This window comes from Polypterus senegalus, chromosome 1 (genome assembly GCF_016835505.1).
Source record: "Polypterus senegalus isolate Bchr_013 chromosome 1, ASM1683550v1, whole genome shotgun sequence".
Taxonomy (NCBI): domain Eukaryota; kingdom Metazoa; phylum Chordata; class Cladistia; order Polypteriformes; family Polypteridae; genus Polypterus; species Polypterus senegalus.
The window spans coordinates 124,899,555-124,971,643 of NC_053154.1; the positions used below are offsets into that span (position 1 = coordinate 124,899,555).

At 37.3% G+C, this 72,089-nt stretch overlaps 2 protein-coding genes and 1 pseudogene across 2 annotated transcripts in view; 2 read left to right on the forward strand and 1 right to left on the reverse strand.

The window, feature by feature from the left end:
• Positions 1-1,640, reverse strand: part of LOC120530897 (extracellular calcium-sensing receptor-like) — a gene marked incomplete at its 5' end in the record, with an annotated part of 12,764 nt that extends 11,124 nt beyond the window's left edge. The window contains one exon of the mRNA XM_039755710.1: positions 1,566-1,640. Coding sequence (XP_039611644.1) covers positions 1,566-1,640 — 75 coding nt within the window. The remainder of the gene's footprint in view (positions 1-1,565) is intronic.
• A 22,142-nt stretch (positions 1,641-23,782) lies between these two features.
• On the forward strand, positions 23,783-29,251 carry LOC120530954 (extracellular calcium-sensing receptor-like). Its single transcript, XM_039755841.1, has 6 exons — positions 23,783-24,003; positions 24,421-24,718; positions 25,050-25,877; positions 26,498-26,716; positions 27,575-27,698; positions 28,335-29,251. Exons 1-6 carry the CDS (start codon positions 23,783-23,785, stop codon positions 29,249-29,251), a joined length of 2,607 nt encoding a protein of 868 aa, XP_039611775.1.
• A 4,051-nt stretch (positions 29,252-33,302) lies between these two features.
• Positions 33,303-47,763, forward strand: LOC120531010 (annotated as a pseudogene).
• The last annotated feature ends 24,326 nt before the right edge of the window (positions 47,764-72,089 follow it).

Below are 72,089 nucleotides of genomic sequence, written 5' to 3' on the forward strand. Positions count from 1 at the left end.
TATATTGTCATTATTTATGATTTTCATTTGTGTATGCCATTCACTCAGGTATATCCTGTGTTTCTTATCATGAACAGGAAGTCAGCAAAGCAAAACAAAGAACCAAGATGAGATTCTTCATGCAGAGTAGTAAGAGTGACAGTAGTCAACAGCAAAAAGCGTTTGCTAACCGTTGATCTTTGCATCTTCTTAAACTTTATTGGAACTTTCTCTTTCAATTTGACAACATGACCATTATGTGGCCCATCAGCACATCCCTGTCTGCTGCCTGACAGCCTTCAAGCCTGCGTGTCTTCTGCGCAGGCCTTGTTGGGTATCCTTTGAAGTGACACTTTAGGCACTCCTCCTCTAGCTCTTGTCTTTGTCTTGCTTTGGCAACACATGGAACAGACATGAAACAGTCCCAGGGCAAATCATCCCTGGGGCAGGCGCCTACCTTATTGCAGATTCCATCTTCCGGAGGTTCTTTCTTCCAGGTGACCTCTCTCCCTGGCATGCCGATCCAGGCGTCATTGGCAATGGTGTGCATGTGGCCACCCACTGCCCTTGGGCCTCGTCTGGTCTTCCTTCTCCCCATCGGGGACAGAGCAGTACTTCAGTGAGTTTTTTTCTTTATCAGCAATTTCAGTGTGTGCTGTGGTGCTGCTGTTTGTGCGCTCCTCATGTCACTGTGCTGCAGGACATGTGCGCTTCGTGTTGATGTGTCGGGTCACCACAAGAATAAAATTGCAGGTCCCTGCCTTGCAGACGTCCAGGGTTCCTGCTGACTACACCACTTGTGGCCTGCAGAGGGCGATCCTGCTGCCCAAACACAACACAGACAGAGGCAGGACACAAGTTCAGCACATGTGATTTATTTCCTCATGGGAAAAACCTTTCCCCGTTTCCCACCTGCACAGCACAGTTTAAGCACAGTACACTGCACAAAACACACTTCTTTCTTTCTTTTTCTTTCTCTTCTCTCTTCGCATCCACTCTGCTGGAGTAGTGGTGGCTGGCTACTTTTATGGTGCCTGGGGTCACGCAATCGTATAGCCTCATCAGGGTCCTTTGAGTAGCTCAACAAGAAGTCAGACATGTTTGAAACACTCATGCAAATGTTCCATGTATTTCAAAATATTAGTAGGTTCAATATCTTGTTCCTCCCACATCTCTTTAGATCAGATCAAGGATGGCCCTTGGCTGTCTAACATTCATCAGCTTGAATGGGGAAAAGCCTGTGGAGGCCTGAGGCATTTCTCTATTGGCAAAGAAAATTAATGGAATAAGTTGATCTCATAAGGATGGGATCTTTACTTTGCTGACGATGCTGTGATCTTCGCGGAGTCAATGAAGGCTCTGATCGGGTCTCTTTACAGACTGAGAAACCAGTCTGAGTATCTGGGCTTGCGAGAGTCCTGGATAAAAACCAAAATCCAGGCCTTTAATGACATCTTAGGCACAGCCATCAGCAGTGTGTCTGTCCGCAGAGAGAGCGTCGGCTTTGTCGAGAGGTTTACTTAGCAGTGGCATTCATGTCTCTGGTGACTCTTCCTATGAAATCAGTAGATGGAATGGGAGAGCATGGGGAGACATGAGGTCGCTGGAAAGGGGTGTGTGACGCTACTATATATATGCAAAAGGACGATGGTCCAAGTCTTTAGAGTCCTGGTGCTTCCTGCCTTGCTAGTTGGTTGCGAGACATGGACGATATCCAATGACCTGAGATGAAGACTAGACTCCTTTGGTACTGTGTCTTTTTGGAGAATCCCTGGGTACCGCTGGTTTGACTTTGTGTCGAATGAGCAGTTGCTCATGGAGTCCCAAATGAGGCACATTAACTGCATTGTGAGGAAGCATCAAGTACGGCACTATGGCCATGTGGCACGAGCCCCCGAGGGTGATCCAGCTCGCAAGATCCTCATTGTTGAGGACCCAAGTGGCTGAGCTAGGCCAAGGGAGCATCCACAGAACACCTGCATGCGGCAGATAGATGGTCATCTCTGGAGGGTGGGACTGGACCGCGTATCTGCCTGGAGGGTTGCCATCCAGGATCCCAAGCTGTTTCGTCATGTGGTGGGTGTGACAACATTTTATACCGGTGCATGCTCCCCAACCTAACCTGACCTAAATCCCATCCATCTTCTCTGTCCATTTTCTTTAACATCAGTTTGTCTGATTGAACCTTTCAATCAGACCATATATTTGCAAATGGTAAACAGACATCTTAATATTTTTAATACGTAGCAGGGCGGTTGGCTGTTTAAATATCTTTGACATGCAAGGGGTGCCTTGATCCGTTAGAATTTCTTTCGTTGCCCTAACCCGCATTAATACACTTTATAGTTATCAACTGATTTGTGTTGTGTTGGCCAGACACAAAATGGTTTCTGGGTAATGATTAATATAGTCAACAATAACTTGGATATATTTATGCCCATGGATGGACAACTTGAGGGGCCCAATAATGTCAGTGCCCTTGTGCTCAAACAAAATGATAGTAATAGGCAAGGAGACCAAAGGAGCCATCTGACGTCCATTTGAGGGTTTCATGAACACCAAAATGTATGCCCATTAGGTAAGTGTGAGTCAACTCACAAACATCACAACAGCATGGGAGGGATTAGTAGTGATTGGCACACTTATCACTGGTGCTCTGCTACTCAATACAAAAGGTCATTTTCTATAATAAAATACTGCCCTTGTGGTCTGGCATCTGCAGTGGATATGCCATTTACAGAAACTACTACATTATTTACTGTATATGTTTCAAGGAATCATAATTCTTCTATTACTCTGTAACAGTGTTGTTAGTACAGCTTATCCTGGTAGTACTAGTACAAGAAAAGAATGTGAAATGTAAATGTGCTTACACAAATATCAGGTCAAATTAATTGTTTCTTTCTGATTTTGTGTCTGATTTAGGTTAATATTTTACTACTTTACAATTTAAACATGAATATTTAAGCACATTCAGAATATAACTTATTAAAAGCTAAACAGATGTACATATATGTATATATGTCCTTGTAAAAATTAAATAGTGCTTACATTTAACAATGGATTTTTATTGTTTTTTTTGTGTGTTATATGTGTTTTTTAACATACTGTATGTGAGATGTATTTTAAACAGGCTTAGTGAAGTTTACAGTGTAAGAAAGAACTGAACCCATTTGAATTACACTGAATTAAACTTTTCATGGCAATATAGTAATAAATCAACACAAATATAATCAAATTAAAAACACATCCATTGAATGATTAGCTTTTGGGAGTTGGCTGTTGTGTATAGAGTAGGATGAAGTTTTAACTCCTTCTTTACATGGGGCCAGTTGGGCCTGAAAAAGCATAAAACAGTTTAATTGTCTTTATCTAGACATTCATTCTTAATCTTCTTTATATTGTATACTGTTGGCAGAAGCAAAAGACATCAATCCTTAAATTGGATGACAAGCTCCTCTGGTTAAATGGCTTGTTCTTGAAAAACCGTTTCAGTTTTGTGCTGTTCTAATCTAATTTTTCCTCCTTGTAGTATATCATCAACCGGGTTTATTTTATTTTGTTTTTATCATTCTTGCCTTGTAATTTAGTAACTATCATCAAAAAGAATCATACAAACGCACCCTATGAACTGCTCAAATGAGAAATACCACTCACTGCAATAATAAGAGGTCGCACAAGTTTTCAAACAGGTTAATGTAATTAGTTTATGGAAGCCAGTGAATCTCATGAAAACTCTTCTCACCATGTTATTATATTATAAACGTCCACACAACATTTGAAATTGAGGAAATTAACATTTATATTTACTTTTTGAGTTTGTAGTCATTTGAATACATGTAGTCCACTGACGATATTATTTAATTTACCATGAGATTTGACTTGCAAGGATTGCTTTGTCTATTGCAGTTTTGCACATCTGTGACACAGTATTTAATTTGAAGGAACTAAAATATCAGGAAGCAACAAAAAATAAAAATTCAGCCTTTGTAAAGTCATCCATCCATTTACTCAACTTGCTTAATAAAGTTTCAGAATTCAGTAAAACTGGTGTATAACTCCTCTGACTGAAATAAATACAGTAAGAAAAGAACACATGGATCTTAATTGCTAATTCAAATAAGTATAACTAATTATTAAAAGATTAATTTTAAATCCTTTATTAATGAGACCTACAAGAGACATTCGAAAAGTTTCTGCACCTTTGTATTTTTGTTTTTTAGTTGGAAACAGTGAAGGTGGGAGAAATAGTAATTGAGCATTAAAAAGTTGGGATGACGCTGGAAAAATTGCATCTCAAAGGTAGGTGACTATGTAGAAAAGTGATGTAATTTGTTTTTGAAATTCTTAATAAACAGAGTTAAAAAGAAGTGCAGAAATTTTTTGAACATCCCTTGTACAAGTGACTAAATTATAAAACTTGAATTCATTTTCTCTCATGATATAGACATTGATGACAGGGAAATCAAAAAATTAAGATAATCACAACAATTACAATACGGTACTGTGCAATGTGGCTTATGGCCCTGAAGTAATGCAAGCACTCAGGTGGATGTGACGTACATACTGTGCCAAAATGAGCCTTCACTGTGGTATGGAAACGTGCAGAACAGGGCAAAAACACATTGGCAATACATACAGTTTTAGATATGTAAAAATAAAGAAGTAAAAGAAATCATACAATCTTAAGCGGCTCATTTACATTAGAGCAAGACTTCATGTTAAAAAATCAGCTTAGCTCACTGGAATTTGCTTCATTGAACTGAATTAATTTGGTATTCATGATAATTGAATAAATTTGCCTATAGCATTAAAACGTAGTGAAGTGATCGTGCTGATTTCCCAGGATGTGAGGTGTATTCCCTGTAACCATAATTATAATGCAATAAGCCCAGGATGACATATTAGTCTAAGCAGTGTTAATAACATGCACACGAGACAAACATGTCTCTAGAATAGGGAGAAAACAAAGACAGGTTGTAACAAGTGTGGTAAACAGTATCAACTGTTTATATCCCCTTGTGAGTGTTTCCTTTACACTCACATTCTGTTTAGTACAATGGCAGTTCCTTGCTGTAGTAAGATAAACTGTGGTGTAAATCAATATGCAAAAGTTCAAACTATAACAGAAAATGTACTTTTATTTATAGAAAAACTTTCTTTTAGAATAATTGTTAGTATATCAACCTTTGGTCAAGTACTAAGAGAAATTACACAAAATGACGGAATTAAAAATAATCTACTTGTATTTCAGAGGAATGCAAAGAACAAATTATTGTGAACAAAAATATGTCAAATTTACTATGTTGACAATCTGAAAAAAGAAAGTTTTATGTAAATTAATCTGACAAGTAAGGCTTAAAAAAATTTAAAAAATATGGAAATCCAGTAATTACAGTTCACCTTTGGGTTATTTTCAAAATAACTATAATTACATAATAATATTCCTGCTTTACTGTTGAACGAATTTGCAGTCAATTATTCTACCAGCAATCAAGAATTTTCATAATAAATTGAATATTTCCTGTTGTGGCATGTTGACATTCATGCACATAGGTATTTTGTTTACGTTGATCAAAAAGGATGGTTTTTTTTAGTGTAAAAATTTTTTCTTGAAGGAGTAAGCAAGAGGATTGTCTGAACCATTTCTGTTATGAATCGTCTTGCAGAAATGGTAGACCAAAAGGAGAATATGAAATAACTAGGAGATGGCAGGCATTCAAAGGGGAAAACCAGGGGAATAACCAGGAGTCAGAGCATGTTTAAATTGTAACACTGTAATGAAGGTATTACTCAGTGGCAGCCTCCACAATCATACACTGTTGAATTAGGAAGTTGGACCCACTGCAGAGACAAGGAGATACAAGAAGTCTTCCAGAATAACCAGTTTATTTGTTTACCACTTCGTCCACACTATATGAAACTGGGAAAGGAATCTCTTTCACTTTACATGCATACTAAATTAAGTATGTGTGTTGATTTCTCTGAAAGAAATCAAATCATCATGCACATAAATGAAAAGGTACTAAACTAATAACATTACACATATAATGTTAATGGCAGCAATAAATTATTAGTGTACTCTGCTATTATTACTTGGAAGAAATGGCACCTATAATTATATATGTACAATATTTAAAATATTAACACATGGATTTGGAACTTAACAGTTGATTCCACATTAAAGTAGCTAAATGTATGGCACACATAAAAAGATTAACTAGTTGCTTTTAAACAATAACCAGCATGTCACTGTCTTAGCATTGACACGCATGCAGATTTCGCATGTAACAGATCTTTATGCAACGAAATTGACCTTAAACATACAGTACAATGTAACACTGATACCATCCCAAAACATGGCATCCCCTGATAACATGAAGTGAAACAAAAATGCTTACTTTATATTCATGCACACTACAAATATATAAACCCTAAACACATTAGTGTCCAGCTCACTGTATTACGAAACTACTTCCCATCTTATCACTTTGTAAGTGGGAGAAAAAAAAGAACGACTTTTGGAAGAGGCAGAGTGATACAGCATGCTGCTTTTTTTTAATGAATCAGAACGTTGGCCCTCTTAAAAAACACTTAATATGAAAGCCAGAACAAAACCAAAACTCAGAAACAGAAAACAAAGAAAAATACTGTAGCTCTTGTTAGTTGACAAGGATTAATTGATGTTTTTTGTATTTGATACATGTGTTTTCCATTTGGTCTAAATACCAATATTTATAAAAATAAAAGTATCCCTTTCCCTCGCATCAGCCTTTTCCCCTTCAAATACAGCCTCCTGTTTTCATGGCCTCCTCATTGAACTGACCACTCTTATAGTTACAGTGTTTTGCTGGGAAAATGTGTCGGTGTTTGACACCACGCAAACCTGGTATCGAGACTCTAGTCTAGTCATGTGGGGCTTTGGTTTCCCAATGTGCACATCGATTTATCGTTATTTACTAACCTCTCGAAGTTATTAGTCATTAGCATTACACCTATAAACCTTGTTTTTGTGGCCCAAGCAGTACAAAAAAGATGCAACCATACTGCTATTACTGTCATATAATGCCAAACAACAGAATAGGTTAATTAAACCAATTTTTTCATTTTCAGACCCTTATTTGGTATTTGTATTGTCATTTTTTTATTTTTTTTTTACCCTTTTTCTACATGCTTTGCATATTTAAATTTATTTTTCTATCCCTAACACCCGAACAGACACACAGATACACACACACACACACACATAGCCTACTGGTAAATGTGGTTTATGAGGGTCACCTGAACCAGTCCTGCATTATGAGAACATCACAGGAGCGTCCTTGTAATTCATTATGTCCTTATAACGTCGGTGGAATGCCAGGTGTTGTGTACGCACACACCTTTTCAGCCGCTCTTTCTGAGAAGTGTGTAAAACGCTGTGTCCTGCACGAGTTACAGCGAAATGCGAGTTACTATTTAATCGCGATAAAGAAGTTACACACATGAAGTACAGTATATATCAACCACCACATTAAGTTTGTGCAAACGTTTCCATAAGTAAACCTTGCAACGAAAAAGAAATGAAAAAGAGAGCGTCTCCGTTGTGAAATATATTGCAACGGCGCTGGACAAGTTACATCAGCCAGGGATCAATCGCCAAAAGAATAAGCTGCCATTTCATCTGTAGCAAGTAATAAAAACGACAGCTTTGCACTGTCGCATGTGCATTTTCCAGCTGGTCTTTCCTTCCAAGATCCTCGTGAAGAGCAGAGAATCGATCCATTGCGGTGCTCGGCGCCGACGCTGCGATAATGTATATCCGTGCTCAGAATGACAGACCTGCACGTTGAAGCCAAGTTCATTGACAAAATAAAAGGTAGGGATATTATTCTACACAGTTTTAATTATTTTACATAGTCCTAGTGTTTTATGTTACAGTGTATATAATGTGTTTATTTCCTGTTCTTTTTCAGGTCATGGCATGTTTGCAAAAACGTTAATTCTAAAGGGTAAATTTGTTACAGAATTCAGAGTTTTACTTCTCAACCAAGAAAAACTAGAAAAAAAAAATGTCATTTGCTTTCTTCCACGCCTGAGTACTGGCTCGAATACAAATGGACAAGGTGAGCCAGTCGTGCTGGACATGCAGTAGGACAGTGTAGGGAATTTGTATGCTGCTGTTATTAATGATTTTTAAATATAACACGTATTACTATGAGGCAGAGTCACTTGAAACTTGTTGCAAACCTCAGAAAATTTAAGAAACCAGTGATTCATTTTACAAGAAAGAGAGACATTTTTACTTGTGTTTCATTATTTTTGCATGTAAATTCTAGTAACAAACTATTGCCATGCTTTAATACTAAGAGTCTGACTTTAATTATTAAGCCTGCTGAACAGGGGAGCAATAACCTAAATTGCATGTACTTTGAAAGTGTAAAATGTATCCTTTAACATATTGGACAATACTTTACTAAAATTTGTTAGTTTTTCAAATTATGTTCCTAAAAGTTTTTTAAAATATCTAAAGTAACTTTTTAGTTTTTTTTGTGATAACAGTACATAATTGCAATCTTGGTGACCGAAAAGGGAGAGACTTTGAATTTTTACAAGATGTATTGTGTTTTTAAGATCAGTAATTAGCTCTGAACTGTAGAAATGTTATTAGAAGTAAAGGTTTATTGGCTTCCAAACATTTTGCTCCTTTCAGATACCACTTGGGTTTATCTGTTACTGTAGATATTTGATATAATTTCACTTACACGTATTTAGTTTGACTTATTCTAAAAAAATCAGGACATATTGGCTCAGGTGTTGCCTATGTTTTGCACAGAAATCTTGACAACTCTGTGAACGTGTACAATTTATTAAACTTGTTCACTCTTTGATTTTCAGAAATACATTTCTGAATATTTCTTCACTGTGCCACCTTTACGTAAAGATGTGGCTGTTTTTAGCAAGAACTTTCCTGTTTGATTCAAATTGTAAAGCCTCTCTCCAAGCTTTTCTCAGTATGACAATGTGAACCTGCAGCTCTCACATATTCTGTTTCTCTACGCTGGTGGGCTGTGGTTTCATGTCACATAACATCTACTGTACCACACAACACCACCTCAAGTATGCTAAGGACCTGATCGTTAGTAAAATGTAATGCAATGACTCCTTAAGGATTCTCCTTCATGGTTTGATTGTCTTTGTACAGTGCACATCCAGTACCTAAGGTTCAGGGGACTCTGTCAGTGACCCATCAACTCTCAAAAAGCCAGCAATACACACTCTGAGCTGCAGATCAGCATCAAAAGGAGAACCTGCTCAGCAGGCAGGACTTGTGGGTCTCTTATTGTGAGGTGGGCTTACTGGCACACTGTGTTACAGTTTAATGGAGAGAGAGTTGTTAGTTTGGATTTTTGATGAACATTACAGTTGGATTTCATTTTGAAGTCTGTGTGACAGGATGTGACTTGTAAGAACAGAACGTATTTAGAGAGACATGTTGGGTGACTGATTTGTGTTGCTCTGAGAACAGCAATCTGTGTGTGTTGGTAAAATATTGTGGTTTATGAAGACACTTGAGTTGAGAGGACTACATTGTGTCAGCTTAAGCATCTCCCACATTTCACACAACTTTAACAAATATTGTATGGATGCTATGTGGGATTATCTGATTTATTGTTACATATTTAAGCACATCTTTTTTTGTTATGTACAATAGTAATAAATCAATATATCTTGCTTTGAATACATATAAGAGACAAGGTTAAGACAGTAAAATCTAGTACAGAAGTAGTAAAAAGTAGCTAGTACTTTTTGTTTTAATTTTATTTTTAACCAAAAGATTTTTAAGAATTGTAACTGTTCTGGCAACAGCAGAGACTTTATTTAGTGTTTAAAACCTCATATAACTTTATTTAATTATTTGTTTATTTGTTTGTGTGTTTCAATCACATTTGTTGTAAATTAGTGTTTGGAAAATTACTTTACACTTTAATATAGAAATCATTTTCAACAATTCTGTCCTTAGGAAAAAGAAAGCTGCCAAACTAGATAACCGAAGATGAAAACGGAATATCTTATGGTATGCTTAAATGGTAAAGATACCAAAATTCATATTTTGATTGGCTACCGTTTAACACAATATTTCTTTCTTATAGAGGAACATATAAAGTTTCTTGAAGAAAGGTTTAAGACCTTGGTCAAAGAAGGACGTATCTGCTCTCCTGAAACACTTCAATATTTTCTTCATTTTAGTGAAAAAAAAAATGTAAAAGATAGTTTACAATAAAATATTTGCAGATTTGAATATGTGTGGTTATTTGTGTTTTTCCTAACTACAGTATTCTTGAAGACTATACAGCAGTAGTGAGAGTTCACACTTTATCATATATAACCATATTTTTTCTCATGTACAGTGAAATTCTTGCTTGCATCTCTGAGTAATACCCAACATGCCACTGCTGAAACTCTATATTTGTCTGTATATGTATGTATGTATGTATGTAATAAATATTTCAAAGCAAATGTTACCAAAAGAGATTTGCTGTAAAAGTTAGTTATTCATTGAATCTAGATTGATTATCTTATATAGAGGTTGTCTCTTTACACTTAGTCAAAAACTGGTTATTTTAATAGCTTCATTGGCTTAGGTTTTAAAAACATTTACAAGTACAGTTGATTTCTATAATATTTTCAATTAATTTAAGAGAATGCACTAAAAATGCCTATGGCATAATCAAAGTTTTTATTAAAGCAGATCTTGAACAATGGGAAACAAGAATAATGTATTTCTTTCATTAAATAATTCAATGCTAGAACAATTTTTTAGTGAACAGGTCATTAAACCACACCAACTACTTCAATCTTAATCTTAATTTAGGAATTCATTTGCTATATTGCAATCATGTATAATGTCCTAGGACAAATTATTTATAGTCTGACGCCTCACATGACTTGTCAGGCCCAAAAAGACACGTGTGTCAATAGCGAATATAATGAAGTTTAGGTATAAACCTTTGTGTATCATACCCTATGTATGATGGTGAATTAGGAATTCATTTGCTATATTGCAATTATGCATAATTCCCTAGGACAATGTATTTGTAGTCTAAGGCTTCACATGACTTGGCAGCCCAAAAAGACACATATGTCAATAGCGAATATAATGAAGTTTAGGTATAAAGCTGTGTGTATCATATCCTGTGTATGATTGTGAATTTAGGTATTCATTTGGTATACTACAATTATAGACAATACTCTTGAGTCACGTATTTGTCCTTTCAGGCATCACTTGGTTTGAGAGGCCTAAAAAGACTCATACGTCCATGGTGAATGTACAGAATTGTAGGTAAAACATTCTGTTTATCATATGATATGTATGACAGTCAATTTAGGTATTCATTTGCTATATTGCAATCATGTATAATGCCCTAAGACAATCTGTTTGTAGTCTGAGGCCTCACATGACTTGGTAGGCCCAAAAAGACACTTATGTCAATAACGAATATAATGAAGTTTAAATTAAAAGCTGTGTTTATCATATCCTATATATGATGGTGAATTTAGGGATTCATTTGCTATACAGAAATTATACACAATGTTCTAGAGTCATTTATTTGTCCTTACAGGCTTCTATTTGTTTGAGAGGCCAAAAAACACTCTTGCATCCATAGTGAATATATAGAATTTTAGGTAAAAACTTCTGTTTAGTCTATACCATGAATGACAGTTAATTTAGGTATTCGTTTGCTATACTGCAATCATGTATAATGCCCTAGGATAATTTACTTGTAGTCTGAGGCCTCACATGACTTAGCAGGCCCAAAAAGACACGTATGTCAATAGCGAATATAATGAAGTTTAGGTATAAAGCTTTGTGTATCATATCCTATGTATGATGGTGAATTTAGGTATTCATTTGCGATACTACAATTATACACATTTTTGTAGAGTCATTTGTTTTTCCTTTCAGGCTTCACTTAGTTTGAGAGGCCAAAAAAGATTCATACGTCCATAATGAATATATAGAATTTTAGGTAAAAACTTCTGTTTAGTCTATACCATGAATGACAGTCAATTTAGGTATTCATTTACTATACTGCAATCATGTATAATGCCCTAGGATAATTTACTTGTAGTCTGAGGCCTCACATGACTTAGCAGGCCCAAAAAGACATGTATGTCAATAGCGAATATAATGAAGTTTAAGTATAAAGCTGTGTGTATCATATCCTGTGTCTGATAGTGAATTTAGGTATTCATTTACTATACTGCAATTATACACAATTTTGTAGAGTCACATATTTGTCCTTTCAGGCTTCATTTCGTTTGAGAGGCCAAAAAAGACTCATACGTCCATAGTGAATAGTTAGAATTGTAGGTAAAAAATTCTGTTAATTCTATACCATGTATGACAGTCAATTTAGGTATTCATTTGCAATTTTACAATCATGTATAATGCCCTAGGACACTCTGCTTGTAGTCTGAGGCCTCACATGACTTGGCAGGCCCAAAAACACATGTATGTCAGTAGCGAATATAGTGAAGTTTAGGTATAAAGCTGTGTTTACCATATCCTGTGTATGATGGTGAATTTAGGGATTCATTTGCGATACTACAATTATACACATTGTTGTAGAGTCATTTGTTTGTCCTTTCAGGCTTCACTTGGTTTGAGAGGCCAAAAAAGATTCATACGTCCATAGTGAATATATATAATTGTAGGTAAAAAATACTTTTAATTCTATACCATGTATGACAGTCAATTTAGGTATTAATTTGCTATATTGCAATCATGTATAATACCCTAATACAATCTGTTTGTAGTCTGAGGCCTCACATGACTTTTCTGGCCCAAAAAGACACGTATGTCAATAGCGAATATAATGGAGTTTAGCTTAAAAGCTGTGTTTATCATATCCTATGTATGATGGTGAATTTAGGTATTCATTTTCTATATTGAAATCATGTATAATGCCCTAGGACACTCTACTTGTAATCTGATGCCTCACATGACTTAGCAGGCCCATAAAGACACTTATGTCAATAGCGAATATAATGAAGTTTAGGTTTAAAGCTATGTTTATAACAACCTGTGTATGATGGTGATTCTAGGGATTCATTTGTTATACTGCAATTACACACAATGTTCTAGAGTCATTTATTTGACCTTTCAGGCTTCATTTCATCTGAGAGTCCAAAAAAGACTCGTGCCTCCATAGTGAATGTACAGAATTGTACATTAAAAATTCTGTTTACCATATCCTATGTATGATGGTGAATTTAGGTATTCGTTTGCTATATTGCAATCATGTATAATGCCCTAGGACACTCTGCTTGTAGTCTGAGGCCTCACATGTCTTAGCAGTCCCAAAAACACAAGTATGTCAGTAGCGAATATAATGAAGTTTAGGTATAAAGCTGTGTTTACCATATCCTGTGTATGATGGTGAATTTAGTGATTCATTTCCTATACATCAATCATACACAATTTTCTAGAGTCACATATTTGTCTTTTCAGGCTTCATTTCATTTGACAGGCCAAAAAAGACTCATACGTCCATAGTGAATGTACATAATTGTAGGTAAAAAATTCTCGTAATTCTATATCATGTATATGGTCAATTTAGGTAGTAATTTGCTATATTGCAATCATGTATAATGCCCTAGGAGACTCTGCTTGTTGTCTGAGGCCTCACATGACTTGGTAGGCCCAAAAAGACACATATGTCAATAGCGAATATAATGAAGTTTAGGTATAAAGCTGTGTTGATCATATCCTATGTAAGATGGTGAATTTAGGGATTCATTTCCTATACTACAATCATACACAGTTTTCTAGAGTCACATATTTGTCCTTTCAGGCTTCATTTCATTTAAGATGTCTAAAAAGACTTATACGTACATAGTGAATATACAGAATTGTGGGTTTAAAAATTCTGTTTATTCTATACTATGTATCACAGTCAATTTAGGAATTTATTTGCTGTATTGCAATCATGTATAATGCCCTAGGAGACTCTGCTTGTAGTCTGAGGCCTCACATGACTTGGCAGGCCCAAAAAGACACATATGTCAATATCGAATATAATGAAGTTTAGGTATAAAGCTGTGTTGATCATATCCTGTACATGATTGTGAATTTACATATTCATTTGGTATACTACAATTATACACAATGTTCTAGAGTCATTTGTTTGTCCTTTCCGGCTTCATTTGGTTTGAGAGGCCAGAAAAGACTCCATATTGAACTTATAGAATTGTAGGTAAATAATTCTGTTTATTCTAATACCATGTATGACAGTGAATTTAGGCGTTATTTTCCTATTTGTAGTGTTAGTCCTCATCTGAATTGAACGGCTCAGAAGGACATGTTAGCTAATAATTAATTTATTGAAAGTTATATAAAAATGTTCTCTTTATTTTGCTCTTTATTTAACTGTGAAATTAGAGTTTCGTTTGTAATTATAAATATTGTAATTATGCACAATTCTCTTGGGCAATGAAATTATGTATTGTTTATTGCCTTGGTCGAAAACGTAATCTTAATATATCTTAGTATGTTTGTGGTACATTTTTTGTTGGTGTGCTGTAGTAAAATTTTGATAAATGTTTCCCTTGTTTTGTTTGTTTTTATCAATGCCTTACATAAAATCCCAAGTTTCTTATGACTTATGTTTTTAATGACAATTTACTGTTTCTTTGCTAATGATATATGAAATGAGTGTAACTTAAAATCGGGTGTAGGTTAGTTAGGACCATGTGCTTGACGACAATAATTGGCAATTCATTAAATTGAACCTTTACATTCATTCATGCAGTCGGACTACAGCCATAACTGAGAATCTAGAAACCATGTTTTCAGTCTACATAATTCCAATTATTTCAAATCCTAATATATTATATTAAAAACAAAAGTTTTTATCAGTAGCTTTTTCATAAATGATATTTGGATTTTTTATTTTTATTTAAAAAAAATATTAAAGGCATTATTTTTAATAATTTAAGTCTCTAATATTTGACTTTCCTGAAGCAATTATTAAGCCGTCATTTCTAGTCCTCACAAATATTTTGGTCCCTTTAATGTAGTGTGTGATTAGGAATTTCTTTGTGAAGTAAATGTCCTCATAAACATCATATGTCCTCATAAAGAATAAAAAATTAATGTCCCCATATACCTGAAAAAAGTCAGGTCAGGAAATATAAGTCATATCAAGAAATTCAAGTGGAATGTATCTTAATTAAGTCATAAATATAATTTATATGCATTTTTTTTAATGATAACATAAAAGGAAAGTGATGTCCTCATAATGCAGGATTGGTTCAGGTGACCCTCATAAACCACATTTACCAGTATGTGTGTGTGTTCTAACATACTCGAAAAAAATGCAACAGTAATTATGGAAATAGTCAATAACAAAATAAATATTACAACACCATATTCAACAATCTTGTAATCGTTAAGTAAAAATTTGATTATATTGGACGATCATGATTGCTTATTATGGCGGCGTTTTATGAAAACGTCAAAATCCAAACATTTAATATAAAGCCATTTCACACCATATATTTATTACTTTTTCTAACTAATAAACAATCTTAATCTTAAATCATTGAATTGTATCGAAATAAAACTTAACTATGCTAAACACTTTCCAGAACGCATTTCCGCATCTGAAGTGCACAATTACACGCATGCGCATAAGTTAGCCTGTGTGATTTTGTGTTAAGCGCCATTAGTAGTTGCAATACCACGAACAGCCAACAGGGGCAAGAAAAAAAATGAGCACACACAGGTTACACACAAGAATCAAGGTTATCTGGTCAATTGGGACTTGCGGAAAAAAAGTGCGGGCGGGCTCTAGAAAGTGATAAAATGTAAGAAAATGCAGCCCGAATTATGAGGACATTAGGTGTGTCCTTGTAATTCGAGATGTCCTTATAACGTCGGTGAAATGTCAGGTGTTGTGTCCTTTTAAAGCATATATACGCACACACACACACACACAACAATTGCCCTTTTATTAAGGTGGATTTTTCTATGGACATCATCATGTTTTAAATTGGTTGTGTAGATACTACCAAATTGTTTACAGAAATGGCAGCTGTTGCTAGTTACGTAGTTTGTGACCTGGAATGTTATCACACCTTCCCAATGAAAGAAGGTGCCTTACTCAATAGTAAGTTTGAACTTTGGATTGACTACATTGAAAGGCATCAGCATTAGGTGTTTGAAACTATTTCAAAGAATTACTTAGGGAATGATTATTAAGCTGCGGTGGGCTGGCGCCCTGCCCGGGTTTGTTTCCTGCCTTGCGTCCTGTGTTGGCTGGGATTGGCTCCAGCAGACCCCTGTGACCCTGTAGTTAGGATATAGCGGGTTCGGTAATGGATGGATGGATGGATGATTATTAAGAAAAGAGTTTTGTTTGCTTTTTACTTTGACTTAGTTTAGTGCCTTGGGTTTGGTAGTTTGACCTTTTGATAAAGATGAAAATAAAAATTAATAATGTATGGAAACAAAAGCAAACATAATAGACACATTCCTGGTAACAGGATGATGTTTAACAGTTAAGGCACTATGCAAAATAAAAACTGGTTTATTCAACAAATAGACAGAGAATGTCATGGATATCTCTCTATTTGATTTGCATAACATAATATTCCAAAAACTGCATGATTCAGTTCAGGGTGATGGGAGAGCCTGAGTCTGTCTTGGCAGCACTGAATGTATGTAAAATTCTGTTTTTAAATTTGCTGTCACCATCAAAACCCAGGAATGCCTGTCTATATTGCTTAATTTAACTCAAATTAGTTCATTATTGTATAGCACTCTTCATTGAGTGTGAGTTCAGGGTGCTGTAACAAGACAGAATTCATTTGCAAACTTTACAAAATATTAAATACATAATGTATACACATAACCATACAGATCTGTTTAATCACAAAATAAAAAAATAATTAACTTAAAAGAAAACTATCAATATATGTCCATTAACAATACCATTTAACTATGTGTAAAACTAAAACTCTGGTCAGCAGAATCCCTGTCATGAGGGTCCATGATCAGTTATAACAGAAAGCCAAAGTCAGACACAGTCACAGTCCTGGAGACCTAGGCCACCTGGCTGCCCACCCCTTCCTGGGCATTCTACAATTATAAGACTGTGCTGAGCTCTCTAATGTGATGATGGAATCTTTCCATTGTTTAATCCCAAGGCTCCCAGTATCTCAGATGTATTTCTATTAGCAGGAAAAAAGCTTGGAGGTAGAGCAGTGGCACCAAGTGCCACAGCACTACTCCAAGAAGAGAAACAGAATAGTGTTAAAAAAGTTGACTTTCTGATTTATTGAAAGAAAAAAAGGTATGCAGTATCACTCTGTCTCCTCCAAAAGTCGCTGTTGTAAAGTTTCTTCCACTTACAAGGTGACAAGGACGCTGCCTAACAATACAGTGACTGGGAAACTGAGTTTGCTTCTTTTGAAGTGTGAGTAAATATAAAGTAAGTGATTTCACTTCAAATTATTATGGGATACCAGTGTTGCAATGTATATTTAAGTTTAGGTATTATATTATATTTATGTATATGTATTTAAGGCCACTATCATGGTCACAGCTGTCCAAGTCATTTCCAGTCATAGGGACTACTTTGTTTTTATTACAGGAATACTGGGTTAGAATTTCCTGTCATGGCCCCTCTATACCTACACTTTTGAGCCTTGAGTTGCTATTAAAATTTCAGGTCTCCCAAGTAGTCTCTCAGCTGTCAATTCCTTCAAGAGGTGATTAAAAGAGCAACACTATCCTGTATTTTCCACAAAAAGTATTGGCCAGCTGTCAGTCCTTCAGAACAATCGCTTTGCTAAGATGGAGTGTCAAGACATCTCTGTCATTTGCTGAGGGTCCTCTCACCAGGCACCCTGATAGAACATAATCTTTTGTACTGGTGCAGTTGCCAATTGCTCTTCTGGCATTGTTTTGATCTCATCATAATAAATATTCAGGCAGCTAAACTCCTCCCTGTATCAATTTAGCAATTTGGAGACCAGCTTGACTAGAGGCATGCAAGTCTCCAAACTATTTAGAAAAAAGCAGATGTGAAAGTACAAAGAAAAGAAACAAATAGTATTCACTACTTAAAACTCAAAGGATTGTGAAACAGCACAAATAACTATCAAAGTCACAAAAACATCTTAGAGGCCATTGAACAGCAGCACACAAATGATAAAATAGTTTGGAACCTTTTTTTTAGCTGTAAGTAGCTTTACATATATAAATTTACCAGCTATGCCACCAAAGACTTCAATAGGCAGGATGAATCTGAGTGCTTAAAGAAGGCATGTGGTTGAAGCCGACAGACTAATTTAAGTTAAGAACACCCCAGTGTAATGTGGCCCAAGAAGGACAAACATTGCAAGGCACACATATTTAGAACATTAAACACAGCAGCAAACAGAAAAAAAATGATTCATATTTAAAAAAATACATCTTGCCCATCTTGCTTTAGCACTTTTACAAGGTTTTATCCCAAGTGAACACCTACATTTTAATAATTGAATTTGCAGGACCTTTCCTGTGGACAAAAAGGTTTACTTTTGTCTCTTAATGTTTCCAGTGTAAGCTAAAATTGCCCTGTGCCATTATAGTGGTGTCTCTTCCCAAGGAACCTCTTCTCATTGAGGACCTGCACACAAACTTCCACTTCTTCACTCTTCTTTTCTATAACTTCTATTCCAGTAAGAACTGTCCAAACTGACAGAACTACTGTACATTATAGCATCCTACAGGTTTTACATGTTCAAACAATTCATCTTTTCTATTCTTGACACCAGAGTCTTATTAAGGATCCTCCAAGTGTCTCTCAAAACTGTATTATTGTTATTATGTTGGATGTTTTTATTTTTTATTTATTTTTCATTGTTAATTGGTAATGACTGATTAATTGGTTAACCATCTATTTGAACCTGAAAGTATGAAATTGTTAGTGACTAGTGTTGATCATCAAATTTCACCAAAGTGTTTTTTGCAGCAAATTTTGCTGAGTTCACCAGCAACCATGTTTGCTGAATTTTTCTTTGAAAATTGACCATGCATCAAGTCTAGGCAAACTTTTTTTCCCCTGTGCTCCAGGCCAGTGACATGACAGAGCTGTAGCAGCCAATGTTAAATAGGAATATCGCTATTATCAAAATACTTCACTGTCCTGCACAAATTCATTGTATGTTCTGTCTTCACTGCTTGAATAAGTGTGTAATGCTCCTTGCTAGTAGCCAATATTTGGCAGTGACAGGGACAGCCCCCTGAGTATGTAATGCTAATCACTTGCATTTGAATTTGTAGGTGTTAAAAAGTCATAGTGATAAGAATTTGGGAGACACAGAAAGAGATAAAGGATTCTGAGGACTGTGGATTCAAAGTATAATTTTATTTCAGGAAGACAAGGTGGCACTGCTGCCTCACAACTCAGACTACATTTTTGGCCACAGTTCCCTGGCCTCTAAGTTAATAGGACAACATGTTTTAGGTTTAAAATTATGATACTATACCCTAGGCTAACATTCTCAAAAGGTGAATTATATTTTTATGAACAACAAACATGACTTACTGTAAAATCTACTGTATCCCTTTTACATAGTATATACCAGAACATTGTATGTTCTGTAACAGCTGATGATTTATTATTTTTAAAATCCTTTAAGACATTTAAAAAATTCTGTTGATGTCTCTTGAAGTACGGAAGAACAAATTCAGTGGGAACTGCAGCTCAATAGCTGTTGTACAGAAGCACAGCATGCTGTGAAAAGTTCTTAGAAGAAAGATATGTATGAATATTTCCATTGTTTAGATCTCGATCTAAATGGAAGACATGAAAAGTTTAAAGTCAATATTAGAAAATGTTTTCTTTGATTTATATTCATTGTCTCACAAACAAAGCCAAGGCAACTGATCATGGACAATACATGATACAACATAGTGCTACAGGTTATGGAATACCCAATTACATAATTGAAAAAAATATGTGTCTTCTCTGTTTATTGTACATACAAAGCCAAACATCTATGAGTAGTGTCCGAAGAATGCAGCCAACAGGGAATGTAAATATAACTACAAGATAGATTTATACTGTGTATTATTTTTCCTGAGTACATACAATGTTTGCAGTCTATCAGGTGTGCTTAATGTCTTATTACAAGGTGACAAATAATATCTTGGAAACTGTGAGCATGAAGATGTCTATAGAATACATCAACAACACTCTTATGCTATAACTAATTGGTCGTTTCAAATGAATGTAGGACTTCTATTTGTAACAGCTTTTAAAGTACCACTGAATGATATGTCAGACTAATATGTACTAACAACTTATGACACCATTAAAATATCTGGAGCACAGTAATCAATGGTCAATCCATGAATTCAAGCAGTAGAAGTCGTTCATAGGTAATAGAAGACACTGCAAAAAATAAGTTTTCTGGTCATTAGTAGTATTAGTAGTAATAGTAGTACTGTTATTAAGATTATTATTAATGGACCAGTCAATAATATCTTTGAAAGAAAGTATAGTATAGTATAGTATAGTATATTAGACTATTTCAAACACTATGTGAATGAATGTTATCAGTGCTCATCATCTCCATAAAGATATTCCAACAGGTTGCCTACTGAAACATTTCACAGGTTCATTATTGAAGATATATTGAAGGATGACAACATTCATTTGTATTAACACCATACGTTTTTAGATTACTGCAATCTAAACTTAGTGAAGTGTTATTTGCCCGTTGTATAAACTAATGTGACATTATAGTAGTAACACTCCAAAACTATATCAATCACCCGGAAACATACTGTATTTACATTGAGTATTCTAAAAATCTATATTCCCAAGGGTCCCCTCTTTTAAAATCGTGGCTTTAATGATGTCCATCTTGTACATCGTATGTATCCTGGATGAACATATTATAATAGATTTGTTGGTCAGTTTCAGTGAGTAATCTCGTAAGTTATGATTTAAAAGTTCGTAGAATGTCTTGCCGTGACTAAAGAAAATAGTTTCTGAAATAGTGCATTTCCCCAAGGAGCTTCACTCAATATCATCTGTGTAATCATTTTTATCTCTGCCCCATATTTTACATTTTGGGTTCAAAGTTTCCAGTATTTTTATTGTCTCAAATTAGTGCTTGTGTAGAATATGAGTTGTCTCAAAAATATACTTTCTGTGCTACCTATCTAAGACAGGTTGTAATCTAAGTAATAAACGCCGACCTCATATTTTTTATTTGATACTTGGTTTGGCCATTTTGTCTGGTATAACATGCAACCAAACCCTTTACCTTGCAATGGTCTTTTCCTTTTTGGATAGAGCCGCCTATTTTGGCTGCTTCAGCTTGGCACCGCTTGTTGAATTGACCACTCTTGCAGCCAAAATGTTTTGTTGGGAAAATGCAGTGGTGGCCGTTACTTGATTCGCTTGATTTAGTGACACTAACCTAGACGTTTTACCCTTGTTCTGCATGTTTGGCTTGTTTGTAAATTTTTATGACCCTATCACCCAGGTGGATACAGATATACACAGTGTGGAGAATCAGCCTTGACACAGACAGACACTGAGGCACACAATTTCCAAAAGCACTTATTTTTCTTTTGCCTTTTACATGGCACACACAGTGCACAACCCACCAGGCACTATTGCTCACCGTTCTTTTCTTTTTTTCATTCCTTTCCTTCTACTCTATTCTTTCACTACCTCCTCTCCTCTCCCCCAAGCTCTGTCTTCTGTCTCCCAACTCTGGCTCTCCGAATGGAGTGAGGCGGCCTCTTTTATATATACAGTATACATCCAGGTGCACCCTGATGATTTTCCTGCAGCTCTTCCTGGTGTGGCAGAAGTGCTGCATGGGCACCCGGAAGCACTCCAGGTGCACCCGGATTCTCTTCCAGCAGCACTTCCTGGTGTAGTGGAAGGACTGCAGTCCATGGCTCCAAGACTGTCCAGGCACCCCCTGGCAGTAGCCATGGGCCCTCAAAGGGTTGAGCTTCCAAGTTCTGTTCCCGTGGCCCCAACACCCACCAGGGCAGCTGCCCTCTCATATTCCGGTGGATGTAGTGCTCCTCTCTCAGTCCTTCTACTCTCCGGGCGTTCCGGCTGGGTATGAAGCCCAGCCATCCTCCAAAACAGACACTTTTTATTTTATTAAGATGGATGTTTTTGGGGTTTTAAATAATTGCTATTTGTCTGGTAAACTTATATATATATACTTTTTTTGATTAATCTATTATTTTTGCTGTTTGTACATTAATAAAAATTAAACGCAAAAAATACACATACTTTTTTACAAGAAACAGGTTTTAATATTTCATTATATATTTAATATTTTATTGTATATATCAAACACCTGGTTTAACACTGCAAAGTGAAAGATCTTTAATTTATACTTTTGTGAAATCACGTTTCTATACCATTCCTTATATTTATTTCATCACTGCAAGTGATCAGCAGCAACTGAACTTAAAGATTTAAAGATTTAAAGCCAACTATTTTGGTACTAGGCTGAACTTCCTGCCAAACAAATACTGTCCACAAATTTTTCTTTGAACATACACCATTTTAAAGAAAAGATGTGTATTTCAAAAAAAGTTACCTTTAGGGATGAGTTAAGATTGTTCCTTAAGTACTATATATATTTCAGTTTCTTTCTCATATTTTTTCCAATTACTAAAGTTACAGTACTGTCTTTAACACTGCTGTAACTGTTCAAGTGCTTTTAATTTGGAAAAGTATTCTTATCAACTATTCATGTGTGTAGTGGTAGGCTGTTGTACCATGTTAGCCACTATGGATGCAATAAGAAGTCAAGCAAAATGACACCTTTTAGAAACTGCCTGAAGAAGGGGCCTGAGTTTGCCTCAGAAGCTTGCATATTGTAATCTGTTCAGTTAGCCAATAAAAGGTGTCATTTTGCTTGACTTCTCATTGTATCAACTATTTAGTGACTTATATGGTAATGGATGATAAAAAATTTGGAGTGAAAAAAAAAACAACTGACACACTAGTTAATTATCATCATGCATGTTACCAATAGTTTTACTATTTGTTAAAGGCAGCTTGTGCAGACTTCATTAAAACAATAATCATCTTCAATTGAATTGAATCAATTAGATACAAACGTAAATAAACAGCAATAAGAATAAAAATATACTACTAAATAAATCTTGATCTTATGTTCATTACAGCATAATATCCTAATTGATGGTCAAGAGGGAAACAAAACACTCTAATTGTCAAAAATGATTTGGTTAATTAATTAATTGCTCATTTGTACAATCCCATTAGCTGCTTTAAACAATCCAGTTGCTCAATTTGATTATGTAATAGTTTGCATAGTAAATCCATCCATCCATTCACTTTCTGAATGTTGGTTTTATATATATATATATATATATATATATATATATATATATATATATATATATATATATATATATATATATATATATATATATATATACATACACACACACATATACTTACATGCATATATATTGTTTTAACTGTTTACCCTTAATCTGGTGCACAGTTAGGACTGTTAGGTCAGCTAAAATTATTCAATTAAAAATTGCATGTGCCCGATTTTACATTAAAAGATTAATGCTTTTAAGACCTGTAAATGTGAAGATTATTTGTACTTCATAGTGTTACTTTATTATTCCCAGACGGTACTGCTTGATATGCCGTTTGGGTGCCAAATCCCATTGCATTATAATAATTCCCCTACCTACAGTATATATGCTTTTGCGTACAATGCAATCAGTTTATAGTGCCGAAAAATGGGCTATTTAAATATCATATTAATGATTATTATTTGTAACAATCTGATGTGCACTGCCGACGGTTCCTTAAAATGCAGGATTTTAGGGAACACGAACACTTACAGCCTTTCGGAGAGGGGCGACTTTATTCTTGGTGGTTTATTCCCTTTACACTTTTTTAAATCGGTTCCGGATTTGCTTTCGTTTGAAGTGATGCCCAAACTGTCCACATGCAGTGAGTGAGTAGACCCACGTGTATGTGCATGCGTTTTGGATTATTGCAAAATATATATATATAATTTTTAATTGAAAGTCTGCAAACACCTATGTTACTTTTCTTACTGAATTGGCGGATATATCCCTATGTATTTAATTTACACCTTACAGCACAAAATGTTAACTTCTATTACTGCAAATGAGTGTATTTAAACGTTTCATGCTAAATCAATTACGATAACAAAATCTATCACTCTCTAGGAGTGATGCTGCCGCCTTGCCATTTCTTACATTTAATTTAATTCTCTTTCCCCGCAGCGCACCATTAAAGACCTGATCAGACTGATTTTTTAATTTTGCACATTGCACTGCATTTTTTATTTGGCATGTGGATATCGGTCTCGCTCATTTATGATATCTAAACGTGTGTTTTATTTTAGGTTCAGTCCACGTGGATTTCGTTGGATGCAGACTATGATTTTTGCAATCAGTGAAATTAACAATCGACAAGACCTCCTTCAAAACATTACATTAGGATACACGATTATGGACAGCTGCGATCACATCGCAACATCTACAAAAAGTGCGCTTATTCAACTTAATGGGCAAGAGGGTGAAGATGGCAGCTTCTCATGCTTTGCTGCCGGGCGTCCAGCTGTCAATATGATAATTGGTGACGCAGGGTCTTCGAGATCTGTGGCTGTTCTGAGGACCATTGGACCTTTTCACATTCCTTTGGTAAATGTTTTTAATATACAATCCTGTATTGATTTGTGTGAATTTAGGATACCTTTGGGTATCAATGATAGATTTCAATGTAGTGGATATTCACGTAAATATATGCGAATAATTATATTCTTTCTCCAATAGCTGCCTCGTTTTAGTTAGCGCAGGAACTTTGTATGACGGTGTCAGAATGTATTTTAAATTGCTCATGCATTTTTATGTATTTAAGACATGTTTTTAATTTCTAAAGATCTAGTATTCATGCTGTAAATAAGTAACTTATGTTGGCCTGTTTCATTTTTATGTCGGTTACATTATACTCGTTACATTTAATAACTCACAGGTCAGCTATTTTGCCTCCTGCAGTTGTTTAAGCGACAAGAAAGAGTTTCCATATTTCATGAGAACAATTCCCAGTGATGCTTTTCAGATCAAAGCCATTGTGAAGCTGGTCAAGCATTTCAAATGGACTTGGGTTGGGGCCGTTGGACTGGACACCGATTATGCCCGCTTTGGCATTCAGCTTTTCATTGAAGAAGCAAAACAGTCGGATGTATGTATTGCCTACGCCGAGTTTTTTCCGACCACCTACACGAGAGAAAGGATTCTTGAAATTGTGGATGTAATGAAGAAATCTTCTGCTAATGTTGTTCTAGGATTTACAGGTGAAGGGGACCTGGTTCCCATTTTAGATGAATTCAGACTACAGAACATCACCCACATTCAGTGGATAGCAAGCGAAGCCTGGTCAACGGGAACGCTGCTCCGGAACGAATACCGGGAACTTCTAACGGGCAGTGTTGGCTTTGCCATCCGACGGGGGCAAATTCCAGGCCTGAAACGTTTCCTAACCCGATTACGCCAGTCGGATGCGTACACTTCTCCATTCATTGCGGAACTGTGGGAGGAGGTGTTTGAATGCAAGCTGAACAATTCATTGAACACGCATACGCATGGGGCTCAGTCCAGAAAACCTTGTTCAGGTCTGGAGAGCATGGAAACAAAAGTTCATATTTACACGGATGACACGCAGTTGCGAGTGTCATATAATGTTTACAAAGCTGTTTACGCCATTGCTCATGCGCTTCACAATATGAACTCTTGCATAAAGAACAATGGGCCTTTTGAAAACAATTCATGTGCAGAAATGAAAAATATTCACCCATGGCAGGTACGTATCTAAAAAATAATGACACGCAGTGATTGAATGATCGTCATCCTTATCACTATTATTATTGAATTAACATATGATTGGGATTCAGACTTAAAAAAGAATATAGGTTTTTTAGGTTAGATTCATTGGCGGTACTGACCCTTGTGTGCATAAATAAGTTCTGTGAAGTGCTGCCACTCTGCCCTGGGCGGTTACTTTTCATGCACCGGGTGCTGCCAGAAAACTCTGAGAACGCTATGTATGTTACAAGTATTTAAATATTGTTGTAGCTAGGGAAATCAAAGATGGTACACCAGAATGCAAACCAAAGTATGCTTTTTACAGTTTAATTGATTTGCAGTCTGGGGTGTGTGAGTTTGCTCTGGCGCCCTGATCAGATTGGGTTCCTGCTTTTCCCTTTCCATTTTATTTAAGTAAGTAAACACATGGTTTCATAAACTTTATTCGCATTATTAATAATTTTAATGTGGACTTTTACGAGCTTTATTTAAGAAAAAAGAACAACGGTTTCACGTATAAGGATTTTGCTTTGAGTCATTGTCATCCGTATTAACTTTATAGGTGTGTTTAATTTATCAGTCATCGTGTTGCCCTTTTGTTTGCTACTATCGTTTCAGCTTTATCATTACATGAGGAATGTGCGTTTTTTAACTCTTGGAGAGGAAGTCAGTTTTGATAAAAATGGAGACCCAATTCCATCGTATGACTTGATTAACTGGCAAATGGGACAGGATGGTTCAATTGAGTTTGTAAAAGTTGGATATTACGATGCCACTTTGGGTACGGAAACGGAGCTTTTTATTAATGACTCCATCATTTTGTGGCGTGGAGGGCAGGTCAGTATTTTTATGAACATATAACAAAAATCACACATTTCCTTTAGGGCTAATATAAGCAAACATTTCCTATTTTTACCTGGGAAAGACGTTAAATAAAAGTGATTGGCGATTTATCTTGTCCACTTTATTATGTTAAAATTAATAGAACCGACAAATTACCTAAACCTTTTTGCAAAGCAAAATTCAGTGCCAGGTTCATGGGGAGAAGAACAGAATGAAGCTTTACGATGAGTATTACTGTAATCTGTAGCTAAGAGCAGCAAGCGGCACCTACATCTAGATTTATGACAGTTTTTCTTAACACTCTTGGTGACAAAGACACCACTGCTAATCGAATCTGTCCGAAAACAACCACAGAGTAGCAGCTTTACTCTTCCCACTGAAGCTCATCTAAAACATTGGGCTCCCCTGTGGTCTTACGCCCAGTTTAACAGCGCCTGGTAAGATGCGATTCCTCACAAACGTGCGTGCCCTTGATACAGGTCTTTTCGTGTGCATAACAACTATGATCGCTTGAATTCACTTCACTTTTTTTAAGACGCCTTTAAGGTCATATTATTTTAATTTTGATCCCTTACTACAGATCTTGCCCACAATGGAAGTTAATCAGTGAAACATGACACATTTCTATTACACTCGACAATATTGAGATTTTAAACATTTAAACTGAAGCACATATTTTAATATTTCAAATATCTGACGCAACTATTCTTGTTAATTATGTACTTCTCATGAAGTAAATCATTACATTATGAACAAAAGGGAGGATTACACCATCTCAAACTAATTGTAACTCCAACTTGCGATAGCCTACATATACATTATTCTACTTTTCGTTTATGTATTTTTCATGAGGTTCCGAAGTCTGTGTGCAGTGAAAGCTGCAACCCAGGAACAAGAAGAACGCCAAGGAAGGGACAGCCTACATGCTGTTTTGATTGTATACCTTGTGCAGATGGCGAATTCAGCAATCAGACAGGTAATTTCTAACATTTAACACGAAAAACGTGAGAGAGGCTTTATAGAACTGAGTTATGTTTACGTGTTTTACAGTACAATATGGACAGCGTACTGTACTACAGTGTACACTCTGTAGTGCTGATAATAAATAAATGACATTCGTTCATCTCTGCATGGAGAAGAACATAACAAAGATTTGGAAATGAGCTTATAAAATTTATGTTTAAAAATTGCTGTTATTTTGTATCCACTTATGTTTATTAAATTAGCAAATTTAAGAAAAACCTCTAAGTAGTTTAATTATATTTCGTACTGTTGGATTTTATTACATCTGTTGTAATACACCATAGAACATAATGGCATAATAAAATGGCAGATACTCTGATTTAAACACTTAAATAAGTACTGTATACTATGTACAAATCTCGTAACAATGCATTCGTGAGTGAAAAAGTGACACAGATCAGTGCTGCTGCCAGATTGTTTACCGGGTTTCCTTAAAAATTCAAAAGATGTGTACCTTAGGCTCAAAATGGATGGAAAGATAAATGGAGGTATATAAAACAACAAAATATGCCCATTTCAAAGAAATATAAAACTGGAAAAGAAATGTTTCTGTAATTATTTCATCCGTTTATTTTTTGCTTTATTGCAGATGCTGTAGAGTGCCTGAAATGCTCTTTGGAAAGGTGGTCTAATGAAGCTAAAGACCAATGCATTCCAAAAAGTATTGAATTTTTGTCATACCAAGATCTGTTAGGTTCAACACTAGCATTTATTTCAATATTTGGTGTCTGCATTACCACAGCTGTTGCAGCTGTATTTACCATCTTCCGGAAAACTCCAATTGTGAGAGCAAACAACATGGAATTAAGTTTTCTTTTATTGTTGTTTCTTGTTCTATGCTTTCTATGCCCCCTTGCATTTATTGGTGAACCAACCACCATCTCTTGTTTTATGCGTCACACTTTGTTTGGCATCAGCTTTGCCCTGTGCATTTCATGCATTTTAGGAAAGACAGTTGTTGTTGTCATGGCTTTTAGGGCAACGCTACCAGGAAGTAATGTGATGAAATGGTTTGGTCTTGCACAACAAAGAGCTAGTGTTTTCCTCTGTACATCCATTCAGATTGTAATCTGTATTGTATGGTTAACTACAAGTCCTCCATATGCTATTCAAAACACAAAGTATCAGAGTGCAAAGATCATTCTAGAATGCTCTGTTGGTTCGAACGTTGGGTTCTGGTGTGTGCTGGGTTACATTGGATTTCTTGCTTCTATGTGTTTTATTATTGCTTTCCTTGCTAGAAAGCTTCCTGACAATTTCAATGAAGCCAAATTCATAACTTTTAGCATGTTGATATTTTTTGCTGTTTGGATCACTTTTATTCCTGCCTATGTTAGTACTTCTGGAAAATACACAGTAGCTGTTGAGTTATTTGCTATTCTAGCATCAGCATTTGGACTACTTGTATGCATATTTGCTCCAAAATGTTATATCATACTGTTAAAACCAGAAAAAAATACAAAAAAATACATGATGGGCAGAAACAGCCATACAACTACAAAGTAAGATTTTTTTACAATCATGTTATTATATTTTATTTCTTAGCACACTTTGTATGTCATATTGTCCAAACTGCTATTACCAAATCACTGCATATAAAGAAAATGCAATGTATACAATGTATATTTCAAAACAAAGCCAGATGTGTACAGTATGAGTATTACATTATTAATTGACTGTAAAATGCTTAAATTATTGCATATACCGTACATTCTTAATCGGACACCTCCACAATGTTGCTCTTGCACAATTAAAATATATCTTTAATAAACATGCCAGGAATCTGGTGATACATATCTTTATTGTTTCATAATCTAGAAAATTAGTGAAGCTATACAGTATCATCATGAAAGTCAGACATCTCTGTTTCTTGTTCTTTGTCAAGTCTTCATATTTCTTCACTAAACTTTGAAAAGGGCCTTTCTTTATTTTTACTTTATTTGTACTTGTGATTACTCAGAAGAAATTGTTTGTTTATTGCCTGTGATCATTGATGTAATACATTGTATACTAGTATATATGCCTTTTTCCAGAGGGACTAAGAATTGACTATTTTGTTTCCTTTTTTAAAAGTTTTTTTTTTTCTAGAATATTACTGTAAATCTTCCTCTACTGAATGTAAGAATTCTTCTGCCATTTTTTTTGTTATCTTCCCCCGTGAAGGTAGATAAATGATAAATTCTCAGTTGTTAATGTTTAATACTGATAAAAGTCCACCTTTAGCATTAATTCATCTTTCATTTCAAAATAGTATTGTTACATACCCATATGTAAAAATATGCATGAATTCTTCATATTTAATAATATCCCTTATCCTATACATTTTTTATAATTGGATGTTGCATATACAATGTGGCATCGTGGTGTGGTGATTAGAGCTGCTTCCTCACCAGTCCAGCATTCTAAGTTTCAATCTTGGACCTGGTTGTGGTCTGTCTGTTGTTTTCCCCTTGCATGCATGATTTTCCTTTGGTGGTATTCTAAGTTAACTCCAATGTCCAAAGACGTTTGTGTTAGGTTAACAGGTGAATTCACCTTAGCATCCCATACCACTGTCCGGATTCCGAGTATGTGTGTGTGTAAATGAGTTGTGCATGGCTGTTCTCTGCCTTGTGCATGGTGTTGTTGTGGTAGGCCCCAGTCCCTTTCAACCTGTGTTAGGATACAGTGGATTGGAAAATGACTGACTGATGACTGAAACATCCCCATTCTACATTCTACATTTTTTCTGTCTCTTTCATTTTATTTAGTTTAAGTTTGTCCATATTATTTATTTTGTTCATCCAGATCTTCAATTATGCATTAATTAATTTCTTAATTTGTGATGTAAGTTTCAGACATTTTGTAGTTTGTTTGTTACATAATCTCTTATACTGAAACAATGCATTTCTTTGCTCCAGTATTCTCCCGATTTCACCTGGGATTTGCTTTGTTTAAGTTCTTTTAAAAAACTTTGTTATCATTAGTGCTCATTCCTCTCTCTATAGTTGATTCTATTAAGACCCCACTCAAATGCTTGTATTTCTTTTGTTCAGTTTTCTTTCTCTTTTTGGACTTTTTCATCATTATCTCTTCAGTTTTTTCCCTCATTTCCCACTTGTTCCTGTCTCTCATGACCTTCTCTTTATATGGTCCTTTCTCTTCTACAAATATTCATATTTACCTCTTGTTTACTACTGCATAATGTTCTTCTTGTCACCAAATTATCATATTCCCTTTTTCAGCTCAGTATTCTGGTATTTTTTTTTTGCATCTACTGTACTTCCAATACTGGACAGAGTTTAAACTCATGCAAACCATCAAATAAAATAAAACAAATGTAACATTCTTCAAGCAACCTTTTAGTGGCCACTGTGATGATTAATCACTTGATACTTAACTGCTATATGTCCCACCTTGCAATGTACTTTAAGCTGCTCATTTTAATATAGGTTACCTCTCATTGCCTAACTTTTTGATTTGCAGAGGCAAATTCTGAAATCATATTCTTTAACTTAAACTCCTGGTGGTGGAGTCTTTTTTGCATCTGCTTATTTGCTGACATTCTTCATGCTGAGCTACATAGGCATAATGGCTGGTCTGTTGACTTGATGTGCTTCGGCCTCCCAAATGAAGAAGCATTTTATACATTTTCCCATCAATTCTCTTACTTCAGGAAATTGATGGACTCCTCTCATTATAGTGAATCTTAGCCAAAAGGCCAATTAAATAACTTACATTACATTAACTCTTCTTTGGTCTTGCAGACATGCAGAGACCAATTTTATATTTGGCACAATTTATAGCAAAAAGTGTGTCCTATTAAAATGTGAATGTAAGTAATACAAATAGACAGGAAACTTAATGAGTACGCTAACTCACTGATTATAAAGAAAGACACATATTATTATAATCGTTATTCTCCAGAGCAGTGTTTCTTAAACTTTTTTTTTTCTCATGACCTAATCTTGCCCTTCTTAGTGTCTTTGAGACCCAGTCCATGACAACCATCAGATCAGGGGAGAAGCAGGTTCCCCTTGGAAAATCGCCACCGAGAGTCATAGCAGAACAATTTCAATTGCTTAAATGTTTTTGCTTTCTGACAAAAATTGTAGCTGCATTTGTCCAAAGTTTCTAAGGTTCTGCAGCTTTAGTTTACTTCATAGAACAATTCAAACAATAGTGTGACATGTGAGGAATCTTTTGTATGCTTCTTATTTGTCAGTGGCGACCCATCGTGAGACCCTTCATAAACCTTAGGCAGCCCTTTCCCATTGAATACAACAGATGAGTCACACTCCTGCGTGAACCAAAAGGTGGCAACCAGCGACCCATTGCTTGAGGGACTATGCTACGGAGCTGAGGGAAATTGAGGAAGACACCCGAAGCTGCAAATTATCCATCCATCCATTGTCCAACCCACTGAATCCGAATAGGGTCACGGGGGTCTGCTGGAGCCAATCCCAGCCAACACAGGAACCAATCCTGGGCAGGGTGCCAACCCACCGCAGGACACACACAAACACACCCACACACCAAGCACACACTAGGGCCAATTTAGAATCACCAATCCACCTAACCTGCATGTCTTTGGATCGTGGGAGGAAACCCATGCAGACACGGGGAGAACATGCAAACTCCACGCAGGGAGGACCCGGGAAGCGAACCCGGGTCTCCTAACTGCGAGGCAGCAGCGCTACCACTGCGCCACCATGCCGCCCCAGCTGCAAATTATTAAGCTGAAATTGCAGTATAGATCTGGGAGGAAATAAATCCAATAATCACTGAATCAACAGTGTTACAATGGTAATTGGTTTGTCCTTTCAGGCTGAGAATATTATGAATTTGTAGTACTATTTAGGAGATTTTCGAACACAATATTCATTTTGTAAACCTTTAATACATGCTACAAATAAACAAAGTTCTTTGAAAATAAACATTTTTTGCATTTATATTTACATTTACAAGACACCTACATGCATTTTACAGATCTTTATTCTGATTAAAACTTGCTCAGCTTTGAAATACGCAAATGATGCTGTAAAGTAAAGATATACAGTAGATCAACGAATGCTTACTTAATATCTTTTGAATGCACAAACTAATAGAAAAAATATTAGAAAATAATAGAGAAAAATAATATGTGGAACAAGGTTGCTGCAACAATAGCAAGTTACTACAGAATAAAAAATAAAACAACATTAATCATTTACAGTGACATTTTTGGAACAAAAATTAAAGTGGGGCCACACAGATGTGGGAGAAAGAAGTGCAGTCAGGAGGAGTGAAGCCATCTTTATAAGTAATGAAGAGGTTGTGTGTGTGCGTGCATGTGTGTGTGCGTGTGAGTGACAGAGAGAGAAATGGCAAAGCACTTGAATAGCTACATTTTCAACACTCTCTCCTCTGCAAAAATGGCAAATGTCAGGAAAGATCCTGATTTGGATTGGCTTATAGAGTTAAGGGAAGTGAATGCTGGTGTTTTCGTCTTAGACACCAAGTGACTGATGTGAGGCGCCGAATGTGAAGGCAGTTTATGTGACACAGAATAGATCATTGGAGCTTTATGGAAGGAGCTATGGAAGATCAGAGGGATGGCAGCAATGTTGGGACAGCCGTTGTGGAAGAAGCAGCACTATATTTCACAGTGTATTATGCTACTAGTACCAGTGATGACAAAATATCAGCCAAATAATGCCATATAACATTACTGTAAATGAGGAGTAACTAATTATTTTGTCATTCAGTTCAACCACCAAAGAACTGTATTAAACAAGATTAACAACTGTGACAGATTAGGGTTTTCCTCGCACCCTTGTACCCTCAGACCACACGTCAGACACCAGATAAAAAGTCCAATAATTATTTATTATAATAATAATTGTGCACAAAGCACCACCACTCCACTATTCTTCAATAAACCAATAAATCACAATCCTCCACTCCCAGACGCTTAGCCACCCTGCCTCCCAACTCAGCTTATTGTCTGAGAGTTCCCATAGTCCTTTTATACTCCCTGACCCGGAGGTGTTTCTGCCCAACAGTCCACAAGTCCTTATTCCTTCCGGGTCAGGGTAAATAGTCCTTTTCTTCAACCCAGAAGTCCGTCGCTCTTCCTATGACGAACCTCCGGGTCACAGGGCACGAAGAAGCCCTCGGTACTCCCTGCAGCTCCCTCCTGTGGCCCCCACGGCATCCAGCAGGGCTTTGCATAAAAACTCCATTGTCCATGATGCCCTGCTGGTCTTCTGGGGACCTCCATGCTGCAAGGAGGGCTCCACCTGGCGGCTTGGGGGTATTGGCTGGGATAAATGGCCGGCCATCCTTCACACAACAAATATCCAACACTAAAATCTGAAACACAAATAAATATACACAAATTTCTAGCTTTTGTTCAATGAACAAAGTACTAAATTATATTTTATACAAATAATAAACATGATTCATGATAATGAAGTTAATTCCAAAATAGCAAGATGTTCCAAACAATGCATTGAAAGACTCTAGCCTTTAAGTCCAAAGGCCGAGATGAAAAGTTCAGGCTACATGTTTGAACATTTACTGTACATTTATATTTATTTGCTTAGCCACCGCTTTTATCCAAAGCAACTTATAAAAGAGGTCAACATAATCAAATAACATCAGTCTGGAGAATGTTTGGGAACAAGTATTACAGAAAAGGGGTACAAAACTAATTTCCACAAGCGAAAATCTAATTTTAATTCTCAGATATACAAAACTAACAGCTTTCACTTAGAAATTTACCAAACAAGAATAGTGTTCAGATGCTTCTTGAACACACTGAGAGAGTCAGAGTTTCAAATGGAGGTGGGCTGCTTATTCCACCAGCTAGGAGTTACATGTGAACTGGACTGAGATTTGATTCTATGGCTAAGATGGCATCACCAGATGCAGTTCATTAGCAGATCTGAGGGGTTGGGAAGAACCATAGGACCTCACAAGTGCCTCCATATATACAGTATATAGGAGCAGATGTACTGATCACTTTGTTGGAAAGCATCAATGAATGAGTACACAAGAGCAATTGTATTCTTGGAACACCACAGAGTTGAAAGACCAGGTACAAAGAAAATTTCACATACTCCATACTTTCTATATAAGAAACTGCATTGTGAATATTATGTATAATTAGAAAAAATGATTATGGCTATACTCAGTTGTTTGCTATGAACATATTGATAATATATCAAATTATGCTAAGAAACACAGACTTTTCAAGTAAGATAGTGATACTTACATTCACTGTACCCTGTACAAATTTTAATAATCACCGCACAGACCCTACATGCCCTTAATGCAGAGACACCATTCATCATTTATTTATAATACTTTGTAGATGATTGCCAGGTTAATAGCAAGGAAAAACAGGCAAAAAATACAAAATGATTGAAATGATAGTAATGTTTAACATTTGGAATGATGTAACACCAGGCAATTGATTTTAACAATAGGACAAATGTTTATAAGATTCCCACATGCTGAAAATTTCCATGTATTGTTGGAGAGTGTTGAAATATTTTACAAATGTGTAACCTTACACATACACACACAATACAGGTCAGTTTCTCTTTAAAATATGTCCACAGAATTTAAAATTGGACTTTGTTTTCATTGCCACATGAACTACACCTAACACAATCTTTAAAATGTCTTAAAAAGAACACTATTATGGTTTTACTAAATAAACAAGCAAAAAAAAAAAAACATCCAGTGTCAAATAGACTGTAACATTGTTTGTTATGTCTAATTAAAGCCACATTATCTAAAATTAAATGGATCTGGACATCTCATAAATGTTTCAGTTTATCAATGTTGATACACTGAAAAGTACACCTCTACCCTTTGTAATTACATTTTGATACTTTACTTTTTTATAGTATTTTTTCTCTTTTTATGTGACAACAACCACAATTCACTTAGAATCTTGAAGGTTTTTAATATATATTTGCTTTTCCTCTGAACACAAAATCTGTAATTACCTGATAATAGTATAATTTTTTAGGTGTCGCTCCTCAGAAATGTATATTCATTTTGAAAAACTAGGAATTCCTAACAACATGTTAGTTAATGCTACCCCCTCACAGCTCCAAAGATCAGGGTTCAAACTGTAAGCTAGACACTGTGTTCAGTTTCTTGGATATTCAAATCATATTTGTTTAGATTTCTCCAGATACTCCTCCTCCTTCCATATGATAATTTGTGCAGAGTTAAGATAATAAACCATTCTGGTATGTGTGAGTGTGTGGATCTGTGTGTGTGTGGGGGGGTTTGGTTTTTGTATGTGGGCGAATATGTCTTTTGAAGGACTGAATCCTCATCCTTGGAGAGGCTGGGACAGGCTCTGGCTACATGTGAGCCTGAAGCAGGTTTCAAAAATGAAATAAATAAAAAACAATTAAAAGATAATAAAAATGAACTGAAGTTATGCATTAGAAGTGCTACTTACTTGGTTGTAATTTGCTGTTTCATTTTTAAATATTTCATATATTAAGTGAAAATGATATAATATACAACAGCAGCAATTATACCAATTCTTATTTTATTAAATATAAATTACAGGACCAGAAGTGAAGGATACACATTGATTGATGCTCTCAATTAAAGAAGGCATGCCTATTAAATAAAAATTCAGTTGCCTGGTTACATATGTTCTACCTTTACTATTAATATTTTACATTATAACACTATATACATTTTCACATAAAAATAATGCATTTTTCCCTCTAACACTGTACTTATTATATACATCAACAACAAAAACAACTATTATGATAGTAATATTTTTACATACCGTATATACTCGAATATAAGCTGAGTTTTTCAGCACCCAAAATGTGCTGAAAAACATCACCCTCGGCTTATATTCAAGTCAGGTCCTGCTGCCCCGCCAACCCGACAGAAAGCTGGAGTGGAGAGAAAGTGGAACCTTGGTTCACAAACATCTCTGAACACATACAAATCGGGTTACGACCAAAAAGTTCATCAAAATTTTGCATTCGTTCACGACCACACACTCGGTATAGGAACAAGCCAGTTTCCATTTCGGTTTATGTGTGGCGATGATTTCCGCATGTGTTCAGTCTCTCCCTGTGCATTCCCTGTGCAGCGAGAGAGAGAGACACACATACACACATGCGCGTGCGCGAGGGTCACACACACACACACGCATGCACGCACGTGAGAGAGACACACACACATACATACACACACACACACGAGAGAAAGCAAGCGAGAGAGAGGGCTGGCCGCATAAGGCAGAGAAGGCAGTTAAAGAATGCACCAGGCTTGTTTTTAAAGAGACAGATTCGAGCATTGTTTTAACCTCGTATTTAATGAAGACTTTTTTTTATTGGATTTTAATCTCCACTTCACTTCTGTTTACAGCGATTGGTTCGTAGCGTGCATTGTTGCAATGTTACTTTTCTTGGTAGTTTATTAAATTACGGATTTATTTAAATTTTTTTCCCTGTGCTTAAAACTCATTAAAAAAAAAGTGTTTTTAGTGAGTGGTTTGTAGTGCTATAGCGCAAACTCTTGCAGTGTTAGTTTTCTCTGTTGTCCAAGGTTTTATCAGTGTTATTCAATATTTTTATATTTAGTTTACTATTACGCTGTGCATTCTATGGTATAATTAACTATATTTATGCTTAAAAATCTTTAAAAAAATATATTTACATACAGTTCGTACGGTCTGGAACGGATTAATTATATTTACATACAATCCTATGAGGGAAATTACTTTGGGTCACGACCAAATCGGGTTTCGACCAGAGTTTTGGAACGAATTACGGTTGTGACCCGAGGTTCCACTGTACCTGGTTTGGTCTGCGGGCGGTAGAAGAACTGCTGAGGGCTCTGTGTGGTGCTGTGCAGCCTCTGTGAGACTTATTCCGAGCTGTGTGCTCTATTAATGAGCTGATGCCTCAATTAATGTATGGTAATTTTATGGGTATTTATTTTGATTATTGAAACTTACCAGTAGCTGCTGCATTTCCCACCCTAGGCTTATACTGGAGTCAATAAGTTTTTCCAGTTTTTGTAGGTAAAATTAGGTACCACGGCTTATATTCGGGTCGGTAAATGTTTGTAATCCTACAACAAAGTGTGTGTTTTAAACAATGTATTCTTATTACTGTCAAAACTCCCTAGAAGAATTCCCAACTGGTGCAGAATCAAAAGATAATAATTCATGCTTGGTACCATTACTATTTTGGTAACAAGCAACTAGGGTCCATCATGCTTAAACTATATATTTAGGGAGTGTTCATTTGAGAGCATTCAGCGTAATGATGGCATTTTTGAGAGTCAACATAATAGGCTTTGTAATTATTTTAATAAAAGGTCTAACAATCATATTCTCTGAAGAATCAAAATACAAGTTCTTGGGTAACTTTCATAGAGATAATCTTTTTGAGGATGGAGATTTCATTCTTGGTGGACTGTTCCCTTTACACTTTAGGGCAGACCCAGATCTTTAACCTTTGGATGCTAAACCCAAGCCATCCTCCTGCAGTGAGTAAGTAACCTATCACTAGATCATATAAAGGAATTTTCTGACTAATAACAAAGCCCTGCTTGGACACTTAAAAACAATAAACAAATATGTGTTAATTGTCCTTATACCAATGTATAAACTGTGTTTTTGCAAATGAGTGTACTGAACAGTTTAACATAATGGAAAGTCTATCTATCTATCTATCTATCTATCTATCTATCTATCTATCTATCTATCTATCTGGTAATAAGTCTATATATTTTTGCTTGCAATTATGATGGATGGTACTGTTTATATTTACAAAGTAATACACAAATGCAATTTTAAGGTTTTTTGTTAGATTTTTTATTATGTGAAGTATTTATTAGTTGTACATGTCTATTTACATATCTTTCTCATAGGTACAGTCCACGAGGATTTTGCTGGATGCAAACAATGATTTTTGCTATAAAGGAAATTAATGCAAGACAAAATTTTCTTCCTAATTTTACAGTTGGTTATAGAATGATGAAAAGCTGTGACCACATACTGACATCCTTATGGAGTGCTCTCGTACTTCTTAATGGGAGGGATGAATCTGTGGATAATTACACATGTGTAGGCGATGGGCACCCAGCCACACAAGCAATTATTGGAGATGCAGCATCATCTCGATCTGTAGCTGTTCTAAGGACTATTGGACATTTCCGGATTCCTTTGGTAAGACATTTCTTGTATTATTTTTAGTTTGTGCGTGTTGTTTATGCATTATTTTCTAATTTCTTGATGTTTTGTGCCATCACACATAAATCTTACCTAGACAAGACAGACGACATATGACCACCAAATATACAAACAAACACACACATACACATTTACTGTAAGCAATGCAGGTTAGGGTGATCAATGACTGAATTGTTTTCCTTTAAGTCTGAAAGTGCCTTGCAAAGCTACTGGGGTTGCTTCTGACTCTTCGCGACCTTGAAATGAATTAAGTTGGAGATTGTTTTTGAAATCGTCTGACGTGGTATTCATCTATCAGTTACCTGTGTCACATTTTCAATGACCACATTGAGTATAAAACTATTCCATCAATACCAAAGCACTAATTTCAGTGAACAGAATACCAGTCTAGCCCAGGCAACTATCAGGCAACCAGGGACAGGCTATAGTAGTTAATTTACCTAATACACACACCTTACAAAAACCATGCTGACAGTGTCCAGTTCTGGAATTTACCCCAGGATCTTGAAGTTTTAAGGCAATACAGTATGGATCACCAAGGGGGAATTAAATACATAAGATTACAAATAAAAGTTGGTGTTTCCAGTGGTCTTGCTTTCTCTTATATTCTTTCTTTAAATTCTAATAACAGTGTATTAATTTAGACTCCTATGATCTGCAGGTCAGCTATTTTGCCTCCTGCAATTGTTTAAGTGATAAGCTTGAGTTTCCGTCATTTATGAAAACAATTCCAAGTGATGCTTTCCAAATAAAAGCCATTGTTAGGTTGGTCAAGCACTTCAAATGGACCTGGGTTGGAGCCATCGGGTTGGACACTGATTATGCCCGTTTTGGAATTCAGCTTTTTGTTGAAGAAGCCAAAAGGTCAGACATGTGTGTTGCTTATGCTGAGTTTTTTCCAACCACCTATAAGAAAGAGCGGATCCTTGAGGTTGTGGACATAATCAGGAGCTCATCAGCTAAAGTGGTCTTGGGCTTCACAGGTGAAGGTGAACTGATACCCATCCTGGATGAATTTAAATGACATAATATCACTGATATCCAGTGGATAGCAAGTGAAGCCTGGGCTACAGCAACATTACTATGGTGTGAATATCGGGAGTTATTAATTGGGACAATAGGTTTTGCCATCAGGAAAGGTGATATTCCAGGTTTAAAAAGTTTTTTAACCAGGATACGTTTATCTGAAGCATATTCATTACCCTTGTGAGGGACAGCCGGCATTTCAGCCTGGCCGGGATGTCCCTCAACAGAGGAAAGCAGCCTTTGCAGGACACTACATCCCCTGGGATGCTAGATGGCAGCTCCCCTGGATGGAAATGGTTCTTCGGATTCCCACAGGGCAATATGGGACATGGAGTCCGTCTCTTCAGCCCTGTTGGGTACCATGGGTGCCACCAGGGGGAGCTCATCAAGAACCCAGGGAATATTATCGTGACACTAACCCGGAAGTACTTTGGACGGAAACCCACAGTACTTCCGAGATACTAGAAGAAGGTGCTTGACCCGAAAAAGGAATACTTCCGGGTCATGGACTTTAAAAGGTCTGTGGGGAAACCCAGCAGATTGAGCCGAGTTGAGAGGAATGTGACGGAGCTGCTGGGAGTGGAGGCTTGGTTATTGATTATTATTGATTATTGTTATTGATTTATTAGAGAATTGTGGAGTGTGCGGTGCTTTGTGCACTATTATTGAAGAAATATTATTAAAGAATCTTCTTGGTGTTTTAAACGTGTGTCTTGGACGTCTGTCTGGTGGGTTCAACGGGGCAACACCCTTTATTGCTGAATTTTGGGAAGAGATATTTAATTGCAAATTAAATAATTCTTTGAATTTACATGTCCATGCATCAACTTCAAGAAACCCATGCACTGGACATGAACATCTGATGACAGTAGAGAACACATATACCGATGTCACCCAGTTACGTGTCTCTTATAATGTCTACAAAGCAGTATATGCTGTTGCACATGCACTTCACAACATGAATGGGTTCAAAACTGGACAGGGACCCTTTGCAAACAATTCATGTGGAGATATTCGAAATGTACTCCCATGGCAGGTAAGAAATTGTTATTATTATAAAACGTTGTACACTTTTTCCATTAGTCTAAATTGTTATGTCACCTTGTGTTTTTTATTATAAAATGCAAAGCTCATGATGAAGTATTTTCTTTCAAAACTTTTACATTACATGAAGGAAGTTAACTTCACCACATTTGGCCAGGAGGCCAGCTTTGATAAAAACGGAGACCCAATTGCTTCCTATGATCTGGTAAACTGGCATGAGGGACCTGGTGGGTCTGCGCAGTTTGTTAAAATGGGATTTTATGATGCTGCTTTGGAAGGAGAACTTGAGCTATTCATAATGGCATGGAGGAAAACAGTTTGTGTTACAGTAATCCCTCGCTATATCGGGCTTCGACTTTCGCGGCTTCACTCTATCGCGGATTTTATATAATAGCATAACTAAATATATAAAGCGGATTTTTCGCTGCTTCGCGGGTTCTGCGGACAATGTGTCTTTTTACTTCCTGTACATGCTTCCTTAGTTGGTTTGCCTAGTCGATTTCATACAAGGGACGCTATTGGCGGATGACTGAGAAGCTAACTAATCAGAGCACGCAGTTAAGTTCCTGCGTGCTGAATGCAGTGTTAACTAGGAAGTCTCGTCTTGCTCATTCAGCATCAACGTGTTTCGCTGTGTAAAGAGTTAACTTTTGTGCTCTTTTGTGTTTATCTTTGTGCATAGTCAAGCCCTTCATTATGGCTCCAAAGCGATCTGCTACTGCTTCAGGGGCCGTGCCCAAGCAAACGGAAGATGTTAATGATTGCGAAAAGGTAAACGTTTTGGATTTGTTGAAGGCTACGATTCTTTTTATTTAAAAAGTAGGAAAGGAATATAAGATCTACGGCTGCAGTGTCCTTTTAACCAGGGTGCAAAACGAGTTGTAAGTGGATGTAATAAGGCAGTAGTCTGGATGGAATCTGCTCTAGGGATTTCGGATTGAAGACTGCCAGAAAAAGAACAAGGGCAGTGCTACACAATCGCCTGAAGTGGCTCCTTTGGAAGAGCTGTAACGCTCTCCTTTGTTGTGCAGTAAAATTTAACTCATTGTTATCGGACAAGTCATTGTGTCATTGTTGGTGAGTAACCATAATTAATTTTCTTCTTACAGTACTTAGTACATGTACGTACGTTTAGTGTCACTGTACACACATTTACTGTATACTATTTTTCTTGCATTGTACGTATTTATTGCTGGCGGTAACATATGCTATATCGGAGACACTCAATATCTTTAAAATAATATTTAGGTTTTACTGTATATAAACAGTGTGTTTATACACATAATTTCAATGAATCTTACCTAATATCTAAGAGAATACAAAGGGATTATGCTGTATAACTCTGCGGGGAATATTTATAAACAGTGTGGGAGAGTTTATAAGGGCTTAAAATATATAAAAATAACCATACAAACATATGGTTTCTACTTCGCGGATTTTCACCTATTGCGGGGGGGGTCTGGAACGTAACCCGAGGAGGGATTACTGTACTTACAGTTTTGCCAATGTACTCACTCATAGGAAAAAGTATGCTTTTCTTCATAAATTAGTGTGAAATGTTAAGTTATGAATATGTTCTAGGTGTTTATCTACAATTAATCTGCAACAATTATGGTGCTCTTTAGTTGTGGTGGTAATTCTCCAAAGAGAGCCAACCCATTCAATCACAAAAATACTAGCAGTTTATAATAAACAATACTACTTTCATTCTTCATAGTTTAACTTAATATACAGTTAACAGTCAACCAACAGATCAGGAATTACAACTCAGAACTAATTTACCTTTTACTTTTAATTTAACATGCAAAGAGAAATTATGTACTGATTAAATATTACTTTGATATTTAAGTGAGGTGGTACAATGATGAATTGACCAACACACAGCTCCAGAATAAAGAATCTGAATCCTGTCCTTTTTGCTGACTCTGTGGAGTCTGTGCATTCTCTGTATATCTGACTGAATGTTTTTCTATGGGTTGTTTTCTTTTATCTCCCAAAATGTATATAGTGGAGTAAGTGTGCCAAGTAATGAATTGATATCTTATCCAGGATTGGTTCATACCTTGCACCCAGTGACCCCAGGACAGAGGGATTAAAATGGGATTGAGTGAGTCTGGAAAATGAATAGAGTAATAAGAAATAACAAATGCCTTAATATTTGTTGAACTGATAATTCAGTGTGCAGGCTTCAGTTGTAATTTTGTACACAACCTTATAATTTATTAGTAATTTTAGGTCGGTTCCTCCTTCTCCTCTTGGACGCCCTGACGGTCTGGGTCTGAGCATGGTGAAGAGCGACAGGAGACTGCCGCGGGCTTGGAGTGCAGGGCGCTAGGACCCAGGGCACTCATCAGCCCCTGTCCTGTCAGCCCCTGCGAACTCGCTTTCCTCGCTCTGCAGGCAGTCTGCACTGCCGCGTCCGCTGTTGGGGAATTGCCTACTTGGTGCCGGTCATTCCTAATACAGTCACGGCCGTTTTCGGCGAATCCCCCCTTATGCTGTACAGGGAGGGCAAGACTTACCTTCCCCGCCATACTCTGCCGGCCAAAGGCTCCAGCGTTGCGCCGATCCTCCGTGTCGCACGGCGTCTCCCATGACGCAACTGCCTTCCCCTTCAGCTTCTCCAGCTGGACGGCGAGAGCACTTAGCACCTGCAAGAAAGGCGACTCTGCGGGCCAAAGGGACTCCCCTGGCTCGCGCAGAGCCACCGGCGGAAAAAGGGAGACAGACGTCGGTGGGCTTACCTGTCCATCAGCCGCACTCGTCGTCTGCCTCCTGTGGGCCACTCCCTCTGGCCCAATCGAGTCTCTTCCCAGCACGAGACTGGCATTCCTTGGTCCCGCCTCTGTACCGTCATTGGCGGGCACACAAGACACACCGGCAAATCCCGTGCCTGTCAGCGGGCGGGACTTCCGGCCTGCGGCCATCTTGTCTCCCCTTCTCTGGGTGCGGTGGCGTGCCTACTGGCAGCCTCGCAGCTGCTGCGCGTTTTCGAGCTGCAGCGGCTCCGATTTTGCAGCTTCCTTCACTGCCGCCCTCGCGCTGCCGACAGCCCGTGGACCGCCATTCTCCTGCCATGGACGTGGATCCGGTTCGTCCCTCCCTGTGGGAAACAAGGTATGTCTGACCCCGAAGGGCCGATTACTGCAGGGCAGGGCACTCACCTCCCGGATCCCGTCACTCCGAGGCCCCTGCCTCAGTGTGGCCTTATGTGTCACCACGCCAGCCTGGCCATCCGTCCTGACAGCACAACTCTCGGAGCCCGCTGCACTCTGGCAACGCCCGTTCTCCTTCCTCCGCACCCGGGGAACATGGCCATACTGCGGTCCGGCGGCGTTCCGTGGGGTAAACCGCTCCTGCACGGTTGTGCACGTGCCGCTCCCACAGCGAGTGTGTGGGGTCCACTGCTACCCCGGGCCGTCCACAGAATAATTTTTCTTTGACACAGGTCCCCACCTCGACCCAGGTGGAGCATCCTGCCGACTACGCCACTGTGAAAGCTGGCCCGGACACACACAGACGGACATCTTAAGTTTGCCCAACACACGTTTTATTGACACAATATTTACAGTTTAGTCAGTGCACTTCCCAGTGCCTCCAGCACCGTTCCCCCAATGTCCAGGGCACACAGTCAAATAGCCTTTTTTCCTGGCCGCCTCCAGTCCTCTCTCTAGCTCCATCTCTCTTCCACCCGACTTCTGCTCTTCACTGAATGAAGTAAGCAGTCTTTAAAAAACGACTTTTCGGTTACGACACACGGCCTTGTGCACCATAGCAAACTGTTTTACACGCTACATACAGCTATTCACATCCGCGACAAACATGTGTCTTCTTAGATGCTCCTGCAGGAACACGGAAGACGTTTTCCTGCCCACCAACTCTCCTTTTTCACCGGCCGGCATCTACCCTCGCTCTCTACACATTCACACTGCCTGCCCATTTTCCCGGACGCAAAAACTCACCGACCACCCAGTTAGTCCCTTTCATCTGTGGTAACAGTCCACATGCACGTCTGAGCCACGCGGCGTTTGTTATGCCGCGGGTTCACTATTGTGTTGTATTTTGCTCTCTCCAGAGTTCCATCTTTTCATTCACTTACTGTTGTATTCTCACACCAACCCATTTTAGACATCCGTGTCTTTCCAGAAGTGTTTAGCATTCAATAAATAATTATGCATGAGATTGACCTTGTGTCTACCCAGCGCAGAGAGGCATGGGTAAGCCGTTGAACCCCATTCGGGCTGCAAGCCGTGGAATTCCCACTAAGTGTGACTCATACGCTCCCACTCATTAGTCCCTACCCTTTGTACACACCCCCCTCCTACCATGGTCAGGTATCTTGGTGGATTATATATAGAAAAGCTGCCAAAACCGAGGGGTATCCCAAGGGGTCCTTAAAACATTCCTTTACAACTGAGTTTAAAACACAATGAAGTAAGCAGTCTTTAAAAAACAAGTTTTTGGTTACAACGCACGACCACGTGCACCATAGCAAACTGTTTTACACGCTACATACAGCAATTCGCATCCACAACAAACATGTGTCTTCTTAGATACTCCTGCACTTTGTTCACACCCCCCTCCCACCTCGCTACTACCATGGACGATTGTGTGTTGGTTCGTTCCGTGCATTGTTACAATGTTGCTTTTCTTGCTGATTTATTACATTACCGATTTTTCAAATGTTAATTTTCTCCCTGTGCTTAAAAATCATTAAAAAACCGGCCTGATTATGCGCCGTATGGTATGCCGCGGGTTGGCTAGTACAATTATATTTTAGAATCAATTTACCAGATTTTCCGTTCTTTAAAACATTTCCTCAGATTGAATTATGACATTTGTATTAGGTTCCACCTTTGAAGCAAATTATACTATATACAGTATGTGCAAAAATCCTCTCCATGTTGCTTCGACAAACTAAATAAAGAATTTTTGAAAGCTTTTTTAATGTATTCAGCTAAAACCACATTTTGTTCTGTTCTGTTATGTCAGGGAACAGTGGTCTATGAACATATGTACATGTATGTGAACGGGTAAGGAATTTGTTATCAGAAAAGGAATAGCGACTAAGGAAATGTTCCCACAATATTAGCTCATTAAGAAAGAAGACAGAGACTATTAAAAAATACAATCTGATGATAACAATCACTTTGTATGATGGATAAATAGGGCGTGAAATAACAACATATATGCTTTAGAGAAACGTTATTGCTTAGACCTATTATTTATTGTTGAGCTAAATGTAACTTTGAAATAGAGAGAATGCTCATACTATGCATTCTTCTAATCAATCCTAACTGGAAACTGGACCTGACAACACACAAAGAGTTAGATTCAGGCCTTTTATCTGCTGCTGGCATGTTAGGCTTTGTTTCCCATAGATAGATTATGCAAGCTTATTGCTGTTGGTATAAAGAATCCCCAGCAGAATTTCCAGACCCACTTCTGTTTAATAATTCATTTGCTGAAAGTCCTCAATGTTAGTGTGTCAGGAGAGGATGTACAGCATTGTTCATAATGACACTTAGTTTTGTTTTAATTCTTTCCTTTGCTACAACCTTCGGGGGTCCAGAGTGTGTCCCATAACTGAGATTGCCCTTTTAATTGGCTTTTTGATTCGGTGGGCCTCTCTTGAAGTGATGTTACCAGCCCAGCACATCATAGCATAGATGTGGTCCTAAGTGTATTTTGGACTGCACTGGAGTGCCTGTATATCTAAAATGTGCTGCATTGATTTGTGTTTTTATAATAGCACCAAATTTTAAAATATTTTGCTGCTTATATTGTTTTTATTTTTATTACAGACTCTATAGAATGCTTTAAATGTGCTTTAAAAGACTGATCTAATGAAGCTAGAGATCACTGTCTGCCAAAAATAATTGAGTTTCTGTTATATGAAGATACAATGGGGATAACACTAATGTTTATTTCCATCTTCAGTGCCTGTGTCACAATAGCTGTAACAATTGTGTTTACCATCTTCAGACAAACTCCGATCGTGAGAGCAAACAACATGGAATTAAGTTTTCTTTTGTTGCTGTTTCTTGTTTTGTGTTTTCTATGCCCTCTTGCCTTTATTGGTTAACCGACAAACATCTCTTGCTTTGTGCGTCACACTCTGTTTGGAATCAGCTTTGCCCTGTGCATTTCATGCATTTTAGGAAAGACAGTTGTTGTTCTTATGGCTTTCAGGGCTACACTACCTGGAAATAATGTCATGAAATGGTTTGGACTTGCACAACAAAGAGCTAGTGTTTTCATCTGTACTTCCATTCAGATTGTAATTTGTATTGTATGGTTAACTACAAGTCCTCCATATGCTATTCCAAACTCAAAGTTTCACAACTTAAAGAACATTCTAGAATGCTCTGTTGGGTCAGCTTTTGGCTTCTGGTGTGTTTTAAGTTACATTGGATTTCTTGCATCTATGTGCTTTGTCATTGCATTTCTTGCTAGAAAACTCCCTGACAATTTCAATGAAGCCAAGTTCATCACGTTTAGTATGCTAATATTTTTTGCTGTCTGGATCACATTCATCCCTGCCTATATAAGTACTCCAGGAAAGTACACAGTGGCAGTTGAACTTTTTGCAATTTTAGCATCTGCTTTTGGTTTACTGTTCTGTATATTTGCTCCTAAATGCTATATCATTTTGTTTAAACCTGAGAAAAATACAAAGAAACACATGATGGGAAAAGGCAATGTAAACAGTATAAAGCAAAGGGGATGACAGCAAATAACCTTGTTATATAAACTTAAATAAATATCAAGTCATTAGTTAGTTGATTATAAAATTGTGTAGTACCATCAGGATATTTCTACTATAGATGAATTTGTTTAGATATTGAACACAGTGTTTTATTAAGATTTTATTATATAAAGATCAAAATAGTATTGATTATAGTACTGTTCATTTTCCTAAATGTTCATAACATTTTGAAACTTAATCCAGTTCAGGTTTGTAAAGGACAAAATCCTATCCTGAAAGCATTGGACAGGAGGCCAGTCAAATGTAGGGCCCAATCACACACACACTGACACACTTGGGCCACTACATAGTCACCAGTTAAACTAATCTGTGTGTTTTATAGATATGAGAGGAAAACTGGAGTACCCTAAGGGAACATCAACAGAGAAACTAGGAGAACATGCAAACTCTAAATACATGAGTGCACTCGAATCACTGTGCTGCTATGCTAGCCTACTATTCGATAACATATCTGGATTTTGATACCAATAACATGCATGCCAATAATTACGCGAGATATACCTTTTAACATTATTAAATAATAAACATTTGAATCTAAAGACATGTATTTTAAAACCTTTTGTAATTGAATTAGTAATCAGTATTTCATTAATCTAGTATAAGACATTAGCCTTCCAAATGTAATGCTTAAATTGTAAATATTTTCTATAACACTGGCACTAGCTCCCTACGTCCTTTCTGTAACAAATCATTGGATGGATATATATGGATACATATGGAGAAAAGCTTTAATTACCCTTTTGAGGTACGTTTCCCAAAAGCATCGTAATGCTAAGAGCACAATAAACTCCATCAGAACCATAGCGATCAACACACAAAATACATGAATTTCAAATTATGAAAGCTCTCTGGACATTTAGAATACTAAGATTTATGTTGAGATTATAGTATTTTCATGATGAAGTACAATAAAGCATTTATAGTATATTTTACTGAAAAGTATTAAAATTACAAATTCATAATATTTTTATGTTCTTTAAAAGCTTTGAAATCTCAGTATTCTAAGGTTGCAGATAGCTTTACTTTCACACAGACGTTTTATGCATTGTAACTGTTTATGAGGAGAAAAAGGAAGGACAGAGGCTGGGGATGATACGTTTGGATAGATAATTATTAAAATTAAAACAGTGGGCTCTAGCTGATACCCATTGCACCCAGCCTCTTGGATCCTCATTACACCTTCTATAAAGATTCTCTGCATTAAATGTGAGAGTCACTTTGCAGTCACTAAGGTCTTTTTATATAGGGAGTGTTTTCTGTAGAAAATGAAAATGTATATTATAAAATGAACATGCAATCTCTCTTTTGCAAATTCATTGTCAAAGTCTATGAACAAGAATGCTGCAAAAATTGAGAGTAAATGGAAATAACACCACTTTCAATTTAATTTACAAGGTCTACATGGAAGGTGGCTGCAAAAATGAAAAATAAAATAACACCATTCGTAATTTCATTTTCAGCCTGAACAGGAATTAAGCTGCAAATTTGAAAAGTAAACCACAAATAAGCACTGGCGCCAACTGCTGTTAACTGAATTTTCATTTTCCACTTTGCATTTTTATTTTCAAGTTCTCAACATGCAAATAGCACATGTCAATGGGTGGGGCTTTGCAGCTGGATTTCCCATAATTCTTTGTCTTCCATAGCTACAGCCATTTCAATCAATAGAATACTTTTCACTTCAGCTGTGTTTAAATTACATCATTTTGATCTTTTCACCTTCTAACTGCAAGCTTCACAGTGGAACCGTCTCACAAAATCCGAAGACCGTGCATAACTGTAGTTCTGAAGTAATTAGTATGCTATTCAGTTATGATATTTAACATGACAAAAATTAGCCTTTGTTACATCATAATTTATCATTTATTTACACTGAAGGGAAGTCGAGATGCTTTGTATTTTTTTTTTGTAGTATTATATAATTTACCCCTTTACAGTAGTTTTTCTCAATTTTTTCTTCTGTGGTGACACACTTCCTCTAACCAAAAACATCCCAAGGCTCACCATTATTTTACTAACAACAAACTCATTATATGAAAATTACTCACTTTACCATTATTAGAAGTGCTTGTGGTCTGTCATGCAGTGCTTAATAAATATTGATTTTATTATTCAGCTAACTAAGTTGCTTCATTTACTTAAAAAAGATTTTAACTGTAATTTCACTCTTAATAAATACTAAAATAAATCTAACAATCACATTCTACCATATTCTACTTTATTATATCTAGATATTTATACTTGATTTTTTGTAAACTTCAAAATTCTTCTGCAGTTTCCTTTAATGTAATTTTTGATGAAGGTTTAATCAATTGCTCCATTCATGTTGATGTTATTTGCCCTGAGAGTAACTGTGTTATGAAATATACTACAAAAATTAAGTTTTAAAAAACAAGTCAGCTTGACAATTACATCTTCAGTGAACAACCAAAACAAAACCCTTAATTATACAGATATATACAACCAATTTAAATTCTGCCGAATGTGGCAAGGTATATTTTTTCTGCCCCAAAATTTACTGTAGGTATAGAAAGGAATCACACCCCTTGAAAATATCAACCTTTGTTGATTTACAGCCTGAAATGAAAGCGCACACAAGAATATTTTTTCAGTTTTATTTTCAGTTGAGGTGTCACATGTTGCACGGCTGTACTCGGGTAACAGTCCATGTGGTTCATCATGTGGTGAGTGTGGCAACAAGCTGTAATCAGTGTATGCACCCAGCTTCTCTCTCTCCTTATTTTCTCAATGCAATCTATAACATCCAACTCAAAGATATATAAGCAACAGTTTGGTAAACTTATAATAAGTAAAAACTGACTTGATAAAGGATCACAACCCCCAGTACCTTGTGGAACCACCTTTTGCCACGATTACATCCATGAGTCTGTTGGTATATTTCTCTAGACTGTGCCTATATTTGCTCACTTTTCTTTACAGAACTGTTTGAGCTCAGTCAAAATGGACAGTTACCACCGGTGGACTGCAATCTTCAAATCATCCCACAGATTTTCAGCAGGGGGTGATTCTTTTCTATACCCACCAAATAAAAATGAGTTGATATACAATATCTGTTGCAAATACTTTTTACAATGCAATACTTTCACAATACAATGCATGTTCTTAACAACACACAAAATATTAAATATATATTGTAAAGAACACAGCGATGGAAGAGACCGGTACCACACAGATCACTCAGGATGTTCAAGTGTAAGCACCCAAACAGTTGAGCATGTTTACTATTTAATATCAAAACACTAAAAAGAAAAAAATAACTAAACTCTAATGTGCATATTTAAACTTTCCTGGGCAATGGAGTAATGCCACCAAAAAACAAAAAATATGCTGCTAACAAGATTGGCTTTAAAACAATAGAACATACAAAATAGGCATTCAGAAATCTGAAAATGTGTTGCTTCTGTTTGAACCTTCCAAAATATTTTTGTTCAGTTTTGTGATTGTGACATTGAATATGAAAGGAAATTCAGCTGTTTTGCTCATCCTTGTGATGTCCATGTTGGGTGCAATTGCCATGTTCCTGTGTAGACTGTTGATAGACACGTCCAAGGCTGTGTCGGGCATTGAGGACACAAACAGGGGTAGGTTTAAACATATATTGCTCTTGTTTGACCCTCCCAAAATATTTTTGTTCAGTTGTATGATTGCAAAATTATATACGAAAGGACAGCTGTTTTGCTCCCCCTTCTGATGGCCCGAGTTGGCATCAGCTGCCAAACTCGTAGGAACTCGGGACCACCGAGAGTTGTGTTATTTTGGAATTTTGTGTCTCAAACATCTATGTCTGATGCTGCCAGTTCAATAATGAAATCAAAAGTGAATCAATAGTACTGGACTGCTATATAAGTCAGGCAGATGAAGTATGCAGCAGTATTGGCTTTTTGCTCTGAAGATTAAAACAGGTTATAATTTAGCTGTGGTTTGTTGGGTGTGACCTAAAATGCTGTTTAATTTTTATTCAGTGCAATGAACAACTGCAAAGTAAACAACTTTGTGTAAACATTAAGTAAAATAAATAAATATGACTTTCATTTTTTCTTTGGATTAGCTCTCTAGCTTACTTACTAACAACCCTTTTTTCTAAATGTTGATAGGACACTTGATATTGACCAGGGAATTCTGGAGCAAATGAGGTGGTGCTGAGTGGGGACATACTGCTCTGGAACAAGCAAGGGTAGATGTAAAAAGTACTTAGTGCTTTTACTAAAAAAAATATTCAAAACAATGAATTGCAGTACAGGTTTTATTCCTAAAATATATTTGTTACTAAATTATCCATATTAAAAAAGAGTCACTGGAGGAACTTAAAAGTCATATTTAATAATCAGTAAATAATCTGACAGCAAAACTGAGGGTTTAATATCACTTGCAGAAGTAGTTCTTTAAAAACAATACGAACTATGGTGCTTCCTGTCTAATATTGCCATCTGCTCTGTTTACTCTTTGGGGTCTCTGCAGTAAGAGGGGACATCCACCAAAAGGCAAAATCATCCATATTATATACAGTACTTAACAAAAAGTAATGTACCTGTTTTGACTAAATACAAAGAGATAACATATGCCCCAGAGACATGTGACATGTAAGATTGGGTGCTGCTGGCTATGAGTCGAAGAATACACTCTTATACAATAAACTTTTTATTTGAGAGTAGGGAATGTTCACATCAAAATAATTATTGATCGTACAGTACAATACTGGCAGCATAATTGCTTTGAATACAATAGACATCAAATACACATGTTGTGTCCAATATATAAAAGAGAACCAGATGTGAATGCTAGTCTTAAGGTTCATAATTAACTCTTTATTGTGTTATTTCATAATTATAATAAATACTACCCTTACCAAACTACCACCTGAGGCAGTAATATTGTCAGTTCACCTCACATGCTGGTCTTGTATACAGTATGGACAGGTGGGCAGGAACTGCCAGCACCTTAGGGCATCAGGCCATTGCACATCCACTTGGACCTCGATATGTCCATCAGAAAAAAAATAAACTTACTTATTTATAGATCAATATGACAATGTCTTTCAGATGACCAGTTCATTCACACCACATTTAGGACAGCATTCTAAATTTTCATTTAGAATAGCATTCAAATATTATGTAATTCAATCACTAAGTAGATTCCATATGGCATTTCACCATAAAGGACACAGTACTTCATTAAAAATTAATATAAATTTATAATGTAAACTTTATAATTTATATAAAAGAAAATAAAAGCAAGTACAAGTTAAATAGTAATGCACATATCTAAATATTATTACAATAAAATAACAAATACTATTTGTTAAGAATGTATTGTTAAGAATACAATTTTAAGCACATATTGAACAAGAAGAATAATAGTATGTGTCAATGCTAATATCTTGTGGCATTTCCGCTGTATGCCAGTTTTTGCATTTTAAGAGTTTAGCACACCTAGCATTTAACACAATCAAATTAAAGGAGAGTTGTCAGAGTCTTAACAATTAACTAAAAAATATCAACTTGGAACTTTTTAGCCATTCTGAAAATACAGTACATGTTTGCTTCATAATCATGATGACTGAACAGTAACAATCAGTAAAGGAAATATTTATACATTTAGAAAATGTATGTGAATTTCATATTCATGATGAAAACATTAATATTATTACATTTTCTTACTTAAAAAGCAACATTTCCAGCTTCATTTATGTTATGTGCAAGTTATTTTTTTTTTCAAATACAAACATTGTAAAATCATGATGTACAAAATGTAGTAGCTCACTAAGACACTTTAAAAATGATTTGCTTCTTTTATTAACATTAGACTTTAGCAATTCCCCATAAATTTTATTTACATAAAACCACACTTCTTAATAGTTAATAAAGCATTCTACTTGAGGCAGAAACAATACTGTACTATTGATAGGGAGTACTAAAATGCAGAGCCAAATATGAATGTATTTAAAATACGTTAAGCTCATTTTCACACAGACAAGAACTACACTCTTCATTGCCCACCACTTTAAAGCTGTCTAACAGTACAGCTCCATTTCCATGAGGAGAACAGCAATTTGTGAACTGGTTTACATATTGTCAATTGTGGCGGTAATTTCCAGACTCTGACTGTTTGATTTTCTCAGGATTGTTGCCTGTGGCATTGGTCATACATATTGATCATACTTCTTGTTACTTCTTTTAAAACAGGTTTTCTCCTCAGGGAGCAATACAGTTTAAGTTATTAAAATTAAATGAGTACTCTAGGGACAGATTGTATTTGTAAAACAGGCTGCAGTACATTCAGAAATTTAAAATCTTACCTGCTTTTATAACTGTAATGTCTTTTGTAGATTTGTTTAATACTTTCAGCTTTGGTTGATTTCATATAACCATTTTCAATGTTCCCCAACCAGACTTCTATGTCCAGAACTTTGAGTTTTAGTTACCTTTGACGTTTGGAGTAGATCATGCCTTGTAGTTCTAGGTTGCACTTCTTTTATATCTTCTTAGCTTCTAGTGTTACTATGTCTTTTTTGTAATGACCAGAATTGAAAGCAGTATTTCAGATCATGATTACCACATTAAATAGCTTTTATATGTCATTCTGTACATTGACTAGACAATAATAATGCTGCATCACCCTATCAGAGGTTGCTTTTTGTATATATTGTCAAGCCTGGGTCACAGGAGAGGGGAAAAAGGGAACAGGTTTCTGAGGGAAAAATGCCTTTATTGCTAAACTGGTAGATACAAACACGAGACCCTTTTCAGATGGGGTTTTATCAACAGCAAGATGCTCATCAAGCAAGTTCAATGGCTTGGAGGCAGTAACTGGAGCAGAGGCAGTCTGAGAGAGAGGCCAGAAGAGAGAGACATTAGGTTGGCCAGGCCTGATCTTTTAAATGTTCCAAACATGCAAAAAGCACTTCGCAGAGAAAACCTGCAAGTCTGCAGCTGATCCTGCAAAGGTGACTGGTAAAAGTCTGTTTGTTTCCCATTGGAATACTGTTTAAGAGAGAGTTTCTGAATTGCAGCTGTGTTTCTTTGTCATAGCATTACTGTTAAGAGTAGCGGCACCGGTCACACCCCCACCCTCAGCTTTGTGAACTAAGCGACATTCTGAACCGGGCTCTGCTAGCCAAGAGACATCATCATTGACGTGCACAGAGCCGGGACAATGACAGACAAGAAAATTAAATGGCTGTAAGCTAATGAACCACCTTTGTGAGTTCGGAGTTTGTATCTTTCTGTCTGTAGAGCCACTGTAGGGGAGTGTAATCGGTCACTAAGGTATATTTATGACCCCACAAGTAATAATGGATTGCTTCCATCTCCCATTTAATTGCCGAACACTCTTTCTCAATGGTTGAATAATTATGCTCTCTGAGAAGCAGTTTTCTACTCAAATATGTGATGGGATGCTCCTCACCGTCAAAAACCAGAGACATGATCGTATAGCGGGTCCACAGCTCAGATCAAAGGCCACTTTTTAAATAAATAATCGCCGCCCTCGCGGCTTAGAGAGGGGGTGTGATAGTGTGGCCGGAGCAGTTCCAGGGTGATTCGTGATGCGGACGGTTCTCGCTTAAATGCATAGGTGAAGAGTCATCTGTATCCGTAATTGTTGCTGGGAGCTGCTAACTGCCACACCTGAACCACGTCCCCGTGATAGTTAATAGAAGCGTGAGGCAGATGAAAGGGAAGGAAAAAAGAAAGAGAAAAGGGAGAGAAGAAACAGAGGTTAATGGGGAAGAAGGTGGCAGGAAGGAGAAAGCCGGTGCATGAGAGTGAGAGCAGGTTGGACAGTAATGCAGCTGGTAGGAGAGTCCTGGAGGAGCATTTGGCCGAATCTCAGATGGGGCAAATTAAAGCGGTTGCTCCAGCTGAGCAGTTTGGAGGAGCTAGAGTGAGCGGTAGTGGAGTCGACTGGCTGCTGAAGGAAGCAGAGTCGTGGAAGCTTTGTGCATATTGAGCCCCAGCGTGAGCACCCTGGCTGCTAGGGAAGGAACCCAAGTCTCAGTCCAGCAAGAGCCCAACGTAGCCGGGAATCGGAAGGTTACCGGACCAGAAATGAAGGAGCTGCATTTGATGTTAGGGCGACTCCACTGTTGCGGGGCCCATTAGGGGAGAAGCAGGTGAGCCGCCAGTAAGGAATAAGTATGCACCTGATGTTTAAAGAAAGACTGCCTCCAGCCATTGTTTTTCACCTTGTTTTAAAAGGATTTTTCTATTGTGTTTTTAACCTCCACTGATTCACCTGTTTTATTGGATTATTAATTTAATGACTTATTTGATACATTGCACTATTTATTTGAAAACTGTTTTGGTTTGTTTTTTAATAAAAGCCCTTTGCACTTTTTGCACCATCCCCTTCCTTTGTTGTGTCTCACTGTCCAGCTCATTGGTGACATTACCGACGGTGTCGGGTTGAGGGCTCATTGAAGTAAGATGGGAGCATGGAGCAGAACCTGCATCGTCACAAGCCCCGAAACCAGACAAACTAGCATCTGTCTGCATTATGAATTATTTAGTGAAGTCAGGATTCCTTAAAACTGGGTACGAATACAAAGCAGCCTTCAAATCAGAGAAGGACCATTCACAATCATGGGACCAGACAATGCAGTGGCTCTTCCGGCCCTTCATAAGAACTGTTAGAGGAGCAGCTGTTTTTGGAAAATTTTTGATGAATCTTCTATAATAACTAGCAACTCCTCAGAAGGCACAAGCCTGCTTTTGCATTTCCGGATAAGGATAAGTAAACATCTCACCTGCCTTCAACTGAGGTGTAATCAAACCTTTCCCCATAGAATATCCCAAATAATGTTTTTTTAGAAATTCACAACTTACATATCTTAGGGTTAGCTGTCAACCTCAAGCAGTCATGTACAGCCTGAAATGTGCTCCAAATGCGACTGCCAATCTTTAGAAAAAATTATGATATCATCAAGATAAGCCCTAGAATATTCAGAATGGGGGTGCAAAATCTGATCCATCATACATTGGAAACCTAGAGGCACGCCATGCAGTCCAAATGGAAGCCTAGTAAATTTTCGCAACTGGAAGCCTCAAGAGGTACCTGCCAGTACCCCTTTGTAACATCGAGCGTAGAGATATACAATGCCTGACCCAGTTTCTCAAGTAAGTCATCAATATGCGGCATTGGATAAGCATCAAATTTGGAAACTTTATTCAAGGACTAAAATCAATACAGAACCGAATTGAACTGTCCGGTTGTGGGACTCATACAATCAGGCTCCACCAATCACTCTTACTCCCGCGAATTATGCCTACTTCAAGCATGTTTTTGACCTCACTGCTTACTGCTTTCTTCCTAACCTCTGGAATCTGATACAGGCGCATTTGTACTTTAACACCAGGCTGTATTACAATTTTATTTTTTACAAGTTTAGTGAGGCAAGGCTGTGAGAAAAAGACATCAAATTGTCACCAATAGTATTGTTAGTCTGGGAGACCTCAGCCACGCACATTAACACCTCCTGTGGTTCACGCCATTCTTTTATGAGATTAACTAAGGCTTTTGCCAGCCCAGTATTCAAACTTAGTAATTTACAGAACCCATACGCTTTTCTACTACAGCAGGACTCTTACATTTTGCCAGGAACTTATGTGGGTCAAATGGAATAAGAACAAGTACCTGGTTGCCCTTTTTGAATTTGCGGAGTTTACTTTTCTTATCATAATTACGTTTTTGGGTATCCTGCTCATACTGTTGATGCCCTATGGCAGTGATCTCAATCTCTGGTCCTGGAGGACCACAGTGGCTGTAGGTTTTCATACTAACCCTTTACTTAACTAGTGACCTGTTTTTGTTGCTAATTATCTTCTTTTGAATCAATTTTAATTGACTTGATTTTTAAGAATTGTTCCCCAGAATTTCTTCATTGTCCTCTGAATTGCTTCATCTCTTTGCTTAAATGGCACCCAAACAGAAATGAAATGTGAAGTGAGTGAACCAACAGAAAACCAAATAAGTTAGGGTCTCAAACTCCAACCAATTGCACTCTAAGCAGTTGCTTAATTAGGTGCTATTCTTGTTGTTAATTAAACCTGTTCTTTCATTACACAGCTTGTTGCTGCTCTCATTGTTCAATAGTAGACATTTCTAAAATTATTGATTTTCTCTTTTTTAAGAGCACTGTTAAAATGTTTTGTGGACCTGAGCAGATCAACAGTCCTGAGACCTTCATTTTTCTTTATTTTCAGGTATTGTATGATGGACAAAGTTTGCTGGTCATGTTTTGGATCATTTTGCATCTCACTATTGTTTGGCAACTAATTAAGGAAAAAGAAACAATTAAGGGGGCTGAGTCTTCAAGAACAAGTCAATTGCAATTAATTCAAAATAAGTTAATTACCAGCAAAAACAGGTCACTAATTAGGAAAAAGTTTAGAATGAAAACCTGCAGCCACTGCAGCCCTCCAGGACTGGAGTTTGAGAACCCTGCTCTATGGCAATTGAGGATAGTTTAGAAATTTGTTCCTGCAGTGAAATGACCTGATCTAAAAAATTTCAAAATCTTGTTAAATCGCTGCATCAGGCCATTCGTCTGAGGATGGTAAACAGTGTGTCACAGATGCCTGGGATTCTTACTCGGATGGGACACCTCTGCTGTAAGGATCGGGGGAACAAACCAGGTTAGAGAGTTACCTGGGACGCTAGATGGAAGCCCCCATGGGTTGCAGCAGTGCCTCTGACTCCCGCAGGGCTTCATGGGAGATGGAGTTGCCTACAGCCCTGTTGGGATCCAGAGGTGCTGCCAGGGGGCACTGCAGCTGTTCCTGAGCCTGTGTTGGCGGTTCTTCCGCCACACCCGGAAGTGCTGCCGGAAGTGGGGCAATGAGCACCTGAAGCACTTCCGGGTGCCTTATATAAGCGGCCAGCGGACAGTGCTCGGTGAGCCAGAGTAGGATGGAAGGTCGACGAAGTTTGCCAAGGAGGAGTGGAGGAGAAAAGAGAGAAAGAGAAGGAAAAGAAGAATATTGTGTTTGTGCATTGGGACAGTGTTGGGGGCTCCTGGGAAGGAGGAAAATGTTCTCCACGAGTGAAGGACAATAAAAGTACTTGTGTTTATATACTTCACATCAGGATTTTGTCATTATTACTATAACATGAAAAAAATGTCTGTTTTAGTTTTAGTTATGTGTTCAGCATTTCTTGTCTCGCATTTTCTGTCATCCTACATTTACCCAGATCATTGTAGACATGGAACACACATGAGATGTATATATTCCAAATACTGATACTTACCATATACAATTCCAGAGAACTGAAAAACAGACTTGAGCTGGGAGAACTTTGCATCCAACTTCAGTTGCGTCTGGGGGATAGGATAGCAGGCTACCTGCTGCCAGTTCTGATTGACACATTTGCTAAACAAAGATGCTGATGAAGATGTGAGAAATAATTTAAGGTGGCCCGACATTACTACCTTTTTCGTAGGTCACAGGGATTCTAGTGTTAAGCAACATTTTGTTAACCCCTAAGTAGTTTTCAGAGAAACCATAGAGTTTTGCTTCACAGACAGTTTCAATTATGAAAGCTGTCACTAAAATGTAGTTTTGAGTATTTTTAAGTTTTTGGGGGTAGAAAGGAAGGAATATTGATCTCTAAGGGTAATTCTGCAGCCAAAAGCACAGTCTTGGCACCTTTCTGGTTTTACAGGTCAAAGTTTGCTTCATGGGTTTGAGGGCAAGGCTTATGTAGAGTTTGAGAAATCTTCCTGCGAGAATAAGCCAGGTTTTGTGTTTTTTGTGAGCCTTAAGATCACAACAAGTAATAACTGCATGGTTTTACTTAAGTCCTGAAATTACGTAAGTGACTCCATGTAGAGTCTAAAACGAGCAGAGCTAAAACGACCAGAAACTAAATCCAGACTAGGAGCAGAAGCAGACAAAAATTAATCTAGAAATTCCACTCCATTACAATGATATGAAGTTGATTATTAGGTGTACATAAGCCCTAACTTTTGAGTGAAAGCTGATGCATGGGTTTACACATCAATACTTCCTACAGATACTCATCTTATTGACATGGACAATAAGAAGCCCTGAAGGTAAGATAGCAGACTGTCATCCTATTGTAATGATACTACCTTATGAGATGGTTAGGAAACATATTTTGAGCCTGATTGTCTACTGATTTATACCTTGTTTTAGCATTTCTCCTTCTAGAAACATTTCATTTTATTTTCTTTAATAACTTACTTGGGGTGGGGTGTGTGGAAGTGTTGAAAATATTATACTTAATTTCTTATAGTTGTTAAATATTTCTGTATTATTTCTGCGTAAACTGATCTCTTGTTATAAGCTGAAATAGATTCTAATAGCAGTTGATAACTCAGCAGAATTTTGAGTGTAATTGAACTTTGATAGAAACATGTCATGTTACGATTTGAACTGGTAGTTTTGTGGGGAGCCTGGTTGATCAGGAAACCCCATAAAAACCCTTCGTCTGGGCAAAATCCAGACATACAGGCATATATCTTGAAGTTCTGTCCAAGTGTCTCAATTCTGCATGTAGTATTATAAATAAATTGCAATTTCTGTGAGATAAATTATTGATTTCTTCAACAGGTGAGGCCAGATTTTATGAGCTCCCACAATAAAGAGCTGAAGTTGATGTCTTTATTGAAATGCTTAAAAAAGGCAGCAATTGAAGAACCAGAGAATCAGCACTTGCAGTGTAATTCATCCTACTTACTGTCCTCCTCAAGGTTTAAATAATCGTAATACTGTATCACTGTTTGTTCAGATGGCATTTTTTCCCTGCAACTAACCTTATTAGAAGACAAGTTGATAGAAGTGAAGGTCAGTATTCCAGTCTCTCCCAACTAAGCCAATGGCTAAGTTTATGTTTGCAAACCTTTACAAACAAATTCTTAAGATTAATAAGCTTGAAGGATGTGTAATTTTCTGGAAAGCACCATGTTTAGAAAATCAGGAAGAAAACAATTAAAAAGAAAATTTCTTATAAAAATGAAGCAGAACTCAGGGAACCCTGCATATTTGACTTTCATTAGAAAGTTGTGATAGCAATACATGTCTGTTTAATATTCTTATGAAAATATGATTTGTTGTATATTCAGTTACTAAAGAGTGAAAGTAAAAACAACCTAATATATTCAAACATTTATTTAATATTGCATCTATCAGAGTAAGCCCCTTCACAAGGTAATTTAACAAAAAAAGCTCAAAAGCATGATGAAACACAGTGGAATTGTCATGAGTCTATGTCAGTGTGACAGAGGCCTGAAAACAGAGTAATGATCTTAGTTTAGTTAGGAGATGAGTAACATGAAAGGCTGTTAGTACAGCAAAGTCTGAATTATCACAGCTAGGTTTTGTGGATCTGATTTTGAAAGTATTACAAACAAGAAATGCAAGAATGAAAAGAGCACAATTTGAATATTATGATCAGTGGATTCAGAAAGTAAGGAAATCACAGAAATGGATTCAGAAATAAATGTTAAATCAGGGCTTATTTATCTAGTAATTTCACATCCTTTGTATTTTGTAATATTAATTAAATGGCATGCATGGGCAGGTCTGAATGAGCTTGACGCTGTCTCAGCATGCTATAAAAATAGCTTGCATACACAGATCCTGCTCATTTGGTTTATATAGATAGTCAGTGTGTATGTATAGTATCAGTATAGTAAAGTATAGTATCTGTAGCAATATAACAGTAAAGTAAGCTTGATGCTATAGACGTTTTGGTGTCGGACGATATGTCTCGTCAATGTCATAACTGCCGCGATACATTCTGCTACTGTATATCTGTGGTGAATATACGCTTGGGCCTCAGAGACATTGGATGACTGCTCTTGTGAAGAAAGCTTTTCATCTGTATCTCGGCTGCAAAATTGGTGATCAAGACAAGGAATGGGCACCTCACATTTGCTGTGCGACATGTGCTGTCAGTCTGAGAGTGTGGCTCAGAGGCACTTGAAAGATGATGCCGTTTGCTGTTCAGATGATATGGCGAGCACAGAAAGACCATGTGACGGATGGTTACTTCTGTTTGACTAATGTGTCCAGTTTCTCTGCCAAAAACAAGAAATCAATTGAAAATCCTAATCAGCCTTCAGAGACCCGTGCCACATGACGACAGTCTTCCAATTCCGAAACCATCCCATAGGATTGGACCTTAGATGAACCAGATAAAGAAACTGCAATGCAGGGTACTGACAGTGACATTGACCTGGATTTTGAACCGTGCTCATCAGGCGATCCACATCTGATAACACAGTATGAATTGAACGATTTGGTCAGAGATTTGGGTCTGTCAAAAGCAAAAGATGAGCTGCTTGGTTTGGCCAGTTTCTCCAGCCTCTTAGTCTTTCTATTTGTCATAATACCTCCCAAACAAACGGCAGCAAAAAAGAGTACACTGGCAACAACTTCCTGACAGAGCAAAGAAAGCATTTCAGTACATACATTGAATATCAATAGGTCTGATTAACACTGGCCTGCTTGGTAGGATGGCACAAAAAGTAATCCAGTAGTCAAAATAAAATATGTTATGCCAAAAGTAAGCTGTGAAGTGGGAGTTCAATATATATCTTATTTCCCAAAGTTCAAAGAGATACAGTATGTGACACAAAGTAACAATGCCATCACCAAAAGGAACTTGCAGAGAAGTATGTTGGTGGTAGCATTATGCTTATGGGGTGTTGCTATTCTTTATCAGGGAGGGGGCATCTGGTTAAAACAGAAGCAATAATGTATTGTGGAAAATACAAGCAAATACTGCAAGAGTTTCAACTACTGAAAAACTGAAGCTTGGGCGAAAGTTAATCTTTCTGGATCAAACATAAGGCAAAATTAGCCCTTGTGTGGCTCAAGGGCATAAAGGTGAAAGTCTATCAACGAATCAGTCAAGGCCCTGATATCAGTCCAATTTATATTATAAAATAAGATGCTGCAGATGTTCTACCAGACGGTTGTGGCGAGTGCCCTCTTCTACGCGGTGGTGTGCTGGGGAGGCAGCATAAAGATGAAGGATGCCTCACGCCTGGACAAACTTGTTAAGAAGGCAGGCTCTATTGTAGGAGTAAAGTTGGACAGTTTAACATCTGTGGCAGAGCGACGGGCATTAAGTAAACTCCTGTCAATCATGAAGAATCCACTGCATCCACTTAACAGTGTCATTTCCAGGCAGAGGAGTAGCTTTAGTAAAAGACTTTTGTCACTGTCTTGCTCCACTGACAGACTGAGAAGATCGTTCCTCCCCAACACTATGCGACTCTTCAATTCCACCCAGGGGAGTAAATGCTAACATTACTCAAAGTTATTGTCTGCTTTTACATGCTTTTTTATTACTGTTTAATTTAATATTGTTTTTTTTTTTTGTATCAGTATACTGCTGCTGGATTATGTGAATTTCCCCTTGGGATTAATAAAGTATCTATCTATCTATCTATCTATCTATCTATCTATCTATCTATCTATCTATCTATCTATCTATCTATTTTGAATTTGTGGCACTATTTGAAAATTGAAGTGCATAGCTGTGAAAAACCTTGAGCAAATTCACCCAGAAGAATGGACCTAAATCACTCCAGAACAAAGTACATAGCTAGTGCTAAAAAGCCCCAAAGATTTTCTTCTGCAAACAACATATTTCCTTTATAACACTAGAATTACCAAAGCCTATGAAAAAACTCATAATCCTGGCCCATCTTAAATCCCTTCGCACCTCTCCATCAGCGTCTTTTGTTTTATTAATGTGTTGATTAGCACAAGCAGCAAGCAGCCTCCTTTCCCATCCCCAGCCTTGATGGAGCTCAATTCTCCCAGCTCAAGCCAAGGCTCCTTATCTGCATGTGAGGTTCCTGGCGTTGTATAGGGCAAATAATACAGTATATCGTTATTTGGAATACATGCATTTCATGTGTGTTCCGTGTCTACAAAGATCTGGGTAAGTGTAGGATGAAAGGAAATACACATACCCATTGCAATAACTTTTTTCATGTTATACTAATAATGATGTGAACTGTACAGTATATGGTGTGAAGACTTTAATACGAATATCAAATAAATATGTGCGCTTTTATTCAAGAATATAACCAAAGAAAACAAAATTGGATTAACATGTTGCTGTCAATGAGTTAAAAACCCAAGCTCAAGTGTCATTTGACAGGGAGCTTACATGTATTTCTGATTGGTGCAGCGGTAAGAACAGCTGTCTCATAACCCTAAGGTCCCAGGTTCAAGACCCTGCGCTTTGAGTAGTGTGCTGCTATTATTATTATTTCTACAGTGTAATAAATTACATACATTTGATTTGAGTCTGTTACACCCGGTGTAAATTTTGGTTACTTTTTTATTAGTTTTATTCTCTCAGTGACGTTCACGTGGTACACTACACTTGTGTTGTATGTATATTTAATGCCCTTTTTCTATTTTTTGCACACTTTAATGTCATTTTTTTTTACTCTTGTGTTCTGGTTATGCATTATTTAAAATTAATGTATAATGTCCTGAATACATGACGATTAATGAAAAACAGAAAATTGGAATTGAAATGCAAAACATGCTTCCTGGTTTTGATCCCTGTAAAATATTGTAAATGACTGTCAGATTTCCTAAATATAATTTCATTTTACTCAGTACAGTACTATCATACTGTATATTCTCTAAATGCCTGAAAGCACGGATTTCTAAACATGCTTGAAGGCCTATATAAGATGTGAAATGACAGACGCTTCCTATAACTCCAAAACTGAATAAGCTGGCAAGGAAAGAGACAAATTTATATTTATATTCTGATTTTAAAATAAAAATTCAAAGCATCTGATTTTAATTTATTTTGTGCGTATGCACTGTAATCAATATAATAGTAATAACAATGAAATCCAAAAAATTATAAAAGCAATAGATTCATGCAGCATTTTGATATTTTGATAATTTTCAAATGATGCTTGCTTAATTTAGCAGGTAACAAATTATACATCCATTTTCTATGCTGTCCATTTTTAAAGTCAGGATTTTAAGTGAGTAAGAATCTGTGCCAGCAGTACCAAGGGAAAGGCAAAAAACTGTCCAGGACAAGGTTACATTCATCACAAAGTAATAATAATAATAAGAAGAAGAAGAAGAAGAAAACAAGAGTCTAATTGTATCCAGTAAATAATTAGTGCTGTTTTATGAGCAATAAAATGAATGAATATACCTGTTTGATTGCTGACACTTCCTTCTGCACATGGAATACAGTCAAAGCAGCAGACAGGATCGCTTTCCACATCCCCTTTAAACATTGGTCACTGCAGACTGACTGGGGGACTTGAAAAAATTAGAGTGAACATTTTCACTCACCCACATGAACTTTTTTTCCAAGTAAATGTTATAGACATAAATCTTTGCAGACAGAGAATGTGATATTAAGCTGTAGGCAGAATCAATATTGGATGGAACCGAACAAAATGTATTTTTCAGACTTTTAAATGCAAATAAATAAATGGATTGCAATTCAGTTTGGAAAAAAGTGAACAAAAAATCTGTAAATTGTTAATATTTAAAAACCTTTAAATATTTGTGCACCATTGTTACTTTGTGACATGCTTTTATTGATATTAAATTTAAATTCATATGAAATGTCATAAACAAATGCTACTGGCTTAACAAATGCATGTGATTTTTAATTGTAGAATGTGGTATTTTAAATCTTTGCAAAATAGTTTTGAAAAGTATAAAAGGTTTGTTTTTGAGATTTGACCATTCATAAACAATTTTCAGTTTTCAAACAATCAATAAAAAGACTTGCTGTACCGTGGCTTGACCATTTGCCCAAATTATACTTGTGTTAGTTATCTTAAAAATGTTCCCATTGGGTGCAGAAGCATCATAGTATCCAACTGTTACAATTTCTGCTTGGCCTTTTTTGATTAATTTGCCAATTAACTATTTCATATATTGGCAATGACTCTCCATTGACTGATCAAAATACTGATATTGATCTCCATTTTTGGTTGTGTAATATACAGTTTTCAAAAATGCATTAACTAAAACAAGGAAGAGATAGCAAGTTATTACTCTAATGTAATAGACTGAAACAATATCCATCAGTTCTTAAATTTACATCCATTCATTTTATTAACATCTTTACTCTTTTCCTACAGCACTGGGCACAAGGCAAATATCAACCAAGACAACTTGCCAGTCTATTGCAAGGAACAGTCGAGTGCATTCAAATGCATTCACTCACACTGTGACTAATCAGAAATAGTAATTAATGGGTCTTATGGATGCAGTGAAAAAATAGCCAACATGTGGAAAACATACAAATGATACACAGTGTCCACCCAAGGATCAAACACAGGACCTTAAACACGTGAGACTGCAACTCTTTCACCCTTTCCATAAAATTGTCTAAAGTAGCCTATCCATCTAGCAGCAGACACAATAAATCAGAATAGAATAAATGAATGCAGTACCAGACAATCAAAAGCAAAGTGACTCACAAAGGGTGAATTTAGAATTGCCAATCAGCCTGACTTTGAATATTTGAAAAGTGTAAAGAAGGAAGAGCCAGGGGAATGAAACTATCAAAACGTGTTTAACATGATAGCTCCTCACAAAAGAAATTGAGGTGATCAAGTACCAAGTTATAGGATGCAGCTAGGCTACTCACTGTTTTGCCATGTTGCACAAAAATCAAACCTACACAGTTGTCTGTATCTTTATTTTATACAGCACCATTAACAACATGCATCATTACAATGAAGTGCAAAAATTTGCAATAAAGCATTAATGAAAAGGTAAAAAAATAGCTCATAAAAGTAATTGACCAGGAGCAAACATGAAGAAGACTTCTAAGTTTAAACATCAGATATCAAATGGAGACACAACAAGAACAGAAATAGTAAAAAATGAGAACCGTGGCATAGATATGACTAGTCATAGACAAATTGACTATAAATAACATAAATAGATACAGATTAAAGCCATTTATAGTATTATACTATAAAAGGAAACTGCTTGCAAATTAACATATTATACAATGACATGGCTACTACATGCACAGCTTTATATACATTATTTGATATCCTTAACTGAGAAACATCAGTGTATGGGTTTTGTAAATTATTTAAATTCTCTAGTCCTGTGCACAATCTCTGAGTTGAAACTGTTGTATTGTTCATAAAGGTACAGATGAAAGCAGTCTCCCAAAATTCCTTTATAAGTGAGTTGCCAGATATTTCAAGAGGGGGTATGTTTAACAAAATATTCCTTAATCCAAAAATAACTGACTTCTTGATGGTGTGACAGATAGGGATCACTATCGCTCCTTTGAACCCTCAGACTATTCGCCAGACACCAAGTAAAAGTGCAAATATTGTTTTTATTTCAATAATCCAGTGCACAAAGCACCCTCCTTTCTACAATACTCATAAATTAATTCACAGTTCTCAATGATACACTCTCCCACTCCCAGACACGTTGCCACCCTTCCTCCCAGCTCAGCTCAACGTCTGGGATTTCCCATTGTCCTTTTATAGTCTTTGACCCAGGACAATTGCAGCATTAATTTGCCAGTTATGCCTTTCATAAAAGTACAATTAAATACTTCATCTGTGTGCTGTCCTTAATTATCTTAACTAACTACCATATGCTACAATCAGAGATAATGATGCGGCCCTACGAGCAGCATGTAAACTGTGCACATAGGAGATGAAAAGAGCACCATAAGTAGAGAGAGGCCAAAAAGACAATGAACCACCTGTAATACCCCACATGCCTGAGGAAGGCATAAACCTGCCTCTGTGTTTCAGGACGAGGATATGCAAGCACCTCACCCACCCTGACCATTTGAGGCATGAGCAAACCCTTCCCCATGGAATATCCCAGATAGTGGGTTTTCAACATACCCAGCTTGCACTTGTTAGGGTTGGCCGTCAACCCCGCCAGCCGTAAACTATCAAGCAATGCCCAAAGGCAGACGAGATGAGATTCCTAGTCATTACTAAAAATGACCACGTCGTCAAGATAGGCAGCCATGTACATGGAATGGGGATGTAGGATCTGGTCCATCATTCGTTAAAAGGGTCAACGTTGCACCATACAGACCAAAAGGGACTGCTGTAAATTCAAACAACCCCAGGAAACCTGCCAATAACTCTTTGTAAAGGTCAAGGGTGAAGATATTTGAAGCCTGCCCGTGCTTTCCCAACAGCTTGTCCGCACGTAGCATTGGGTATGCATCAAACCTGGAAATATTATTCAAATGCCTAAAATCAATACAGAACCGAACCGTACCGCCATTCACTTTTGCTTGGTCTAATAACGCCTAATTGGAGCATCTGTCGCACTTCCTTTGGTATCACTTTCCTTGTTGCCTCACGGGGCACCTGTATAGTAACACTGGGTGGAGTGACAGTGTTGTATTCTGCAATCATCATCCGACCAGGCATTACCAACAAGTTGTCAGAGTTCTCCTTTATCAGCAATAATAATTCCACTTTTTGGGTGTCAGTTAAATCATCCCAGATAATGACCTCAATCTGGGGGACTCCGGCTGATGTTCCACCACAATAGAAGAGAATCTGCTCTTGCAACGAAATGACCCGGTCAACAAATCCCCCCAGGGGTTGTCTTGCAAGTCCCCATCCATTCTTCCCGAAAAATGTCCAACACCCTGTGTGGTTGCCGGCCAAATAATAATTCAAAAGGAGTCATCTCAGCAAACAGGAGGAAAGGCACAACGGTATCTCCGGAGGTTGGATCACAGCACTGCTGCTTCTGGGTATCTTGTGCCATAATTAATTAACATGAGCACATACTGAAGGCCACTTTTACTCCTAGGAAGCGGGCCAACAATATATAACACCCAACTTCTCAAAGGGGACGTCTAAAATAGGCATTGGCACTGGGGGTGCCTTGGCAGGTCTCTGAGCAGAAACTATTTGACAGTCAAGACAAGTCTTACAAAATTGGTCCACACCCTGACTCATATTCATCCAGTAAACGTGTTTCGAAAAGCATTCCCTTGTCTTTTTCAGGCCATGGTGACCCCCAAAACATTACTGTGAACAATTTTTAAGACCTTCTCCCTATGCTCACTTGGGACTACCAACTGCTCGATATGTGCATCACCCATGCAATCAGAAATCACCTGATACAGTAAACCATCCTTAAGTAAAAAATATGGTGTTTTTTAAATTCGGGTCCTCTCTCTCCAGATAGTAAGATCTTGGAAGAAAGTTGCGAGCCACATACCTGGGCCAGACCGATAGCCATTGTTTGTGCAGGTGGGAGGGGAATCTACCGAGCCAGATGTCCCAGTTGATCACAGAGAAAGCTGATGGGCTGTGCTGGCTTGATTAAAATTGGGGTCAAGCCTGGGTAGCCCGTTGCTTCCAACTTTTGCTTTTAATTAAATAACATTTTCAAATCTTTGTAGGACACATGGGAGAAACAGCCGAGGTCAGGCGGCCAGTCCATGCACTCATATTGGGGCCATAATCTCCAGTTAATTTAACACTTTCAGGGCTGATGTTGACTTTTATCGAAATTCAGGGGTAGAGGATGGTAATCGGCTGTAAACTACGACAAAACTCACCCTTATGTTTTAGTTCGTCTCTCTTTGCTTGAAGGAAAGTTGATTTGACCTTGATTCCCTACACATGCATGACTAGTGAAGAGCAAACAGCCTCTAAAATGGCATCGACATCTTTAGAGACTAAAGTAAATGTGCAAAGCAAAATACTCCATGGATGTTTTATGTATTATCACTGAATTGGACTCTGACTTTTCGTACTCTGAGTTTGATGCAAGTGATCTGGAGATAGATATTGAAAATGAAAGTGAGTTACCAGCACCAGCCTATCGGTCCCCAGCTGAACATGGTGCTGAACACGTTTGTGCAGCTGATATGCTTACACCAGCGTTCACCTAGGAGGACCACCACTTATGATGACAAGAGTTACAAATCCTATTGCGTCACAATACAACTGCCACCATCGCCCACTTGCTGTGTGAAGACAGAGAGGTAGCCGGCCCGCTGTGCATTCCTGCTGGCCACCAATCCACCACTGCGCTGGCACCAACAGCAGCCACAGCACATAGCAACAGACATTTTATGTTGATTTATGAGTGAAACCAGTGCATTGTGTGCTTTTCAGAAAGCTGAGTTTTTTGGAAAAAATATTCAGCCCTCAAAGAGTTAAGTTACACATCAATGGAAATGCAAGAACAAACTCCATGCAGACACAAGGAGAAATGTTATGTTCGGATGGACAATGACCAGGCATTTGATTTGAACTCAGGACATAAACTAAAGATGTCTCACTTAAAGATTTTCCAATGCTGTATCTGTCCTAGTGTCTATATAAGGACAGGGAATTCCAGTTTCTGTATTACATCTTTCCTGAAGAAGGGGTCCAAGTTGCCTCAAAAGCTTGCATATTATAATCTTTCTAATTAGCCAATAAAATATGTCAGTTTTCTTAACTTCTCACCCCTTCTCTATACAAAACAGAACATATTAAGGCATACATCTCAGCATTTACATTATGGAAGGAGCATGGCATTGTTCTAAAAATAAGTATAAAAAAAACAAATGTAACTAATGCATTTCATTACACGGCTTGAAAACTGAGGAATTGTCTGTCTGGTACAGTAGTCCTGGTACAATGCCCCATCAGCTTTAGCATATTCAGGCTGAAGAACTGTATTGCTTGTCATATACCATTAGTTCAGGTGTTTATATTACAACCACATTTATTACTTATTTCTCCAAAAATAAAAGTTTAACAGTCATTACAAATGGTTCCTGATTCTATTGCATTGTGTCTGTTTCTACTCTATATTCTGCTGTGACACTTAAGACCACTGTTACTTTGACCAAGCTACTATTCCTGTTCAGGGAATGAAACATCAAAGTGACTGGGAACCTAAATACACAATAGGTGTTTTCCCTTTGCCCAAACATTTTTCAGGAATTCTGTACAATGTAGGCCCTCTGCCACTTGAACTCTCTAGCTACTTTTGTATGTGGTATTTCCACCACACAAACGGAGCTGTAACCTTTATGCAAACTACATAGCGTGCCAAGTGAGGCGTCTTTGGGAGTTCATGAGGGACCTTCGCAATTTATTCCTTCAAAGTGATCATGACTTCACGGGGGAGATTATTGTTTTGATGTGGTGTAGGGTATGATGTGTCGCAGAGGTGGCAATGAAGAGTGATGGGGAGCAAAGTGTGCTGGGTGCTCACGGGGAGGATTATTGCTTCAATGAGGTGCAGGGCACAGAGTACCATCTTCACTGATAACTCCCTAAAGTCCAAACTACTAACAGATTTGTAAGACCGAACCAGTGCTTATTGTCAACCAATGAGCACAAGTAATTGCCCAATCCCCGCCAACAGTAGTTCCTGATTAAAGTTCTTGCAGTTTGAATGACTCAAAATGACCTTCTTCTTCTTGTTCTTTTGGCTGCTCCCGTTAGGAGTTGCTGCAGTGAATTATCTTCTTCCATATCTTTCTGTCATTTGCATCTTGTTCTGTTACACCCATCACCTGCATGTCCTCTCTCACCACATCCATAAACCTTCATCTTAGGCCTTCCTCTTCTCTTCCCTGGCAGCTCTATCCTTAGCATCCTTCTCCCAATATACTCAGCATCTCTTCTCTGCACATGTCCAAACCAACGCAATCTCGCCTCTCTGACTTTGTCTCCCAACTGTCCAACTTGAGCTGACCCTCTAATGTACTCATTTCTAATCCTATCCATCCTTGTCACACAGTGCAAATCTTAGCATCTTTAACTCTGCTACCTCCAGCACTGTCTTCTGATTTCTGGTTAGTGCCACCGTCTCCAACCCATATAACAAAGCTGGTCTCACTACTGTCCTGTAGACCTTCCCTTTCACTCTTGCTGATACCTGTCACAAATTACTCCTGACACTGTTCTCCACCCATTCCACCCTGCCTGTACTCTCTTTTTCACCTCTTTTCCACAATCCCCATTAATCTGTGCTGTTGATCCCAAGTATTTAAACTCATCTACCTTCGTCAACTGTACTCCCTGCATCCTCACCATTCCACTGACCTCCCTCTCATTTACACAGATGTATTCTGTCTTGTTCCTACTGACCTTCATTCCTCTCCTCTCTAGAGCATATCTCCATCTCTCCGGGGTCTCCTCAACCTGCTCCCTACTATCGCTACAAATGACAATGTCATCAGCAAACATCATAGTCCACGGGGACTCCTGTCTAATGTCGTCTGTCAACCTGTCCATCACCAAAATAAGAAAGGGCTCAGAGCTG

Coding starts and splice junctions, on each gene's coding strand:
- LOC120530954 (XM_039755841.1), top strand. CDS start 23,783: ATGGGCTATTTAAATATCATATTAATGATTATTATTTGTAACAATCTG. Junction 24,719..25,049: donor GACCTTTTCACATTCCTTTG/GTAAATGTTTTT, acceptor AATAACTCACAG/GTCAGCTATTTTGCCTCCTG. Junction 26,717..27,574: donor TTTTGTGGCGTGGAGGGCAG/GTCAGTATTTTT, acceptor ATTTTTCATGAG/GTTCCGAAGTCTGTGTGCAG.